Below are 60948 nucleotides of genomic sequence, written 5' to 3'. Positions count from 1 at the left end.
TTTCATCCATCTCATCAGAACTGATTCAAATGAATTCTTTTTAATGGCTGAGTAATACTCCATTGTGTATACGTACCACAGCTTTCTTATCCATTCATCTGCTGATGGACATCTAGGTTGTTTCCATGTCCTGGCTATTATAAACAGTGCTGCAATGAACATTGGGGTACATGTGTCTCTTTCAATTCTGGTTTGCTCGGTGTGTATGCCCAGAAGTGGGATTGCTGGGTCATAAGGTAGTTCTATTTGCAATTTTTTAAGGAATCTCCACACTGTTCTCCATAGTGGCTGTACTAGTTTGCATTCCCACCAACAGTGTAGGAGGGTTCCCTTTTCTCCACACCCTCTCCAGCATTTATTGCTTGCAGATTTTTGGATCGCAGCCATTCTGACTGGTGTGAAGTGGTACCTCATTGTGGTTTTGATTTGCATTTCTCTAATAATGAGTGATGTTGAGCATCTTTTCATGTGTTTGTTAGCCATCCGTATGTCTTCTTTGGAGAAATGTCTATTTAGTTCTTTGGCCCATTGTTTGATTGGGTCATTTATTTTTCTGGAATTGAGCTGCATAAGTTGCTTGTATATTTTTGAGATTAGTTGTTTGTCAGTTGTTTCATTTGCTATTATTTTCTCCCATTCCGAAGGCTGTCTTTTCACCTTGCTTATATTTTCCTTTGTTGTGCAGAAGCTTTTAATTTTAATTAGATCCCATTTGTTTATTTTTGCTTTTATTTCCAGAATTCTGGGAGGTGGATCATAGAGGATCCTGCTGTGATTTATGTCTGAGAGTGTTTTGCCTATGTTCTCCTCTAGGAGTTTTATAGTTTCTGATCTTACATTTAGATCTTTAATCCATTTTGAGTTTATTTTTGTGTGCGGTGTTAGAAAGTGATCTAGTTTCATTCTTTTACAAGTGGTTGACCAGTTCAAGACATCCTTTTTAGTACTCTCCACCTATGCCTTCCTTTACTTCATCTTCTTTCCATTTCACCTCCTCCTGTCATTTAGCCAAATGATTTTAGTCCTTATAAGACCTTAAGGCATTAATAATCTCAGAAAATTCTCTGAAATTCTGTCTGCTAGTCACTTTACACAATGACAACATAGAACTTATTTTCAAAATTATTAGAATTTTTGACTGCTGATATTCATGCTAGTTAATGCTCAAATTTTTAAAAATGATTGTTGTAGAAAATAAAAATCACTTGTAATCTTGCCACCATTATAAAATACTAAAGCATTCCTTCCAAATATTGTAAAATGTGAATAATTTTCACATATTTTAAAATACAGTTAAAATATCAGACTGCAATAGAGAGATCCTGGAGCTCAGTAGACAAGTTGCTGCTGCTGCTGCTAAGTCGCATCAGTCGTGTCCGACTCTGCTCCCGTCCCTGGGATTCTCCAGGCAAGAACACTGGAGTGGGTTGCTGTTTCCTTTTCCAACGCATGAAAGTGAAAAGTGAAAGTGAAGTCGCTCAGTCGTGTCCGACTTTTAGCGACCCCCATGGACTGCAGCCTACCAGGCTCCTCCACCCATGGGATTTTCCAAGCAAGAGTACTGGAGTGGGGTGTCATTGCCTTCTCTGACACCCTATTTTAGGCCTAGGCTTTTTAACTTATTTTTAATAGGAGAATAGTTGCTTTGCAATGTTGTCTTGGTTTCTATCATACATCGACATGAATCAGCCATATGTATACATACATCCCCTCCCTCTCAGTATATACATCTTTGCATCTTGCTTTTAGTTTTCACTTCCATAGTTATTTTGGAGACTCCTAGAATTCAAGTGGGTCTACTCAGAATCTTGCTAAGATCCCTGCTATTGCTGCCTCTCTGTAACTCAGCCTGTACTCTTTGTAACCTCCAATTATTCGTGACTTCTGCTCCCTGAGGTTTTTGCTGTCTGGCATCCACCACTTGCCTACTCAATGCACTTTTAAGCCATTTTTCAAACCACCTCAGTCTCTCTTTCTCCTTACAGTGTTTGGGTAGAGCTTTAACAAATTTCCAACAGGCCTATTACCCTTGGGTCTAGTGTGCATGCCAGTTCACAAAATGCTGCAAAGAGGGAGGAGTCATGTCTACCATAACAGAACTTATGGAGACGAAAGCTCTTAGAGGAAAGGGAATGGCAGACACAGTTGTCTTGATCTATATTCCTTCATTTCTCACTTTTTGAAAATAAGATTTTTGATGACTATATAATTTTCTGTCCTATGAACATTCTAGATGTACCTAACTGTTCCAACAGTGATGAACAGTTAGCATGTTTCTGATTTCCACTATTATAAATAACAGTGAGATGAGTAGCCTGCTAAATTGCTTGAGTCTCAAGCAAAAACTCTTGATTTCTAAAAGTTGAATTACTACATCAGAGGTGGTATTCTTGATTGATAGTGTTTGCCAAACGAACTTCCAAGGGTTTTATGACATTAAAATAGGAGCAAGGATTTTAATTCGTTATATTTTGCTTTTTAGGAACCACAGGGAAATCTATACCGTGTGCTAGAACTACTTAATTAGAAGAAATATTTGCTTTTAAGAGATGCTCTCATGTAATGAATTTAGTACATTTTAGGAATGAAGGTGGTAGGGAAGATTACAAAACAGCAGTTTGTGTTCTGAGGAGGAGGAATGAACTGGAGATGGACTTGAATTGGAAAGTTATTATGCACTCAAATATATTGAAAAAGGAATGAAAGGCATATTAAGCTATGCAAATTCATTCCTTATCTTTATTTTTTTCTTTTTATTTTATTTAATTCCTTATCTTTAATCTTTATATGCATAACTACATTTTACACAGTTGAGCCTGCAGGTACATTTTGGTATTTTTCAACTATTAATCGATAAGGCTATTGCCATTTTGTGATCTGCTCCAAGAATTCCCAAGGTCAGTATGCCAGAAGTTAATTAGCTTTTCCCTTTTAGTTAGAATTTTTTCTCCCTTCAAATTTTTGTTGTTCGGATAATTTTGGATAATACCGCATGAGTACCTTAGTGCTATCATTTTTTAAAAGTCACACCACTGAAAGGTATTTCTCAAAGTGGAATTGTTGTTTTAAAAGATACGAACAATTGTATTACTTGTCTTATATACGGCAAGATACTGTACTCCACTGACATTAACTTTGCACGGCTGTCTCGCTGGTTCTTTCCATTTTCCATCTTCCCCACGGGGAAACGGAGCACAAATGGCTCAGAGTCGAACGCAAAGTATACATAGATGCTCAATAAATACATGGATTAATCTTTCCGTACCTGTAGGCTTGACTTTTCTCTAGATTTTTCTCCGCGAGGCTCTTCCTTTCGTTTCTTTCTGGAAACTACTTCATTACCTTAAATTGGCAGTTTCAGGTAAAGTAATTTTGAACAGAAGCGACTTTCGTTTCCCTTACATCTTGTTTCCCATTCTGGAAACTTATTTGCTGTCTGAGGAAGCCAAATTCAAAGCACTCACTGCCACCTGAGCTCGCACCTGGCTGCCTCCTCAGAAAGGAAATGTTTTCTGGAAAACTTTCTACGCCAGTCAATACGGGCAGATTCTGAAGATAACGAGATGGGCGCACGTTTCTGTCAACCCATTCGACGCTGAGTGGCAGAAATTCTATGAAGGGGTAAGCGGAATATTTTGCATCTCAGTAGCTTGGAGTTAACACTGGATGCCCCCTCCCAGGCCCCGACAGCAACGACAGGTGCGAAACCCGCCCAGGAGGAGCTTCTGCCGTCCCCGCTGAGCCACAGGCACCCATCTCCGGACTCCCAGGTGGAGCCCGGGCGCCGGGCTCCTCCCTCAGGCCGCCAAGCCAAGGGTCCAAGGTCGCCGCGTCGCCAGCCGGCCCTCCTCCGGCGCTCGAAAGGCTGGGTAGGGTGGGGGCGGGGTCGACCGCGGCGTCACCACTGACGTAACCGCCCCACCCGGCCGCCGTCGCCTTACCGGTGAGCGAGGGGGTGGGAGGAGCAGGAGGGGGAGGGGAGCAGGTAGGGAGGAGGGCGCGGGAGGAGCGCTAAGATGGCCGCTCCGGCGATGACTGGGCCGTGGGCGAGTTGGGAGAAGCAGAGAAACGGGGACTTAAGGGGGATGCAGCGTGGAGAAGATGTAATCGCAAATGATCGCGTCTCTGATGCCGGCGGCTCCCACTGCGGAGCTGGCGCTCTCGAGATAAAGCCGCATCCTGCTCCTGGCTTTGATTGCCGCCAGGTGATGCTCGAAGCGCCTCTGGCATGCTTTGGACGAGCCGTTCTACTCCTTTTATAAGGAATGTCTTGCCTTCCCTGTATTAATCCGTCCCGGCACTTGCCAGCATCTGCTGCCACTTAGAGACACTTAAACGACTTTTGAATACCAGCTTCCTAAACCTTTCCCGCTGGCCTTCGGGGAAGGAATGCTAATAGCCTAAGCTTACTTGGGACGCGTAAAGAAACGTGTCAACATAGGGAGAAAAAAATGACTGCTCAAGTTTGAGATAGGACTCGCTCTCTTCCCCTACCCCCGCAATAAAAAAAGAAAGTGAAACACGGTAATTGTTTAAACTGCAAGTTTGAGTTGTTAATTCTTCGAGTAACTGGATAATTTTTTGCAATCTTAATTTTGATGTTAAAAAATAATTTTTTAAAGAGCTGCTTTATCCTCAAGTACCTTTCACCATTTTTAAGCCTTAACTGTCAAATCCTACGAGTAACGGGTGTGGGGGTGGAGTTGTAAGATTAGTATAGAAATACGACTTTACAACTTTCAGGCCAAGTCCTTGAGCTTGAATTCCTTATAATTAGATCTTTAGTCAGTTCTGAACCCAGCTTCAGAATCTGTTCAAGGATGTAAATCAGAGGTTTATTCAGGAAAGCAAAATGGCCACGTATTATGTTTTTGTCAAGTTTTATATTATCTGCGCATCTTTTCCCCCTCAACGTGTGCACCAAAGACTAAAATTATTTATCTGTGGAAACCTGCATCGTTGTCCATATTTTTCTCTTGACACCCCAAACTTCAGCTCATATCCTCTATTTCATTTTTCTCTTTCACATGATACAACAGCTACTCCACCTGACACCTCTCCTGATGAGTCTGCACTTGCACTTCCTCTCCTTCCTGCAATGACTGTTTTCTATCCCCTCCTCATGTCAAGGAATCCTGAGCACAAGCCTGAGAAAGCCGTATTCCTGATTGTATTGTCCATGGTGGATATTGAAAATCTGCTTATTTCTCACACGTTATAGAGAACATGAATTCTCTGTCATGGGTTTACATAAATTGTGGGTTAATTGTCCACTGTTCTCCAACATAGAGAACAGGAGAATGTGATCTGAAGCGGCCTGAGCCTGCAATGGAGGAGACCTGGGATCAATCCCTGAGTGGGAAAGATCCCCTGGAGAAGGGAATGGCTACCCACTCTAGTATTCTTGCCTGGAGAATTCCATGGACAGAGGAGCCTGGAGGGCTACAGTCCATGGGGTCGCAAAGAGTTGGACACGACCGAAGGACTTTCACACTTTCAAAAAGACAATATACCACAGGGAACTCTACTCAGTACTCTGTAATAACCTATAAGGGAAAAGAATCTTAAAAAAGTGGATGTAAGTATAACTATTCACTTTGCTGTATACCTGAAACTAACACAACATTGTAAATCAACTATACTCCAGTAAAAGTTTTGTAAAAATATGTTTGAAAAGGGTGTTGGTTAAAGAGGATTGTGTGAAAATACATGGACAATACAGAAAATGGATTTAACAGAAAAAAGTACCCCCGACTAACTATCAAAGGATCCAAATTCTAGCACTGGCTGCCAGTATATGATTTTGGACACACAATCCTTTCTTTGTTTTTCTTTCAGTCAGACAACCGACTAGGCTAGTTCCTTCAAACTGTGATATTCCATGACTCAGTTTTCTCAGTGAGAGTGGAGATATTAACCCCTTTTCCCCTGGGCCCACAAGGATGTAGCAGCTGGGATTTCTGATGGGTGGAACAGCTTGTACAGATGAGCACAATTGGGATCTGGGAGCGTTGTGGGACTCCAGTGGCCCAACTCCAGTTAACAAGCCAGGGAACTACCACACCTTTAATCCCCTTTCCTGAAATGCTGCACTGGCTCTGCCTTCCACACCCTGCCCCTCTAACCACTCAGGAGGTTGAGCAGGTGGAGCCCAGGCAGATGCTGGTGGAAATAAGGAGAGGACAGAGACCAGAGGAAGCTTTTGTTCCCAGGGCTAATAATAGAATCTTCCGCAAATGACTGATTCACCTTCTCAGTTCTTCGGAATCTTGCCAGGGAGGGAAAAGGGAGACAGACTACTTTTTCTCCCTCTCCGGTATTGCCTCTGGTACAGATCCATGGGTTATTCCAAGCTCCCTGGCCTTAGGGAACAGTGCCCTAGGAAGCAGCTAGGGAACAGAGAAGCTTCTCCCTGCATACCCTGCCTCCAGAATCCTGTCCCCACCTCCCTCCAGATGAGCTCTCTAAAAGTCTTGTTATTCACTGGGGCTTCCCTCATAGTTCAGTTGGTAAAGAATCTGCCTGCAATGCAGAAGACCCCGGTTCGATTCCTGGGTCAGGCAGATCCCTTGGAGAAGGGGATCTGGTATTCTTGGGCTTCCTTGTGGCTCAGCTGGTAAAGAATCAGCCTTGCAAGTGGAAGGGGATCCGGTATTCTTGGGCTTCCTTGTGGCTCAGCTGGTAAAGAATCAGCCTTGCAAGTGGGAGACCTAGGTTCGATCCCTAGATTGGGAAGAGCCCCTGGAGCAGGGAAAGGCTACCCATTCCAGTATTCTGGCCTGGAGAATTCCATGGACTAAGTCCATGGGGTCACAAAGAGTCAGACACGACTGAGCGACTTTCACTTTCACTTTCATTCCTGCGTCTAATAGTGGGTTGTCTGGTTCTGCAGTCCCAAGTTATTCCTTCAAGGATGGGGTCATATAGGCTGTTAGCCTCTCAGACTCTTTAAATGAAATAATCTCAGATACTTTTGGTCTCCTTGATCATGATGGCTTTAAAGTTTCCCTCAGCTTTGGTGCAGTGGTAAAGAATCTGCCTGCCAATATAGGAGACACAGAGATGCCAGTTGGATCCCTGGGTCAGGAAGATCCCCTAGAGTAGAAAATGGCAACCTGCGCTAGTATTCTTGCCTGGCAAATCCCATAGACAGAGGAGCCTGGTAAGCGACATCCGTGGGGTCACAAAGAGTTGAAAATGACTAAACCACTGGGCCTTCTCGCAGATTGACTCAACTTTGGAAGGGTATCTTCCAGACTCTAGGTTCTGACTTCTCTTTTCTTTGACCATTTATTTTAGAAAGCTTGCTATTGTAAATCTTATCTCTATCCATTTGAGATATAAATCTTCTCTCAGCTTCATTCCACTTTTACAACCCTGGAAAGTCTTTCTCTATGACCAAAGAGTCTTTTCTCTGAAATGTAAATATTGAGGAAAATATCACCCAGTTTCTGGAAGGGTAGGATCCTGACTTAGGGGTGAGGGGGAGGAAGGCTAGTTCTAAGTTGCAAAACTACCTCCTTCAAGAAGATACCAGAAAGTTTACTTTTCCTTTAGTGTGTAGTGTAGTGTGTTAGTCGCTCAGTCGTGTCTGACTCTTTGCAACCCCATGAACTGTAGCCCGCCAGGCTCCTCTGTCCATGGGATTCTCCAGGCAAGAATACTGGAGTGGGTTGCCATTCGCTTCTCCAGGGGACTTTTCCTTTGGGTAAGGCCAACTAGCAAACACTGATGGTCTAAGATGCCTGCCACTCCAGCGCTTAAAAACTCTTCAGCCCTTTGTTTCCACGTAGCTGGGCAACGAGACTGGTCTATTACCAGCAATAGTATCTAAATAAAATAGAGCTCTGTTTGCTTGTCATATCTGGTCTGATTTTTTTTTTTTCTTTAACACTCATGGTTATGTTTTCTTTTGAATCCCTCTTTCCTGGTCTTTGTTATCTTGCGATGTATTAGGCAACCAAGTGATACATCACTGTAAACTTGTGTGTGTATATGTGTGTGTGTGAGACCTCTCTCACTAGACTGAAACTTTCTTTGGGAAGAACACTCTCTACTGTATATTGCCAGGGAGAGCCCTGTCAGTGTTCAGGCTCTGTTTATTGACAAAACACTTTATGTCCTATACAAACCACAACTGTTAATTCTTTTAAAAATGCCAAGGTTTAAAAAAAAAACATATTTTTACTTACTTCACTCTGTATGTGAAATAAGTCAGAAAGAGAAAAACAGGGGACTTCCCCAGTAGTTCAGTGGTTAAGAATCCACCTGCCAATGCTGGAGACAGGGTTAGATCCCTGGTCCAGGAAGATCCCACATGCTGAGAGGCAAGTAAGCCTGTGAGTCACAACTACCGAAGCCCATGTATCCCAGACCCTATGCTCTGCAACAAGAGAAGCCGCCACAATGAGAAGCCCACACACCAAAACTAGAGAGTAGCCCCACTTGCCACAACTAGAGAAAGCCTGGGTGTAGCAACAAAGACCAATGCAACAAATAAATATCTTTTAACAAAAGAGAAAAACAAATATCCTATATTAATGCATGTGTGCAGAATTTAGAAAAAATGGTACAGATGAACCCATTTATAGTATAGGAATAGAGTCACAGTCATAGAGAATGGACATGTAGACACAAGGCAGGGAGGGGCAGTGCCATGAATTGGGAGGTCGGGATTGCCATGTGCACTGGCATGTGTAAAACAGATAGCTAGTGGGAACCTGCTGTATAGCACGGGGAGCTCTGTAGTGACCTAGAGGGGTGAGATGGTGGGGGCGGGGTGGGAGGGAGGTTCAAGAGGGAGGGGATATTTGTCTACATGTAAGTAGAGACTAACACAACATTGTAAAGCAACTATACTCCAATTAAAAAAATAAACATTTTTATTTGTATTGTTTTCTGCCAGAAAAAAACACTGCACATGTTTTGCAATGGCCAAGAGGAGGGATTCTGAATCACACTCATCTCGTTTCCTATGAAGATCCAAAATTTGGGATACAGGTGGAAGCTTGTTTTTTGTTGGCAGTGGGGGGAGGCTCCAAACAGATCTCCTCAGATGGGGCCTCAAAAAGAAAAACAAAATAGGAATAAAACAACCATATGACCCAGGAATCCCACTACTGTGCATATACCTGAGAAAACCACAATTTAAAAAGATACATGTACCCCAATGTTCGCTGCAGCACTATTTACAATAGCCAGGACATGAAAGCAACGTAGACGTCCCATTGACAGGTGAATGATAAAGAAGATATAGATGGTACGTAATACAATGGAGTATTGCTGCTGCTGCTAAGTCACTTCAGTCGTGTCCAACTCTTTGCGACCCCATAGATGGCAGCTCACTAGGCTCCCCTGTCCCTGGGATTCTTCAGGCAAGAACACTGGAGTGGGTTGCCATTTCCTTCTCCAGTGCATGAAAGTGAAAAGTGAAAGTGAAGTCGCTCAGTCATGCCCGACTCTTAGCAACCCCATGGACTGCAGCCTACCAGGCTCCTCTGCCCATGGGATTTTCCAGGCAAGAGTACTGGAGTGGGTTGCCATTGCCTTCTCTGCAATGGAGTGTTACTCAGCCATAAAAGGAACAAATTTGAGTCAGTTGTAGTGAGGTGGATGAACCTAGAGCCTCTTATAAAAAGTGAGTTAAATCAGAAAGAGAAAAACAAATATAGTATATTAACATGTATATGACTTCCCTGGTGGCTCAGATCGTAAAGCATCTGTCTACAATGCGGGAGACCCGGGTTCAATCCCTGGGTTGGGAAGATCCTCTGGAGAAGAAAGTGGGAATCCACTCCAGGACTATTGCCTGGAAAATCCCACGGACAGGAGCCTGGTAGGCTACAGCCATGGAGTCGCAAAGAGTCGGATACGACTGAGCGACTTCACTTTCACTTTATGGATTCTAGAAAAATAGTACCGATGAACATGTTTACAGAGGACAAATGGAGATGCAGAGTAGAGAATGGGCTGGTGGACACAGCGGGGGAAGGGCAGAGCAGGACAAATTGAAAAAGTAGCATATATACATATGCATATATATGTATATACATATACACACTATCATGTGTAAAATAGGTAACTAGCAGGAAGCTGCTGTATAATATAGGGAGCCCAGCCTGGTGCTCTGTGATGACCTAGAGGAGTGGAATGGAGTGGAGGAGGATAAAGAGGGAGGGGATATATATATATATATATATATATAAAATTATGACTAATTTTCACTGATGTACGGCAGAAAACACTACAACACTGTGAAGCAATTATCCTCCAATTAAAAAAAAACTAAAAATAAAAAAGAAGAAAAACAAGACATTGGTAAGGTGGAAGACTTCCTGGAATTTAATTGGGAGCACAGAGGGATGAGTAGAGGCTCCGAGGGAATCCCACTGTAGATTGCACCAAGGTTTCAGAACCTGAAAGTGTGAATTGTCTTTCCTCATTTAGCTTGAGCCTTTTGAGAGTATTCCAGTAGCACCCTTGTTTTTCAAATTTGATTATCCTTAAATCTACTAACTGCCCTAAGCAGTGTCAAAGCTTGAGAGAAAATTATTTGTCCAGGTTACCACTGTCCATATCATATGGATCATGTATTCTAATACCCACATAGAAAAACCAAAGTGCAAAGAAATGAAGCGACTGTTTAAGGTCTATCTCTGTGCATGCTGTTCATGACAGCATCAGGATGGAGATTCCAAGTCTCTCACTCTGGTCTTCTGTCTGGTGTACCATCTTGCTTTTCTCTTATTGAGGTCAGGAGTTTGCAGGGCCAGGGAGCAGGAGCTGGATGTTGGAGGCTGTAGAGCCTCCTGTGAGGAGAGGTGGGAATTAGGCTCTTCTGTGAAGTCACTGCTGTCAGAGAATGTGCTGTGGTTGTGGTGGTGGTGAAAGCCTGCAATGGAAATTTAAAAGAAACACATCATGCTTTTTAAAAAAAACTGACGTATAGCTAATTTACAAATGTTGTGTTAGCCTCAGGTGTACACCAGAGTAATGCAATTATATAAGTGTGCTTAGTCGCTTGGTCGTGTACGACTCTTTGCAACCCCATGGATTGTAGCCCGCCAGGCTCCTCTATCTATCCATGGGGATTCTCCAGGCAAGAATACCGGAGTAGGTTGTCATGCCCTCCGCCAGGGAATCTTCCCAACCCAGGGATTGAACCCAGGTCTCCTGCATTGCAGGAGGATTCTTTACCACTGAATCACCAGGGAAACCCACACAGATGAATTCTTTTTATTATTTTACATTATAGGTTATTATAAGATATTGAATATATTTCTCTGTGCTGTACAACAAGACCTTGTTGTTTATCTGTTTTATATACAGTAGAGTGTGTATTGGGCTTCCCAGGTGGTGCTAGTGGTAAAGAATTTGCCTGCCAATGCAGGAGACGCAAGAACTGGTTCAGTTCCTGGATCGGGAAGATCCCTTGGAGTAGGAAATGACAACCCATTCCAATATTCTTGCCTGGAAAGTTCCATAGACAGAGGAACTTGGCAGGCTACAGTCCATGAGGCTGCAAAGTCAAATACAACTGAGCAACTGAGCATACACACATAGTGTGTATCTGTTAATCCTAGACTCCTAAATTACCTCTCCTGCTCCTTCATTACTCCCTTTGGTAACCATAACATTGCTTTCTGTATCTGTGAGTTTGTTTCCATTTTGTAAGTAAGTTTTTTTGTATCACTTTTAAGATTCCACATATAAGTGATATCATATGATATTTGTCTTTCTCTTTCTGACTTATTTCAATTAGTATAATAATTTCTAGATCCATCCATGTTGCTGCAAATGTCATTATTTCATTCTTTTTAATGGCTGAGTGATATTTCACTGTATATATATACCATATCCTTTTTATTTATTCATCTGTCCATGGATATTTACACTGCTTTCATGTTTTGGCTTCCCATGTGGCACTAGTGGTAAAGAACCTGCCTGCCACTGCAGAAGACATAAAAGATGCAGGTTCAGTCCCCGGGTCAGGAAGATCCCCTGGAGAAGGAAATGGCAACACACTCCAGTATTCTTGCCTGGAGAGTCCCACAGACAGAGGAGCCTGGCTACGGTGCATAGCATTGCAGAGAGTCAGACACAACTGAAGCGACTTAGCAGGTATTCAAGTTTTGGCTAGTGCCACTGGGGTGCATGTATTGTCTTGAATTAGAGGTTTCTCTGGGTATATGCCCAGAGGTAGGATTGCTTTATCATATGGTAATACTATTTTTAGTTTTTAAAGGAACCTCCTTACTGTTTTCCATAGCAGCTGCACCAATTTGCATTCCCACCAACAGTATAGGAGGGTTCCCTCTTATCCACACCCTCTCCAGCATTTATTTGTACTTTTTGATGGTGGCCATTCTGACCCATGTGAGGTGATATCTCACTGTGGTTTTGATTGGCATTTTCCTAATAATTAGCAATGTTGAGCAGCTTTTTGTGTCTTTGGAGAAATGTCTATTTAGGTCTTCTGCTCATTTTTGATTGGGCTGTTTGTCACATCGTGCATCTTTGAGACAACTGTAGGTACTGGGTTGGTAGCAACTTCTATACCCTACCTGGGGAAATGTTTCTTGCTGCTACAAGTGATTTTTCAAGTTATTTGCAGCAGCAGCAGCAGTGACATCAAAGATTCATGTGACTTAGACTTTCTATTCAACTCAATGTTTAGAGTTATAAAATGTTTACCTATACTTTTATTCTTATTCTTTTGTATAGATTACTGAGCACTGCTGGAGAAAATGACAAAACCATTGCCAATCCATGTTCTGCAACTTGAGCTGAGCCCTAACATTATTCCCCAATTCAACTACTAACATATGTTTCTATTCTTCTTGTCCTTTCTCCATAGTGGTGATCTCAAACCTTTATGATCTTCCTCAGATTTCCTGCCTCACACTTTTAATGATGACCTGACAGGGAGAAAAGAGTAAGCATACATTTCTTGACCTCCTCTCCAGATGACCAATGTAACTAGTCACGCCTGTCCTTTTTCATTTCCTCTCATCTCAAAGATCTGTACCTTAGTCCCTGGCTAAACCCTCCAAAAGTGCTTTGGATCTCAACTTGTTCCCACTCTCCACTGACCTCACATCATCATTTCCCTACCCTCCTGAACCATGGTCCCCTGCACTCTATTGATTCTTTTCCTTCAGCAAATATACATGCTTAAAACTTCATCACCCTAGGGAGAAAAACACAAAACACTCCTTAGAGACTCTTGACCCTTTTATCTACTTTGCTTGCGTAGTTTCTTATTAATTTTTCACATTAATATTATAAAGCCCTGTCACACAAATAAAAATACTCTTATCAAGTTTCCTAATTATTTTCTAGTGGAAAATCTAGTGGTATAATTGCACTGTCTTTCCTACTGGATATTTTATGGTATATGTTACTGAACACTACACCCCTCTTCTTGAAACATTATTTTTTTTGTTGTTCAGTCGCTTAGTTGTGTCCAACATTTTGTGGCCCTATGGACTGCAGCATGCCAGGCTTCCCTGTCCTTCACCATCTCCTAGAGCTTGCTCAAACTCAAGTCCAGTGAGTCAGTGATGCCATCCAACCATCTCATCCTCTGTTGTCCCCTTCTCCTCCTGCCTTCAATCTTTCCCAGCATCAGGGTGTTTTCTAATGAATTGGCTCTTTGCATCAGGTGGCCAAAGTATTGGAGTTTCAGCTTCAGCATCAGTCCTTCCAATGAATATTCAGTGTTGATTTCCTTTCTAAAGTTACTGTGTTTCATTGAGTCTGATAAGCTATTGTTTGTAAGGCTTATAAATATTTTCAAGGAGGCAAGTACATGTATGTGTGTGTGTGTAGGACAAAACCATATATCTTACAATTACATTGGCTGACAATGCCAACTGTTAGACCCATTCTATTTCAGACATATTCAAATAAAGAAAAATGTACATCTTAGAATAGGTGAAATACAGCATCTCTAACCACAATACCTCCTCCTATAATGAAATCCTATCACCCTAGCAGAAAATAGAAGCTATTACTTATTTGAAATGTGTACCTCCTGAAAACTTCCTCTCTGGCAAAGCAATTCCAATCTTTCTGTATACTCGACTTCTAGCCAAAGATGGGGTATGTTTGAGAGAGGAACTGATGTGCTGGGTATTTCATGAATTGTGTAGAAAAGTATAGTCATATAGATTCTGCACAGCCTGCTTTGCTGGACATCTTGGCATTATCTTGTGTGAGGCTGACATCTGCTGGACAAGTAACACTTGATCAGAGCTTTGTATTTTAGAGTAAAACTTTTGGCAGTGAAGCTTAGCCGTGGTGCATATACTCCACATCTTCTATTTAAATTTGGTAAGTTTGGCAGTTAATTTTCTTTTCAAATTTTGTATGCTGTGGCTGAGTCTCAGTGAGCTTTAGAATGAGAGCTTGACCTTGGGGGCATCTTTAATATGTGAAGATGAAGCCCTTTAATAAAATTAGTTGTTCCTAACCCTCACTGGGTGCCAGAATCACTGTCTGTGATAGACTGTTTATAAACATGGCCACAACAACCCTCCCATTCCACATGCCTTTTCATAGTGTGACTTTGCTACTCCTATTAAAAAGCTAAAGTATGTTTTCCTTCCTTTTGAATCTAGCTTGGCTTTGCAATTTAATTTGAGCAATAACATGTGGTTGAAGGGGCATTGTACAACTTACAACGTATCCTTAAAAAGAGGCATTGCAATTTCAGTTTTTGCTGAACATTCTTCAGTTAAGACTACTGAAGAATGACTCAACCCCCATGGAGAGAGTACCTGGCTGACAGTGAGCACCAAGATTCAGTCCAAGGTCAGCACCATGAGGGCGAGCCCACTTTTGACCAGGGCCAGCCCAGTCAACTAGCCAAAAGCAGTTGCATAAGTGAAACCAGATGAGACAAGAAGAATCCCCCTAGCAAACCCACAAAATAGAAATTTATAAGTAAGTTTTTCTTTAAGTCACTACATTTTGGGTGGTTTATTATACAACAATAGATGCTTGACATCACTAGGAAAAATTTAAAGAAGAATAAACAATAATAATGCCCAAGTTCAAATCTAAGAGATTTATATTTAATTCTATTAGGTGGAATCCAGGAAATAAAATATATTTTTTTAAAAAAAGCTTGCAAGATTGGGAATCACTCATCTAAATATTTTATGCCCATAATTACTTTTTCTAAAATCTCATCATCATCTACAGCAGCAACATCATAACAGTTACTCCAATAAATCACATTTCTTTCACATACTCCTTATAAGGTTTCATAGGAACAAACAAAAGTTGATTTCTGCAAGATTACTGAGCTAGTAGGAGGTAGGTTATTTGACTTCACATCCTAAATTTTTTCAGCTACACATAGTAGATTGCTGCTTCTGATATTTACCTCTTCCGTGAGTGACTGACAGCTGCTAGTTATGTACCTGGAGATGAAGGTAATGGGCACAAGAGAAAATAAAGTGACTAGGGCCCTAAAACCACAGATAGTTAGAATTAAAGGAGTTACAACCCACTCCAGTATTCTTGCCTGGAGAATCCCATGGACTGAGGAGCCTGGTGGGCTGCAGTCCATGGGGTCACAAAGAGTCGGACACGACCGAGTGACTTTACTTACTTACTTACTTAGACTCATAAAGACCTTTGTGATTCAGGACCAGTAACAATGAAATTTCAGTGTTAATCAAAATTTTGGTAAACAACTGGTTAATAATCAACAATTTGGTTAATAGTGGACTAGGAAGTGCAGTAAATAGTAATAAGACATCCAAAATGGAGGGAACCCTAAGCAAGATGATTCATTTACTTAATTCAAGAAAGATTTCAATTCTTACTCTCTTGCCATATTCTCTGTGGTCCTAGGGGACAGGCAGTTGTAACACCAGGAGACTAATTTCTGCTTAGTTTAAATACAAATCTTTAGCTAAAATTAAAAAGAATAAAAAATACCTCTGAAAGAATTAATGCTTGAAATTCACATCCAGGGGAAAGACATTTTAGCTGCAGTAAATATTCATGGTCCTTCTTTGAGGAGGGAAGGAAAGCTTATGTATATCTAACCCGAGCTGCAGGATGGACCTCATAGCCTAAATGAACACAGCTGTAAGACACATTAAGGAATTTTGCCTCAGTCCTATGATTTAGGCTGGTTAGAAAGCAGCTAAAAGCAGGTGCAAGGGTATAAATCTCCATGGTTGGTTTTTACCTGTTGCAAAACTACAATGCTTCTTAAACTTCAGTGTGCAAGCAAATCATCTAAGGGTCTTAGTAAAATTTGATTCATCAGATCTAGGATGGGGGAGGGCTGGGATCCCACATTTCTAACAATATCCCAAGTGATGCTAATACTTCTATTCTGCAGACTATATTTTGAATATTAAGGTAATACAGAATTTTCTCCCTAGACAACAGTTTTCAGACTGTGATCACCAAACCAACCACATCAACATCACTTGAGAACATGTTAGAGATGCAGATTTCCCAGGCCCTGTCCAGGGCCTGTTCAATCAGAAACTCTGGCAGTGAGGACCCAGGCATCTGTAGTGCCTCAAGCCTTCCAGGGGATGTTGATGCTAAAGTCTGAGAATCACTGATTTCAATAAGTATTTATCCAGCCATAATAGAATCACCCTACCTAAGAGCTTAAAAAAAAATCAGTCTCTGGGCTCCATATCAATTAAATTAGGAGGCAGGATGTGGGACACTTCATTGTGAGTATTTGTAAAAATTTCAACATGTGCTTGTAATGTGCAGCCCAGTTTGAGAACCAAGAGAGACAGAGAGAGACAGAGAGAGAGACAAAGAGACGAGAGATCAACTTCACTTACTTCTGGAGTCTTCACCAGCAAAAGTCTGGTAGAGGTGGTGATGTTCAGGTCTGCTGGGCCAGTGGCTCTCCTCCTCCTCACTGTTGCTTTGCACCTGTAACCAAGATCCCTGCAGAACTCAGTCAGCACGAGTGGTGGGGAAAAGTGCAGGACAGCAGGCGACTACAGGGGAAAGAGGCTGTGTTCTTGAGAAGCCTGGCCTCTCCTCTTGTGGTAGGAGCCTGGCAGTGAGGAAGGCAGGGCCAGCTCTACATTCAGTGAGAGGTGACACGCATGCAAACAGGACTGCAAGTCACCACGGCTTCTCTTTGTGGCAAGGGTTTGAGAGAGTGTCCTTGAGATGCCGGCACTTGATCATAGCGCTGCCTATAGACCCAGGCAAGAGGAATCCCAAGTTTTAGAGAGTTCAGTGTCCACTTTGATATTGCACTACCCCTTCTAGACCATGCTCTGGATGCCCACAATCCCCTCCCCAGATGCAACTCAAATGGCCCCAAGCCTATTTCAGGGAAATGCAGTGGTTTCGCCTGGTGTCTGTTCTCTCAAGGCTGGCCTTTTCCTAAGGTGTGCACTCCTAGGCCTGAATGATGACTGGTAGATGGTTATATGCATTGATAGGGGGGTTGTGGGGGCTTCCCAGGTGGCGCTAGTGGTAAACAACCCAGCTGCCAATGCAGGAGATGTGAGAGATGCAGGTTCAAGCCCCAGGTCAGGAAGATCCCCTGGAGGAGGGCACGGCAACCCACTCCAGTATTCTTGCCTAGAGAATCTCATGGACAGAGGAGCCTGGTAGGCTACAGTCCATAGGGTCGCAAAGAGTCGGACATGACTGAAGTGACTTAGCATGCATGCACACAGGCAGGGGTTTTGTGGCATTTCAATATGTCAGCTGGGGTGTTCACACATGGTGTGCAAAATTCCTTATGGTGCAGGACAGACATGGGTATGGGAAGAGAAGGAGATAGGCCAGGGCTGGGATGGCTCTGCCCACACTGCCATGTTCTAGCACTGAAGTCCTAAGAGTGAGAATTCTAGATTTGAATCTGAACTTCTAGGTCTTCGTGGTTTTATACTTGCCAAGGTAGAAGAGATTTTATATAATCATGTTTAGTCTAGTGTGTAACTGATCTCTATCTTTACTCTTGTGTGTATCCCACAGATGATAGGGGTAGGTGTGTTTGATGGGAAACTTTAGTGAAGATCAGCCTGGAAGAGGAATTAGAAAAATGGTGACAAAAACTAGGCACTCTTAAGAAAATGGGTCTATTTCTCTTTCCTCTTCCTTCTATATTAATGTTGGTTGATCAGTTGTATCTGACTCTTTGCAACTCCATGGACTATAGCCCACCAGGCTCCTCTGTCCATGGAATTCTCCATGCAAGAGTACTGGAGTGGGTAGCCATTCCCTTCTCTAGGGGATCTTCCCGACCTATGGATCAAACCTGGGACTCCAGCATTGCAGGCATACTCTTTACCATCTGAGCCACCAGGAAAGCCACTTTCAAAGGTTTCTGAATGTAATTCAAGACTTGGTATATCTGACAAGGAAGATATATTTTAACCCAAGGGCAGGAATCCAGAATTCAAGGGCAGGAATGCCAACCTCCCCTTCACTTTTAACCCACTCACCTCCAAGCCCAAAGTGTCCTGCCACTGCTCAGTTAGAGATCGGTGCATTTCTGTTCTCTCTTGACTCTGTTTCCATTTCTGTTGGATGATGGACAAATCCAGTGATTTAACCTTCTTGCCCATGGGATTCTTCTGAAACAGACTCCTTCTTGCTCTGCTCTTTCTCATCCAGAAGGCATCATCCTTGACTGAATGGGCTTCCTTACTGGTGGCCTGTAGCCCCCACAGCTCTCTCTTTACCTGTGCAGGGTCTGTGCTCCACTGCAGATCTGCTCTGGGCAGAGAATGTGAGCAACATGGTATCTTGAGGTCAGAATCCAGAGTTTCTGAAGGTTCTTGCCATGTGGACATCCCCTGCTGTGTTTCTTCTTTAAGGCAGAGAACACATGGACAGGAAGAAGTAGGCAGTTTTGTACCCTTGATAGGGCACAAGGGATCTCCCTGTGGGCCTGGTCCAAACCCAGAGTCTTGCTGGAGGACCAACTTCTCTCCTCTCACTCTGTCCATCACTTCCCACACCACCTGGTCTAAACTGTTTCTTTTGGGAGTATGGTCGGGTGGCGATAGCCTATCTCGTGGGCATGTGTACAGGCACATTTTGGAGATGGCTTTCCGGAGGCGCTCTCTGGGTGAGTGAGGTTCAGGCTCTGGGGACAGAATCTTGATGGATGGCACATCAGTTGGGTTACAATTCCAGAACATGTGGGACGGTGTGAACTTTTGGACAGGTGTCTTAGACACGTAGGAGTAGAGACAGAAGAAGGCATCTGCAGTGACGGCCAGTGTTTGCACTTGCTTAAACCTGCCTGAGTGCAAGGGATGAAGATGGTGAGTCTAGGAGACATCAGAAAGTTACTTCTTGAATTTTTCCCTTCAATAGCTTTCCTAAAACTCAAAGTTCAGAAAGAAGATGCCGATTTCTCTACCAACATCTCTCCCATTTAGATTTATTAGACCTAGGATTCCCTTTCTTGACTTTTTGACTCTTTATCCCCAGTAGTCTAGAAATTAATTCTATACAGGATGAGGAACTTTTCCATATCTTGATTTAGCATATCTTTCTGCTGTCAGTATATAACGGCCTCTATCACTATGTTTGCTTCAGCAGTCCCCAACCTTTTTGGGACCAGAGACCAGTTCCATGGAAGACAATTTTTTCCATGGACTTGGGGTAGAGGGATGGCTTCAGGATGATTCAAATGCATAACGTTTATTGTGCACTTTGTTTTTATTATTATTATGTTAACTCTACCTTAGATCATCAGGCATTAGATCCCAGAGGTTGGGGACCCCTGCTTTAGATGACAAACATGACTAAAAAAGGCAAAACTAACATTGTGTTCTTAGTAAGAAAAATTTAGGGTTATGGAAATCTTTGATAGAAGCAAATTTGAGAGATAGCAATTACTAGGCAATGGACAAGGGTAGAGAAGTCTAGATGGACTATATTATTTCTAATAGACTTTGCTTCTCAACGTGTGGCCAGTAGTTCAGTAGCACTGGCATTACTTGGGAACTTATGTAAATACAGAATCTCAGACTGTATCCCATGCATCTTAACAATATCCTTCCATAATTCATATGCACATCCATATTTGAAAAGCATGTGATAAACCATTTACCCATTAAACTGTAAGTGTCCTAAAGGCAAGATCATGTTCCTCTTGCTTAGCTGCTGTTTCCAGAATTTAACATCTGTACCTGGCACATAAAATACATTCAACAAAAACATCCTCAACCTTTAGGGTGCATAAGAATCATATAAAGTGCTTGTGAAATACTTCCACTGAAAATCCTTATTTCAGCAAGTGGAGCTCAAGAGTATAGTTTTACCAAATTTTAAAGTTGAATCTGATACAAAGGATCTGAAACAACACTATCAAGAACACCATTATGATGGGGGGGGGTGGGCTGTAAAAGAATATTATTTGAAATATATTCTAACATATGGAATAAAATAGAGTCTTTCATCCGCCATCAAAGTAGAGAGGCCCTCTCATATCTTTCTTCAGTATGGAATTGCGACAACTTAAATCATTGTTTCCCTAGATGTGGTAAGATTACACATAAGGATCATTGGTGTGCTTACTTAAATATTCCTGAGCCCTTCCTTCTGTGGAAGAAAAGCCAATGAATATGAATGCTTTATAAACTCCTGCACAATTTAATATAATTAACAGAACTTCTGTCCTAAATGGAAATTGTATTAATGTAATGGCTATAAATGGGGAACATTCACTAATTCCAACTGAGAAATAGAAAATGGTGGTAAGATTTAAAGACACCAGTCCAATTTGATTCAGCAAAAAGGGAGAAGATCTAAAAGAAAATCACTATGATACCAGGTCTCTTGAAAACTCTTCAAGAGAGAGAAGCAGAACTCTCCATTCACTGAAGACAACATAGGAAGAAACAGACACAGAAGACAAAGGGTCAAGAGAAGCTAACCAAGAGAAAGTAGGATTTAGAGCCATTGATCCCTGTTATGACTGGAGGTTGAGAGAGAAGTAGAGCACGGGTCTGTGCTAACACTCACTGGCCAGCATGAGGCAAGGGTCTTCCATCTCAATCCTCCGCACCTGGGACTTCAGGAAGAGCTGGAAATCAATGCCTTTGGCTTGAGAGGGGGTGGTGAAAAATCGAGCAGGGATTCGAGAAGTGTCTTTGTGGTCCTCCTGACCAAAGCCCAGGCTGAAAAGGACATCTTCCGCATCTTCCTGCACCTTGTCCAGAATCTCTGAGATGCTGAAAAGTGGGGGTTTGGGTAAACACAGGAAGCTTTGAGAAACAGGGTAATCCAGACTATCTAATAAAAGTGTCAGGACACTGAGATACCTTTCTGGCCATTTCTCTATCACTGCAACCCAGAAAAGCATTCACTTCTCTGAATCTAAATTCTCTGTCTGAAACCTGGGAATTACAATCTGGCCTTGGTTTAAAAACTGAACATGATTCTATTAGAGTACTTCAAACAACTGATTAAAATGATTACAGATGAATGAAAATTTACTATGAGAGGGATCTGAAAAACCAAAATCAGTATAGTTGCAAAATTATCTGGGGTTGTGTTATTAACCAGTCAATTCCCATTTGCTATGTGATATAGCTGGCTTTTGCCAAGTGCTTTGTCATTTGCTTACGAGCTTGCACCAGTGGTTGGTGGAACAACCAGGCAATGAGTGTGTAAGCAACATAGAACTCATTTTATTCTCACCCTGAGGATAAAATTTTATCAATACAGCTGTGTTAGGTAGGCCTGTTTGTAGCACAATTTCAGGATAGAATCCCTGCATCTGTAGATCAAACACTTTCTGTCTCCAACATCCATCTATGTGCAAATCATTGCAGCACCAGGCTGGTGACACAAGAGCTCACTAACAGTACATTCCAAACATCAGTGAGAGTAGGGGTGCTGTGAATTATTTGAGGCTTTGACTAATCACTGTTAATCTCTTCAGAGAGGATGCCGGTGTTCAAAACTGAGATCATCTTGTTTAAGTAAAAGCTGGATAATTGGAACCCCTGGCTCTATTCTTGTGTGTTTCTCCTAACTGCTAATTTCATCTCCATGATCCCGAGTTTCCTTATCTGAATTGTCGTCATAAGACTATATCCCTGAGGAGGAAGGAGATCAAGGTGGCAGAGAAGGAAGATGCTGAGCTCACTGCCCTCAGTGAACACACCAAAACATACATCCACACAAGGAGCAGTTCTTGCTGAAAACAAACTGGATGGAGACAGGCAGAAAGACTCTTCGACAACTAAGGCTATAAAGAATGATCTACACGGAAGTGGGTAGGAAGAGAAGAGAAACGATCAGGTCAGGATCTGCATCCCTAGGAGGGGACAAAGAGGAGGAGGGAGGTCCCAGAGGCTCAGAGATCCTCCCTGGGGAATGGATGATTCAAACTACAAATTGGGCACCATAGCCCTCGAGTCTGATGCTGGGCAGAGGAGTCCCATTCGCTAGCTTGAAAACCAGTAGGACTAACAGGAGAGCAATAAGAACCGTGCTTGCAAAGATTATGCCCACACTTGCTTACTCCTGAAACAGGGATGAGGAAGCAGATTCAATGTGTCTGGGACTCTGGCCAGCTTCCTGAAACCTACACTGAGCATCCCTCCAGCTCTTCTCACTCGCTAGTGTAGTGCTCCACTAGGGTGGAGGCTGCCATTTGTGAAGACAGTGTGTAGCTGTTGGGGATGGAGCTGGCTTGGACCTGGCACTACATCTGAAAGGGGTGATGGCAGTCATTACTGTTGCTCCCAGAGAAGGCAGATCAAGAACGGGCTGAAACTCTAACTGAATTTGCCAGAACTTCTCCAGACTGTGCCCTAGCCTGCATTGGGTACCTGCTCTGGCCCTTCTTGCTCTAGCACTGTTCTCCTCCAGGGCAAAGGTACCAAACCTGGGATAGGGGAGAGCACACACTAAAAGGGAAGGGAATCAGCTCAGACCTGACCCTCAGGAATCCTGCTTCAAAAACTTAGGACACCATCTTGCCCTGGATAGGGACTTGTCAGTCACTGAGCACAGAAGCCCTGGCTCACACCTAACTTTGGCTCTAGCCAACGCCCTCACCCCCCCATCTCTAGCTGTACTTTCCACTAAGGTGAGAGTTCCCAGCACACTCTGGGGGAAGATGTGACTTGTGCTCATTTCAGATACAGCTCTTTTATAAAGCTACAGTCATCAAAGCAGTATGCTACTGGCACAAAAACAGACATACAGATCAATGGAACAGAACAGAGCCCAGAAATACACCCATGCATGTATAGTCTAATAATCTGTGATAAAGGGGGAAAGAATATACAATGGAATAAAAGATAGTTTCTTCAATAAATGCTGCTGGGAAAACTGGACAGCTGCATGTAAAATAATGAAATTAGAACATTTTCCTATCCCATATAAAAAATAAACTCAAAATGGATAAAGACAGTTCCATAAGAACAGAAACCATAAAACTCCTAGAAGAAAACACAGGCAGAACACTCTTGAACATAAATCACAGCAAAGTTTTTTTTGATCTGTCTCATAAGGCAAAGGAAACAAAAGCAAAAATGAACAAATGGGACCTGGTTAAACTTAAAACATTTTGCACAGCAAAGGAAATAATTTACAAAACGAAAAGAAAACCTACTGAATGGGAGAAAATATTTTCAAATGATATGACTGATAATGAGTTAATATAAAATGAATATATAGCTCATACAACTCATATCAAAAAATTGAAGAACCTAATTAGAAAATGGGCAGAAGACCTGAATAGATATTTTCCCAAAGAAGACATATAGATGGCCAATCGGCATGAAAAGATGTTCATCATTGCTAACGATTAGAAAACTAAAAATCAAAACTACACCTCACACTGGTCAGAATGGCCATCATGAAAAAGTCTACAAACAATACATGCTGGAGGGGGTATGGAGAAAAGGGAACTTTCTTGCACTGTTGGTGGGAATATAAATGAACACAACCACTATGGAGAACAGTATGGAGATTCCTTAAAAAGCTAGAAGTAAAATTACCATATGACCCAACAATCTGCTACTAGGCATTTATCCTGAAAAGTGAAAGTGAAAGTGAAATTGAAGTCGCTCAGTCGTGTCTGACTCTTTGTGATCCCATGGACTGTAGTCTACCAGGCTTCTTTGTCCATGGGATTTTCCAGGCCAGAGTACTAGAGTGGGTTGCCATTTCCTTCTCCAGGGGATCTTCCTGACACAGGGATCGAACCCAGGTCTCCTGCATTGCAGGCAGACGCTTTACCCTCTGAGCCATGCAGGCATTCATCCTGAGGAAACCATAATTGAAAAAGACACATGTACCAAAAGGCTCACTGCAGCACTGTTTACAATAGCTAGGGCATGGAAGCAACCTAGATGTCCATCAACAGAAGAATGGGTAAAGAAGTTGTGGTATATATAGAGATAGCCTAACCCTAACTCTAACCCTAACAACTATAGGCTACTCGTGGTATATATATATAGTGGAATATTACTCAACCATAAAAAGGAATGCATTTGAGTCAGTTCTAATGAAGTGGATGAACCTGAAGCCTGTTATACAGAATGAAGTAAGTCAGAAAGAGAAAAAAAAAATTAACACACACACACACACACACACACACACACACACACGGAACCTATTGGCAGAGCAGCAATGGAGATGTAGACATAGAGGACAAACCTGTGGACACAGGGCAAGGAGAGGGTGGGACGAACTGAGGGAATAGCATGGAAATACGTACATTACCATAAGTAAAATAGCCAATGAGAATTTGCTCTAAATCAAAAGTTCAAACCTGGCTCCCTGCGACAACTTAGTGGGGTGAGAGGTGGGAGGGAGGTTCAAGAGGGGGGCGATGTATACCAACGGCCGATTCATGCTGATGTGTGGCAGGAACCAACACAATATTGTAAAGCAATTATTCTCTAATTAAGAATGAATAAATTAAAAACAAGAAAATCAAGGGAAAAAAGATGTGGTATATATCGGCCATAAAAAGGATTGAAATAATACCATTTGCAGCAACACAGATCTAGAAATTATTATACTAAGTGAAGTAAGTCAGAGAAAGATAAATATCATATGATATTACTTACATGTGGAATCCAAAAAAATGATACAAACTTTATCAATGAACTTATTTACAAAATAGAAATAGACTCACAGACATAGAAAACAAGCTATGGTTACCAAAGGGGATAGCAAGGGATGAGAGATAAGTTAGGAGTTTGGGATTAACACATATATGCTACTATATATACAATGGGTAAACAATAAGGACCTACTATAGGAACACAGGAAACTATACTCAATATCTTGTAATAACCTATAATACAAAAGAATCTGAAAAAGAATATATATACATTTGAATCACTTTGCTGTACATATGAAGCATTGTAAATCAAATGTACTTCAAAAAGAGTTTTCTTTTAAATGCAGACATTTGAGTCTTACCCCCAGAGATTCTATGTTAACTGAATTGGGGTGTAAGGCTCAGTGAGTACAAATCACTAAAAATAGTAAATAAGCTAATAAGTCTGAGAACCAGGTTTGAGATTCAAACTTTGACTCCAAATACTGAACAATTTTTATAATAGCACACTAGTTCTCATCATTTTCCACCTTGTTTTAGAGTTATTGGTGTGTATTTTTTTTCACCCTATAGAATTGTTGAGCTCATGCAGGCAAAATTTTTATCTGCTTAATTTTCAAATTCCATACAGTCATTGCCTGGCCTGCATTTGGAGATACAAAATTGCTTGAATGAATCAATATTTTATCACCTCAACTGATCAATCAATTAATGGATACACTTATTGATTGTTTTGTTGTTGTTTAGTCACTAAGTCATGTCCAACTCTTTGCGACCCATGGACTGCAGCATGCCAGGTTTCTCTGTCCTTCACTATCTCTGGGAGTTTGCTGAAACTGATATCCAACTGATTGTTTACTGAGAACTTATTATAAGTCTGGGAAATGTGATGGGACCAATATTACACTTCCTGGGGTACAAAGTTCAGGGCAGGAGACACCTGCATTTTACACACAGCAACCAGCTCTGAGTAGTAGATATCTGTGCATCCCTGCTATTCTTTTTTTTTTTTCCTGCTATTCTTGAAGCACACTGTGACCCTTGTCAAGTATGTGACTGCATAAAAGCACTAGTAATAATATATCCCAGAAAAAAACTGGCAATGGTTCTAAGTTCCAGTCTCTTCTGCCTCTCATCTTCCCTGACCTTATACCCCTGCCGAACTTGGTACCTACCTTGAACTAGTCTTGTTGGTCCCACCAGTCATGCTGCTGGAAGCCAAACTGCAGCCAAGATCTAGTAGCTGTCCGGGCCGGGATGTCTCCAGGAAGCTCCTGCAGGGATCAATGCTGAAGACGTAACTAATCTTGTGAGCAGTCAGTCTGTACTCTGGCTTCTAGACATGCCCTGCAGGGCACAGTCACTCCCTGCTGGGTATGTTTGAACCATCTACTGTAAAAACTGAATCTATGGTCTCATTTCTGGTTGGAAATTTCACTCTCTATTGCGAAACTGCAGCTCTTTGTTTTTAATCTCTTGGACTCTGACGCCCACCCCAGTTCAGTAGCTCCTGAAGGAGGTATCACTCAGCCTGGCTGAAACTAACACTTACCTGGAGTAGAGTTTGCTGCTGGTGGCCAACAGTGTGGCTGGACAAGTAAGAGAAAGACAAAGTTAGAAGGAGAAATGAAAATCATCTGAGCTGCCCCTCTGAACTGAAACCTCGGCCCCTTCTGTTCCTCTCTGCTACTACTATAGGCCCGTAAACCCTATGAACCCTATTCTTTAGGAAAGTATATGAAGATTATCAAACATAGACCTGGAAGGGGGACAAACATGGCAGAGAAAAACTGGCCCCGAGCCTCTGAACTTCTGCACTGTGCCTGGTGTCCAGACAAGAGTTTCTCTGACCTGAGGAGGACAGAGTCATTCAGGCCCCCAGGCTAGTGCTCCTGTCTCACCACATGGGTCTCTTAGGGTCCCAGAAGACACAAGTGGGTTGCTGTACTTCCATCCTTCATTTCAGCCTTTGTCTTCCTCCAATGTAATCTCTCTCTTACACGCAGTACTCAGGCTGCTTGAGGCTTCTATATAGAAAACCATTTCAAAGATGTCTGGGCAGCCAGCTTTATGGTGATTTTATGTATTATCTTCCTAGGGGCCAAAGGAAAGCTCCAATGATGAACCAGTAAATGTCTTGATAGACTGGTGAGCAGACATTTCTGGGCATGTGATGCTTTCTGAGGTTTCCATTAGATCATATGGGATTGCTTTTTCCCTGCAGAGAAGACGCCAGGGATGGGCTGCTTCTTTCTGCAGTTCTCCCCTTCCAGTCTATCTTCATTCATCCAGTGGATAGCTGCTTCTTCAATCCCAACCTCGGAGAGCTGTGCCACTTACCCTCTGCTCCAAGGCTCAAGTCATCTTCAAAGCTGGTTCCATGGCTGGGGCACCCTATCAAATAATGAGGCAAGGGCTGCAGAAAATCAGGCTTGGACTCACACACATGCTCACACACTTATATACACATCTACAACCACACAATTACATCACACATCCACACATTTGCAAAACAACCCCAGCCATACATATACTAAAATCACATTCATAATTCTGATTAAAAATAATCATGTAAAATTTTTTTGTTTTGTAAAATTACCTATAATTAATCTGTCCCCAAATCACATAGTCATGTACACAGTCCTTTATCAAAGAATTAGCACATGTGGGTATGCACTCAGACACATAAACATACATACACAGACACACATTTTATAAAGCTCTTTTTCCATAGCAGTGATTATTAGCTGCTGCTGCTCCTGCTAAGTCGCTTCAGTGGTATCCGACTCTGTGAGACCCCAGAGATGGCAGCCCACCAGGCTCCCCAGTCCCTGGGATTCTCCAGGCAAGAACACTGGAGTGGGTTGCCATTTCCTCCTCCAATGCATGAAACTAAAAAGTGAAAGTGAAGTTGGTCAGTTGCGTCCAATTCTTTGTGACCCCATGGACTGCAGCCCACCAGGCTCCTCCACCCATGGGATTTTCCAGGCAAGAGTACTGGAGTGGGGTACCATTGCCTTATCTGATTACTAGCTGAGCAACCACTAACAGAAGATAAGCTCTGAGGACTAGTCAGCCTGTGGGGTCTCAGCCAACACTATCTTCCGGGCCTCCTGAATTGCCTTATGACTGTTACAGGTGTTCTGCAGGCAGCGAGGAGGCAGCATCTTAGGCATTCATATGCATGTGCAGGTACACACACACAGAGTGATGTCACTGTCTAAGGAGGATGAACAGGAGAATAAAGACTAGAGCCTCTACTTACCATTGTAGTTCAGCTGTCCTGCTTCCTCAAAAAACCCTTCTTCAGAGTATCTAAAAAGCAAAAAGAAACTCACAGGTTTAAATCACTACATTTTCAAAGGGGCTTTTCTTCAAATATCTCCCACAAGTTTATATAATTTTCTAATGAGAGTCACTAGTATTTAAATCACTTTTATGTTCAAGAAAATGGAGAGTGAAGATCTGACTGACAAATCCATAGAGGTAGTCAGAGGGCCCCATATTTTAAATTGGGCTGCCATCATGCTGACCACAGTGCCCCAAGTCAGCTTAGCAATAATTCTTCAGAAGCTAGGAAAGAAAGAATATGGAAACAAAACTGGAGAAATCTATTTATAGAAACAGGGGTTTGGGTGCCATAAACTTTCCATTACAAATGCAAATATTGAGACTAAGAAAAAATCTTTTAGGAGATCATCTTATTTACCCACCTCTCCTTCCTTTCCTCTGAGCTCCTTTCTTGGTGAATATCATGTCTTTCAGGAAGCAGTAGGAACGGCATTTTGGTTAAAGATTATGTTTCTACATTTTGAGATATGTGCTTTATCAAACATTCACTATCTCCACAAGAACAGATGAAAGTCAGCATACATAGTAGTGAGAAACAACTTTAAAAAGGGAGAAATTCACTGAAACAAATGAACAAAGTTGTCTACGGAAAAGCTTTGAATGGGGAACAGAGTACCTGGATTCTAGTCCTGGCTCCTTGCTGCTGCTCTGTTGTCAAATATATTAAGTAAGGGGATTTAGAGGCCTAGATATTATCGTTTTCTAAGTTCACTTTGAGCACTGATGTGTTATGAGTTTTATAGTTGGCTTTCCTGAAAGTTTTAAAAATGGAAGTTGCACATGATGCTTTGAATATAATCTCAAATTGAGGCTGGAATAGAGGGGAATTGCTAAAGCGAATTAACAGGGAAACTGACTGGAAAGCAGCCATTGGAGCTGTTCTTAAATAAGTCTTCTTTATTCAGTGATCCAGGCAGCTCTCAGGCTATCAGAGTATCAGTTCATGAAATGTTTCATAATGAAAATGGGCTTACAGACACAGTAGAACAAACTATGGTTAATTTTACAAAATAAATCACTATATATTACTGGTACTTTCCTTTAAATAGTGAAAAAATCAACAATATTTTCTAAAATCTGGATTTTTACATGTCCTCATAAGAAAAACATCAATGTGTGTTATAAAATGTAGAATTATACTCAAGGTAATTAAGAATGGGTAACTCTAATGAACACAATTAGAACTACAAATATATACTTTTGTTCCTAATATATAATTGCATAAAAACATATGTTATAATAACAACAAACCTGTGTTAGTACATAGAACATCACAAATACTAGTATAAATTAATATTTCCTACTACTATTAAAAGACATTATGGTAGCTGATGCAGTCAGCTACTAGAATGACAAGATCTACTGCTGCATTTAATGCTTGCGCTGTCAGTACACAGTAATGCAACTGCTAAAGCCCACTATTAATATGACTACAATAAAACACACTATTGTTGCATTTCTAGGTATGCCATCAATGGAAATGCCCGTATATATTCACCAAAAGAAATAATATATATAATAACCCAGAATCAGGAGACTCCCAAATCTCTAGTTATTGTAAAGTGGATAATTTGCATGATGGATAGATAGACAGGGCTACACAATGAAAAAGAAGGACCTATTGCTGGATGAAAATGCGTGGATGAACATCACAAACTTAAGGCTGAACAAAAGAAGCACACATAAAAAAATGCATATAGTATGATTCCCTTTATATAAAGTTTAAAAAGTACAAAACTTATCCATGCTGCTACAAGTCAAGGTACTGGTTACCCTTGGAAGTAGGACAGTGAACGGAAGGGGACACAAGGGGCTTCTGGAGTGCAGGCAATGTTTCACTTCAGATTTTTCAGATTTCATCACTCTATTCCCTTGAGAAAAGTTACTGAACCATATAGTTAATCCTCACTTGTTTTTCAGTAAATATTTTATACTTCTATGTGATTTATACTGCTCTTATTTTAACAGGTTTTTTTTTGAGGTACAATTGATATACAAGGAACAGCACATATTTAATGTGTATAACTTGATAAGCTTGGACATATGTAAACACTTGTGATACCATCCATCACCAATCAAGGAAACAGACATATCCAACAATTCCCAGGGTATCTTCATCTCCCTTTGACTTTTTTTTTGAAATAAGAACACTTAACATGAGATCTACCATCTAAACAAATTTTGAAGTGCCCAATACCATCTTGTTAACTACAGGCACTACGTTGTACAGCACTGGTCGCTAGAATGTATTCATCTAACATAGCTGGAATTTATATTCATTGAGTTGTACAATTTATCTTAAAAATAAAAATTCTACTGATGTGTATACTACAATAAAATTTACATTAAAATACCACTGATAAAATTCCTTATTTGTCCAAAACAAAATTTGGTAACACAAGATTTGTTGGATATGCATCCTTTGTTTCTGTTTTCTAGTTGTGCTCTAGCAGGCATTTCTACAGTCTATATATGAGGACCAGCTCAGGCTGACCCTTGCTTTTCTATGTGTATGTGGGATACACAACAGAAGTATGGACAAAAGCCTGGATCTGTTATGTCTTCTCACTGAGAATGATGGTCTGACATTTCACAGCCCTCATCCAAGTCCCAGGCCTTTCATGAGTTATTGCTTAGGACATAAAATCAATGACTAGACACTAGATCCAGAGCTTGCTCCTCTCCCTATTTGCATTGAAAGGTCCCTTAGCATCATTTCATTCTGACACGGAAGGGCCAAGTTACTGCTCTTCCTATATACCCAATTCATAAACGAAGAGTACAAAGGAGTATTGAACTGTGGGAAGCATTTTAAATCCTGGGACAGTTATTACACACCCAAACCTGCAAGCATTCCCATTAACATCATCCCTTTAATTCCCTGTATTTTTATTACACTTAATTGACTTTTGAAGTCAAAAAATTTTGAACCAGATTATGACAATCAATAAAGACAATATGTTTAATAAACAACAACAACAACAAAAAACACAAAATAAATCCTTCCTGGCCTTACCTCCCAGAGCAGAGTTAAAATAAACAACCTTGGATTATGCAGTGCTATTTATTTCCTACCAAATCAACCAGGATGGGTTTATTTTTATGTTAATAAACAAGTTTAGATGAAAGGCTATATCAAAAAAAAAAGAAAGGCTGTACCAAGCTTGAGACATTTCTGGAAAGGAAATAAAGAGCAGGCAGTAGTTTTTAAGTTCTGAGAATTCATTATCACACAAGTGATCACACTTAAACAGGTCACAGAAGCTTTCCCTCCGTGTCTGAGTAGACTGAGCCAAAAATGGGACAGCCTGTTGGGGGTGTGGGGCCTCAAATGTTAAGAGTTTCTCAGGAAAGAAATGCTATAATCTGAAGTCCCTATTCCACTTAGTCAATGCTTTGAATAACCAGGGTCAATGCTTAGCCCTTCCTGTGTTCTGTTGTAGAAATAAACAGTATAATGATTCATAATGATGAATTACTCTGATTGTAAGAACAGTTAGGTTTTTAACTCCTCTTCTGTCATGCAGTCTAAGACTCCGATCCAAAGGGAAAAGTAATGGAGCAGGGGTCTGGAATTTAGCTGTCATTCACTATGGCTGCCAATTTCCATCCTTCTTGGTTTTAGACCAGATCCAGTCTGTGTTTCCAGACCTTCAGTGTTTCCAGACCTTCACCCTAACTTAGTCTCAGCCCAGAGAGGCACTTGACTCACAGCCGTAACCCCCACACTCACCCAATTCTTTACAGACCCCTCTCACTCATTTCAACCTCACTTCTAATTATTAGGCCCAATTAAAATTCATGTCCCTGTCTCTGAGTCCTCCAGTCAGGACACCCAACCATCAACCATGCTCAACACACCCCTTTGCTGGCACTTACCCACAATCTTGAAGCCAGTCTTCAATCTTGTTGATTGGATTTCCTAGAAAAGTCAGATATTGGATCACTGTGGGGACTGAAGGATATCAGACTTCCTCCCTGGAACTCACCTTGTTCCACAAATTTATCTTTATTCAAGCCACCTCATGAACCCTTTATATTCCCATGAAACTTTCCCTTAAGATATAAGAGTGATATGCTGCTGCTGCTGCTGCTAAGTCACTTCAGTCGTGTCTGACTGTGTGACCCCATAGATGGCAGCCCACCAGGCTCCCCCATCCCTGGGATTCTCCAGGCCAGAACACTGGAGTGGGTTGCCATTTCCTTATCCAATGCATGAAAGTGAAAAGTGAAAGTGAAGTCACTCAGTCGAGTCCAACTCCTAGCGATCCCATGGACTGCAGTCCACCAGGCTCCTCCATCCACGGGATTTTCCAGGCAAGAGTACTGGAGTAGGGTGCCATTGCCTTCTCCGCAAAAGTGATATACCCATGTAAAAAAAACAGTGAACATCTCTTTTCTCTTGGCCTCTGTGCCCCCTTTCTCCCAGAAACTTGGGAAATATCCCAAGGTTTGGGAACAAATACTGTTGGGATTTGCCTCATTGTTTGACATCAGAGATGATGTAAAGTTCAAGAGAGTGAATATTTTGCCATGTTCAGTTAAAAGTATGCAGTCTATTATAGGTTGACACATTGGTTGACCTGATTTATGCAGAATTTGCTATTCAGATAGTGTAGCTTTAGTATGCTGCATATGATACTGGCAGCCTGGGAGTTCATAGATGGACTTGGGACCCAGCAGATTTGAAACATGTATATGGAGTTTAAGAAATTTATTTTCCAGGTGCAACCCCCATCTAACTAAATTTTTTCTTCACCTTGTACGCTTGACAGCTGAAAAGACCATAACATGGGAGTAATAATGGGTCAAAATTTACAAAATAAAATACTGTTTCGGTGTGAAAAAAAAAATAAAGAAAAAAGAAAGAAAAAACAAGAAAAACAGCACAATTTTGCTTTTGTCCTTTTTGTTTCCTATCAAATAAGCAAAGGTAGGCTTATTTACATAAGATTTCTTTTTTAGTTTTCAATCATGTCTGTAGCATCATTTGAACCTCCAAGAAGTTCTGAGAGGCATGTGGAAAAGGTACTACTACTATTTCAGGCACTAATACTTCAATTATCAAATATGTCCTAGAGGAGTGAGCGACTTGCCAAAGGTCACATTGGCAACTGAGCAGCAGCCAGAGTCCAGGCGCCAAGACTGAGTGTAGCTTTGTCACACAGACAACAGAGAAACACTCCAAACAGTCACAGAGATCCCCGGCCTGGGGTCCTCACAGCTGCTCAAGATGACGCAAAGTGTGCCTCTTCCTCTTTCTCAATCTTATGCCCTTTCTTTCCTACACAATTCATACCTTATGTTACTGTCTTCATGGTCTTCCCTTGAGCTCTTTTAACCCAGTCAAAATGAGCCACAAGGAGTGAGAGTGAAAGCCACTCAGTTGTGTCCGACCTTTTGCGACTCCATGGACTATACAATTCGTGGAATTCTCCAGGCCAGAACACTGGAGTGGGTAGCCTTTCCCTTCTCCAGAGATCTTCCTAACCCGAGGATCAAACCCAGGCCTCCCTCACTGCAGGCGGATCCTTTACCAGCTGAGCCACAAGGGAAGCCCAAGAATACTGGAGTGGGTAGCCTCTCCCATCTCCAGAGGATCTTCCCAACCCAGGATTCGAACCGGGATCTCCTGCATTGCAGGCGGATTCTTTACCAACCGAGCTATCAGGGAAGAAACTGGGGACCCTCTGCTTGCACGGCAGACCTGGGCATCTGCCACATATTCCCTATCACAAGCCTCTCTGTTTGGCCTCCTTACCTTCCTGGAAAACGTCATCCAAGCCAGAGGGCTCGGCATCTGGGACATTCTGCAGGGCTGCTGCAGCCTCTTCCTCCAGGACCTGGGTCTGCCAGTGCCGGCTCTGACGGAGCCAGGCCCTGCGTCTCTCCCAGGACGTGGGGCTCAGCACAGAGCCCTCCATGGCGCCACTTCAGACTTCAGGGCCTCTGGCCACAGAGACGCTATCCTGAGAGTTGGAACACAGTGATACACTGTCATCCTGTGTTCAGAATCCACCACCCCCAGGGTTGCCCCCACATTTTCCCAGCTCTGCACAAAGGAACATAACCCTCTGCCTATTCAGGAGCTGGGAGGAGATGTCTGTTTCTTAAAAAAAAAAAAAAAAAAGGAATGCTGTGAACAACGTAAACACCAGGGCAAGGCTTTCAAATCTGGAAACTTGAAACATCGTATGATTTAAGGGACAATGAGAAAGGGCTGCCTCTCATGATAGGTGAGATGCTGTGTTAGAAAACATTTTCTTTAATTCTTAAGAATTTTGTCTCCCAGAATATTCCATTGAAATGAAAATATCTTTAAATTTGCAATGTATAAATTTCACTTTATTTGATCTTCATAAAGATATATGAAAGGAGAAAAATTAGATCTCAAAGGTTAAACCAATTTTCTAAAGGTCTCACAACCAGGATGTCACTCTAACTACAGTCATTCTGGGCTTGTTTTGTTTCCATTTAACATAGGATTTCTCTGGGGGAAATGGGGGTGGGAGAATCCCATAATAAAAACAACATGGAGACACTGTTGTTATTGTTGTTGTTCAGTCACTAAGTCATGTCCAACTTTTTGTGATCCCATGGACTGTAGCACACCAGGCTTCCCTGTCCTTCACTGTCTCCTGGAGTTTGCTCAAATTCATGTCTGTTGAGTTGGTGATTCAGCCCAATAATCTCATCCGCTGTCACCCTCTTCTCCTTTTGCCTTCAACCTTTCCCAGCATCAGGGTCTTTTCTATTGAGTTGGCTCTTCACATCAAGTGGCCAAAGTATTGGAGCTTCAACTTCAGCATCAGTTCTTTCAATGAATATTCAAGGTTGATTTCCTTTAGTGTTGGCCAATTTGATCTCCTTAAAGTCCAAGGGACACTCAAAGCTCTTCTCCAGCACCATGGTTCGAAACCATCAATTCTTTGGTGCACAGCCTTCTTCATGGTCCAACTCTCACACCCATACATGACTACTGGAAAAACCATAGCTTTGACTATACGGACCTTTGTTAGCATAAAGGTGATGTCTCTGCTTTTTAATATACTATCTAGGTTTGTCATAGCTTTCCTTCCAAGGAGCAAGCGTCTTTTAATTTCATGGCTGCAGTCACCTTCTGCAGTGATTTTGGAGCCCAAGAAAATAAAATCCGTCAGTGCTTCCACTCCCCCCCCCCCCTTCTATTTGCTGTGAAGTGATGGGACCAGATGCCATGATCTTAGTTTTTTTAAGGTTAAATTTCAAGCCAGCTTTTTCACTCTCCTCTTTCACCATCATCAAGAGGCTCTTTAGTTTTTCTTCACTTTCTGCCATTATAGTGGTATCATCTGCATATCTGAGGTTATTGATATTTCTGCTGACGTCTTGATTCCCACTTGTGATTCATCCAGCCCAGCATTTTGCATGATGTACTCTGCATATAAGTTAAATAAGCAGGGTGACAAGGGTGACAATATAGTTTTGTCATACTCCTTTCCCAATTTTGAACCAATCAGTTGTTTCATGTCTGGTTCTAATGGTTGCTTCTTGACCTGCATACAGGTTTCTCAGGAGGCAGGTAAGGTGTTCTGGTACTCTCATCTCTAAGAATTTTCCAGTTTGTTGTGATCCACACAGTCAAAGGCTTTAGTGCAGTTGATGAAGCAGATGTAGATGTTTCTTTTCCGTAATTTCTGGATCAATTAGTAGTTACCACCTCCAGAATCATCACCTTCTAATTTGTCATCTTGGGTTTTTCCCTGGCTCTGAGTTAATTCCCTAGTTCATCAGTGTGCTAATATTTCATTTAACACTGCCTAATCAACACTTGTGTGTTTTTCCAAGTGATGCATTCCAATGGTACAAGCCACTTATTTGAAGAGGAAAACAGAAGGGATGAATCATTCAGTTGTGCAAATAGAGCTTAAAAGATCTGAGGCTAAGATACTGTAACTTGCTTATACTCTGTCGTCCCACCTCTTCTCCACCAGCTGCACTCACAACTTCCACAGTGAACAGGTGGAGGTGGGACCACCCGTCATCCCTGCAGCTGCCATAAACACTCCATCCTCATACCTACACCTTTATCTGTCAGAGTTAGGAAAAATAAAAGGGGGGAAAATAAGAAGAAAGCCAGTTTCCAGAGACTCCTGCTTTTCAAACTCTTAAAAACAAAACCATCAGTGAAGCATTAATTTAGGCACTAAAATAGCTGTTTTTGAAAAGAACATCCTAAATATAAAAGCCTTCCTAAGACAAAAAAATTGTTTTGGATGCTTCTGTTTGTTACTGATAAAATATATTCAGAGGAAAAGGATACATAATCACTGCTGTCTGATCTAAATTCTTTTACTTCAGGTCAAGCCTAAGGCATATTTTTCCCCCCAAGGAGAGACAGCAGTTGGGACTGCGCAACTTTATTAACCCTTGGCACTGGGCTCTTTGTCCACAGCCAGTGCCTTTGAGGGGAAATTAAATGATTGAATGAAACCTGTGATGCAGAGTGAAGCCACAAAGAGCGGTAGCAGAGAGAATTTGTTGTCCTTTGGCTAAAGCTGCTGTGAGGTGATAAAACAAGGATGAAACTGCCACTGTAAAGAATTTAGGGAGAGAGTCTAAAAAACCATCTTAGCCTGCATTTACCTGGTCCTGTACCACCATCCAAAGCATTTAATAGGTTGGCATCAGTCAGACTGGGGAAGAAGATAGCAAAGGTTGACTTGCCTGTTGTCTTTAATTTCCAGAGCAAATGAACCTCACCTAAATCACAGGAAATCTTCAGCTCACCAGAACTTATTTGGGGATGAGGGGAATTTAAAAGGAAGTCAGAAAGGCAGGCAGAGAGGAAGGAAAGAAAGAGGGAAAGAAGTGAGAGAAGAAAGTCGGGAAGGGAGGGAAGAAGTGAAGGAAGGAGGGAAAGAAGGAAGGAAAATGGATTCCCACATTCAGCCACTTGCTAAAGTGTAACTTTGGCAAATTCACCCCCTTTCTCTGGGCTCGTTTTCTCAGTGAGGATGCTGTATTCAAGCACTGTGTCAGAATCTCACTGAGATGAGAGATAGAGGCCTATACTTGGGTTTTAACATCCTCCATGATGTGAATCTATCCTGTACTCCTCCTACTTCTTGGAAAATACATCACACTCATATAGACTCATTTCCCCTCTGTCCCCCGAAAATACTTATCTTTCTTTTAACCCCAGACTTTTCACACATTGTTTTCCCGTCTTCCCTGCCACCTCAGCCTTTGACACACTCAACCTGCAAAGCCCAGCTCTCAAGCAATTTCTCTGTGAAGCCAGGCCTGTCTTCCACAGCCTCCAGGCAACAGTCACTTTCACGTAGTTCCTTCCCTTCTTCATTGTTCTTATCACTAACATTATATTTTATTTGTTAATCTAATTCATTATTTACTCTTCTGATTAAAACAGAAGCTTCACCAGGACAGAGATTTTTCTCGGGGTTGTTCACTGCTCTGTCCCTGTTGCCTAAACAGAATTTAACTGGTTTTCTCCAATCTCTGCCACACTTGGATTATAGAGATGGGTTCATGGGGCATTGTGTGGGAACACTAAAAGTACAGCAATATTCCGAGGCAGAAAGAAATAGAATTGTCTGGTTAGTGGTAGCAGAAGTTCGAAGCTGGAAGATAAGAAACTGAGTGTTCTTTGTGGAAATCTGGAGGAAGTGGCAAATGATTATCAGGCAAGCACATCAGCAGTGAGACTGTTAGAACTGAGGGATGTATGCACACAGCTGTCAGGATGTCACCTTGGAAGGTATGGAGGGGTGGCTTGTAATAGAGAAAAGGTATGGAGGTATTTCCTCCAAACAAGTCATACAAAAACACATACCTGTGTGTACAGTGGAGTTTGGTGCAATGAAAAAAGCATTGACTGGGAGTTTGGAGACTTGGGCATTCTTCCAAACTTGCTGTCCAATTAACTGACTTCTGGTAAGTCAATCAGATTTTCTACTTGGGCATTGACTTTGTTCTCTAGAAAGTGAATTGGTGGCAATGAATGTTATAGAGTTTGCCTCTAATAATAACATTTATGAATTTATTCTAGCTGAATTTGAAATATTTGTAGGAATAATACTGTACAAAAGAAGCATTTGTGTAGTTTTTCCTGTAAGAATTAGAAAATGGTCCAGTGGCCTCGGGAGTTACTTCCTACTTAAGAAATTTACCTTCAATTAACACTGATTTATGAGGGCTTCCCTGGTGACTCAAACAGTAAAAAATCTGCCTCCAATGCAGGAGACTCGGGTTTGATCCCTGGGTTTGGAAGGGCCCCTAGAGAAGGGAATGACTACCCATTCCAATATTCTTGCCTGGAGAATTCCATGGACAGAGGAGCCTGGTGGGCTATGGTCCATGAGGTTACAAAGAAACAGACATGATTGAGTGTATAGCACTTTCACTTTCATGAGGTTCCAGACTTAAAACTTCCTGGTGACCTAGGAGAGTGGTAAGCCTGGATGAGGAAGGCTGAAAGAGGGAGACCAAAAGAGTGTGACTCAGTCAGGAGAGCTCATGGACCCCCGGCACTTCTTGAGCTTCTCTGATCCTTTGCCTTAGTTTATACAGTTTCATCCACCTTCCTCTCTACCCAACCATATGCTATCTATCCTTTGAAGACCTTCTCAAGTCATCTCTGTTCTCTTACCCACCTCTAGCACCCAGCACAGGTACCTATATAACATTCAGCAAGATATGTGTGTCTACATTTCTTGTCATTATCCACCAATGCTTGAACCTCTCTCCTAAATCGTACTCAGGAAATTGCACAGTACCTCACAACAGAAGGGGCTCAGTAGACACTGTACCTAGAAGCAAGAATCGCACTGGTGCTGAAAAATTACCCTCATCTAGTCTATGTCCTAGGACAGAGACTCCACATGGTCTCAAATTCTAATGTATCAGTATATGTTTTATATACATTTTAATGTAGAGGAAGACGGCTTGGGGCATAGTCACACCAAGGCTTTGTTGCTAGAACGTAGGGCCACACAAGTCTTACTGAATTTATAAGCTGAAACTATCAAATCCTCCTATTCTAAAAAACAAAAACACACAAAAAAACCTGTCTTCCAGAATTTTCCGTTGTAAATTTTTACTCCTTGTTCAAAAGTTCCTTTGGGATTTGAGTACCATCTTTCTTAATGCTGGTTTATATTATAATCTTATATTAATCTATCTTCTGTAAGGATGGATGTCTGATAAATTTTCTCTGATGTTTCCATTAACTATTTCCCCCCGCCCCCTAAAAAAGGCAACAAAAATGCCACACTGGTTTTATTGCTACTTGCCTAAATCACTCCAAAATCTTCTTTCCCCTTCTGCTACCATTTTCAGTCCTTTGTCTTTGCCTTCCCTACATTTCTCTAGAGATTTACTCCCCAAATATTTCTCCATCATCTGTTGAGTGTTCTGGAAACTGACTACAACCAAACAGAGAAGGAGTAAATTCTCTTTGTTCTGAGCATGTTATAGTTAAAAGAAAAAATTTCAGCAGATAGGATGGAAGTTAGACAAGAAAAATCACCATTTGTGGTTTAAGACTAGGGAGTTGTTTAAGAGCTTTGAAAGGAATATCTTCCAACCAAAATCATCAGCAGAAGCAGTAGCTTTTGTAGCAGAGAAAATCTTTATGGGTATGTGATTTTTACTATACTGAGATCATCACTTACTTCCAGTATCTCTTTTCTAAGGAATGTAGTCTGAGATTCACTTAATATTAACATAGGCAAGTCAAAGTAATAGGTATTCATAATAACTGAGATGTATAGAATTCCTTATATTTACCCATAAAGCTTCTCCACAAACTACTCCACTTAATCCCCACAATCTCCTTGGAGCTAATTATTGTTATCTGAAGCTTGGAGTGATATGTGAGTGATCCAAGGTCATATATTTAAGATCTTGTGGTACTGAGCTTTAACCCACATTGATCTGACTCTAGCTGTATCATCTTCCCACTGGTAATAGCATATGAGGATAACCTAAGATCACCATGTAGATGTCAGCAGTAAATGCAATTTAGGATAAAAGGAAGGAGAAACTCTGTTAGTAAATTTTCTATTCCATATCATGCTACATAAACTCTCCATCTTATAATCTAGTACAGAGGAGGCAGAGAAACCAAAAGTAATTTGGGGTCAACTTTGTTTTCATCTTAGCAAAAGGAGAGTGACTTTGTTTGGTTAACAGCAGTCAAGACGCTAGGTTCTACTTTAGAGGAGAGTTTGCCTGGAATCTCACATTACTTTTAAATGGTTGTAGCATTCAGAACATTTAGCAGCACAGGAAAATCAGAGGTGACACCAGTCAGAGTCCTTGGACTGGGTCCCACAAGTGCTATGGCTAGCACAGCACTGAATTTTTGGTGCCATCTGGGGAGTCTTGTAGAAAGCACTGGGATAGCTGAGTTAGTGATGGGCATTCATAGGGCTTGAAACAATGAATATTTACCAAATTTGATATGAACATATTTTAATATTTTATTAACCATTATAGCCTACCAATCTGAACCTGCCAAATATCAGCTCCAGTTACAGATATCTTACTATGGGGATGTTTTGAAGGGGTTTAGGAAGAATGGTCAACTCTTGAGAAGGAAGACTGTAGAAAGAATGTGCACTGTGGAATCAGAATAAACCTTGTTTGAAATCACAGTTCTGTCTACTTACTGCATACGTGTCCTTGGTGAAATTCCTTGTCCCCTCTAAACCTAAATTATTTCATATATAAAACAGACAGAGTACCAGACTTGTTGGGTTATTGAGATTTAAAAATCAGATAATGCATATTCCCTGATGTATAAAGGAGGTGCTTAATAAATATAGTTATTATTATTATTTTCTCTCGGTCTAAATCATTCACTAAAGTTGGGACATTTTCAGGAATAAGGAAAGAAAGAACAAGAAGTGGGCAGAAGAGTAGAGATGTTTGTGCTCAATTATGTCTGACTCTTTGCAACCCCACGGACGGTAGCCTGCCAGGCTCCTTTGTCCATGGGGTTTTCAGGCAAGAATACTGTAGTGGGTTGCCATTTCCTCCTCCAGGGGGCAAGGTACAGAAGTGTGTGTCAAATCCAGAGGATGAAAGGAAGATGATGCTGTTAAGAAGAGATGAAAAATAAGCAGTAAATATGTTCTTTGTTCTTATTTAATACTCAGAGGGATCAGAGAGATCATATAATCCTGACCCCTCATTTTGTAGTTAAGAAAACTGTCAGAGAGAGAGAGAGAGAGGCTTATCTGAAGTCACACAGAATACCGACTATTATCAATGGAACACACACAAGTTCTGAGCCCCAGGTGTGTGCTTTCTTCCTCTATATTACACAGCCCTCCTCCTCCGCTCTTGGTTTCTAAGACCCAGCCCTGGTTTTCTTTTCAGCACTCTAGGCCTCCTCCTAGGACATGTATCAGACAGGCCTTTCTTCTCTTCTGTCTGAATTATGCCTACACCCCGAGCAGTGCCTGTGAATTGGACTGAGAGTGAAAACAAGCGTGGGAGGAGAGAAAAAGGAAACAGAATTTCCATGATGGGGCCTGTAAGACCTTCCGCAATGGGTACATATTATCCTCGGTCACAGCCAAGAGAGACATCACCACTGTTGTAAGGTGTTGTGGGAAATCCCAGGATGGCCAATTTCTCGGTTTTTGAATAGGACAAACTCCACCTCAAGCCAGGCTGACAGCCCGCCATTCTCCATACCCCTAGGCTCTCCATACTTGCCACGAGCTCTCATGTTCCTTCACAGATAGGCAATGCCTTCCCAATTTGTAACCGTTTCCCATGTCACTGCTGTTTGGAAGACCATCAGAATAAAATTTACCCTGAGTGCAGCATTTTTGCATTCAAGACTTCTTGTGGTCTAAGGGAGCAGTTCAATCTATTCAAGGAGAAAAGAGGGATGCTATTTGATAAATAAAACCAAGAAAAATGCCTATTCACTTTTATAACTCTTTCCCCCTTCTCTTTTCATTCCCTCCTTCCCCTCTTACCCACAAATAAGCTTAGTTGAATGCATCCTGAAAGAAGACCATCTACAGACTCTTTTTCTCTCTTCTTTACTAAAGTTGTACATTTGGAAAAAAAGAATCTTGTGCTGTCCATGTTGGGAGACACTAATTTCTTTCCTCTGGATGGGTTATCATCAGGCATCAAGAATAAGAGGCAGCAGTTCATTTGGACTGGTTTACAGGCAGTTCAGTCTAGAAACAGGAGTGAGAATGAGCAGATATCTCGATCATTGAGTTAGTTCTGTGAATTACAATCTTTAATGCTTCAGTATTATTTCCTTGGTAATGAAACTCTGTCCTTCAGGTACTCACATTTACTCTTCTTTTTCTTTCACAATATCTACACCCTCTCTTCATCTTCTCAAAATCTGTGTTCAAGCTTTTTGCAGTAGGCCCAGGTATGGGCCAGACACAGAGTAGTACTGGGTACTGGAATACCAACCTTGGTCTTGTGTTTTAGGCAGTAAATATTCGGCAGTTATTAAGTGGAGATAGATGTCGGATCTTTTTCTCTTATTGTGTGAATCATGATCCAAGCTGAGAATAAATTTCCTCTCCTTTTTCTAATAGAATATGAATCATGAATCAAAATGACTATGTTGGGTCTCCATAGCCACTACATTATGTTTAATCACTGGACTCCATCTAAGTTTCAGTGGAATAAAAGAATTATGAGGAAAAGTTATTAGTATAGTTGGAAAGAATTTCTAAACTCCTTGGGGTGTCTATGAATAAGAAACCATTTGTAAAACCTCTTTCTATCCCTCTTGTGATAGGTTCAGCAAGTTATCTCTGATGATATTCTCAGTAGAGACAGATAATAAACCCGACTTACCCTCCTCATAATAATGCTTCAAGTTATAGGAAAATTATACCAGATCTGTAGGTCTAATCACTCAAGCCTAATAACAAGCTTAGACAAAAAGTTGAAATCCTGCAACTGCCAATCTCCTATCCTGGGTCCACCATGTACTGTCTACGAGTCTAGAAAGTTCTCTTTTCTCTCTATTCAGGGCCATTTGTGGTAGATGGAGTCACCAAGGCTCTCCTCCAAACCCTCATGGTCTCATCAAATCTCCTCTGGGGGGCTCTTTCATCTTGTCCTTGTTCTGCACTGGGCACCCACCTCTGCTCCTCCACCCACTGGTGGGTTCAGTAGCAAGCAGGGCATGGGAAAACCCCAGCATACTCCTCTGCCTTCCCCCAAACTCATGCAGGTGGTGACATGCTCAGCCTGGTTACTGCTGAGACCAGGTGTGTTGGAGGAGCAGACCCACTCCTCAATCAGGATTACATAGATCATAAGGGGTCAATATATTCATCAATCCGTCTCTGAGATGTACGACTTGAACACCAACCTAGGAGGTGGTTATCAATCTTGGGCTTTGCAGTAAATTTGGCCCAGTGTTGTCCAGTTGTATAAATTCCCCTTCTCCTCTCACCCAAGCATATATTGCTATAGTTTATCTCCTCACCAACCTCCTTCTGCAGCTGTTGAAGAAAGAGGCCATGTCCACAAAAAAGCAAAGTTGACTTAGGCTAGATACTCTCGAGAGTCGGAGTTATGAACACTAGAGCGGACGAAGTGTAGCAACTTTTCTCCTTGAGAACTCTTCAAAGCTAGAATCAGACTGAAACGAAGCAAAAGCAAGGTCAGCAGGGCACAGAGAGGAACTTCTCAGGTGAGAAAGAATTCTTAAATACTAACCAGGTCATCAAAGGAACCCATGTTTTATGACCCGGCCCAGAGTACCTCTCTGATAACAGGAAGGAAAAAAAAAAAGGCAGAGAGACCATGTTCCAAGAGGCACAGTGATGCATTTCTTAAGGTTGAAGTCAGGGATGTGGGAGTTTTTCTCCTGATGCTTCCTTCTTCTCTGCAGCCTCAGTTTTCTCTGACTTGTTTCGTCCTGTCTCCTGTTGTTTAGTCGCTAAGTTATGTCCGACTCTTTTGTGACCCCATGCACAGTAGCCCTCCAGGCTTCTCTGTCCATGGAATTTTCCAGGTAAAAATACTGGAGTGGGTTGTCATTTCCTACTCCAGGGGATCTTCCTGATCCAGGGATTGAACCTGGGTCTCCTTTATTGCAGATGGATTCTTTACTGCTGAGCCACCAGGGAAGTTCCCTATCTCCTGGCACCATTCTAAATCAGCACAATCTTAAAACTGAGGTGGAAGTTGTACTCACCTGTCCACTGGTAGAGAGCTGAGTTTGAGGCAATGCAGTTGTCAGTGCTGGGCACTGCCCTTCCCCTGTTTTGGGACGGAGGCGAGGACAGGGAGAAGGTATCATATTGCATATCGCACCTTTCTCTCTGTCTTCATGAAACTGCGTTTGCCGGCTTGAAAGGGGAAGCGGAAATGAGAAAACGCTCATACACACATACACACATACACACACACACACATGCACAGTCCCCGCCTCCTACCCCGGCCACATCCTCTGTTTAGCTCGGCAGACTGACGGTAGAACAAAATATCTGAGGTCCCCGGAGCTCACCACTAAGGAGCCGTTCCCGTCAAGAGCCGTGTTGCTCTTTCCGAGACAACAGGAGATCTTTTCCTATTAAGGGGAAGGTACAGCTCACTGAGGGATGTGTATAGGAAAAATCTTCTAACCATGTAACTGCCTCAAATAATTCCATTGCCTCACGTAAAGCTTCTGTCCTCAGCAGGAGAAGGGTCTAAAAATGGTAATGTACTCTCCCTAAAATGATCTCACATTTATTTCTGAGAAGATGCTTACAGCCCCATCACAAACTGAAGAGGGCTTAAAGCCAGAGTGCATCTGTTTTCATAACTCTTTCACACTCTCATGAAGTCCCCAGAAGCTTGTTTTCAAATACTGCACCATTGTAAGCAACTGTTTCTCTGTGTGCACTTCTTATTGTTTTATTTTTTGCTTAAACCAATTCAAAGTATTTCTTGTTAAATAACTGATTGATTTCTCACCCCCAAATCTGTCCCACCCTGGAGATGTCTTCCATTTACTGGCTTTCAGTTTCAAGAAGACTTATTAGACTCTAGATTTTCTTCCATCCCTCTGTCAGTTTCACCTCTGACCAGCATTCAGTATCCTTGACGATCCCTCACCCCATCTCCTGACGCTCTTTCTTCTTCCATGTGGCACCAAGTTATCTATCTCCTATCTCTCTTTCAGGTCCTGATTCTGTTCCTTTCCTGTGGCATTTACTTACAAATATTTATCATAATATTTACCATATGAGACACACCGCTGATGTACTGCTGGGACTGACTTTCAAATGTTCATTCTTTTCTTCCCAATTTTATGGCTATAACTATAGCTGGACCTCTTTTAACCACGTTCCAAAATTTCATTTCCAATTGCCAGTGGGACAACTTCATTGTATATTCACAATATACTTATAGTGTCATGGAAAGAAGCCTAAATTTCTGCTCAGCAAATTAACTTCTCTAAATATTATTTTCTTCGAAGATAAGTAGGATTAAAATAATAATTCTCTCTCTCTCTAATACACACAATACATTCATTTACATGTAGGGATAAAAATGTCCAACCTCTTTCCCCAGTATATAGTAGGTGCTAAATATAAACTTTTCAGAGAATTAACTCAAAATCCACAAGTAAAAACCGAATCTAGCACTCCCTTGGTCTCTTTAACACTATTTTTCCCCTGTACAAATTAACTACAAAAACTAACTAGTGGAATTCTTAAAATTGTTTTTAACCTCAAGTTTCTGAAATTCACTACTCTCCTTAACTGTTATTTTCAACATGCTGGGGACAGGGAAAGTACCACCTGTATGCTGTCTGTTGTTTAGTCAGTGAGTCATGTCCAACTTTTTCGTGACCCCCATGGACTGTAGCCCACCAGGCTCCTCTGTCCATGGGATTCTCCAGGCAACAACGCTGGAGTGGGTTGCCATGCCCTCCTCCAGTCTTCCTGACTCAGGGATTGAACCCGAGTCTCTTGCACTGCAGGCAGATTTTCTACCACTCAGCCACCAGGGAAGCCCTGGGCACATTAACTAACACCTCCAGGCCTCAACTTCCTATCTACAAAATGAAGATAATCTTCCTAAAGGACTAGTTGCAAAACTCTAGGAAAACTCTAGTCTCTGCAGCCACCAAAGTGACCTTACTCATTAAAGAAGCAAATCTTCATTTCACAAAAAATTTCATTTCACAAACAAAATTTGAGAGTTTTTTTGTTAATTAAAAAAAGAAATGTTTTCTTCTTTAAAAGCAATTGCTGAAAGACAAAGATGCTGCTGTATGATCCCTAGGAAGACAAAGAAGTCCAGAGTATTCTATGTTTGTCTTATTCCTCAGTTGTAGAGTATTTCTCTCTCTCCCTCTTATCTACCCTTCCTATGTCCTCTGATAACATTGTGTGTGTGTGTGTGTGTGTGTGTGTGTGTGTGTGTGTGTGTGTATGTTCGGTCTTTCAGTTGTGTCTGACTCTTTGCGACCCCTTGGACTGTAGCCCACCGGGCTCCTCTCTCCATGGAATTCTCCAGGGAAAAATACTGGAGTTGGAGGTCATTTTCTTCTCCAGGGGATCTCTCCCGCCCAGGGATGGAGCCTCTATACCTTTGACTCTGTAAAGTTCTCTCATCATATATTCCATGGGCTTCCTGAAACCTTGACCAATTGTCCTTTTTCTGCTAGATGTAGTTCAAAATTTCAGGAGGTTTTTAGGAGGAGATTTTGCTCATCCCTCCCCACCCCCCCGCCTCCAGTTAAAAATAAAAACCCTTAAACTATCTGAGATGTGGAATTATCTCTCTACTGCCCATGCGATTCAGTAGTTTAACGCCTTATCACGTGGCCAACTTGTCGTTCTAGGGTGACCTCCCTTATGCTTTATGAAATTTAGTAAGAACACTGAACTGGGAGTAAAAAAGCCATTGGCTTTAACACTAGCTATATGCTGGTTACTTAGTTTCTCTGGCTATCAGCTTCCTTTCCGACAGAGAAAAATTTTGTAAGATTCTCTTGGCTCTAGAAATCTACACATACTTTTACTCTTCTCTCATGTACCTATGTGCGGTTTCTTACAGAAAATGAAAATATTAAGTGACAGATCTTTGGTAAGAAATCATTAGAAAGGCAAGAGAGAATGTGTTAGGGAACAAAGTGTTACCCATTACAAAGCTAAGTAAAAATGGCCTTTGAATGATATTGTCCTCCAGACATGTAACCTGACAACACTGATAAGTAAGAACAGTTTCCTAGCACTGAGGTGTCCATCAAACAGCTGAGCAGGATTGGGAAAAAGTTCTGAAGCTACCAGATTGAGAGCTAGTTGGCAGGCAGCCCAGCCAGACCTGGGGCAGAGCCAGGACAGCTGCCCAGCAAGACTGTCCCAAGATGGACAAGCTGCTGCTCACAGCCGCTGCTCTGGGCCAAGCAGCTGGACCCCTCTGCCCCAGCCCAGATGCAAGCTAGTTGCTTCCATTCCAGTTCTCAGCTCTCTCTGTTTTCAGACCGTGGGGTTTGCGAACAGCCATTTTCCACTGGGTCCGTTTCTGCAAATCACTGATGTGGGAGTTTGAATGCGTTTGTCCCCTCCCTGTACCAAAAGCTCAAAAGTGGGGGAGAGAGGGACTTCCCTGGTGATCCAGTGGTTGACTGACTCTGCCTCCAGTGCAGGGGGTACAGGTCTGATCCTTAGTCAGGGAACTAAGAGCCCACATAGCCAAAAATTTGTTTAAAAAGTGGGGAGAGAGCATGGGTAGTGCACTAGGGGAGAAAGTAGGGGTTCAACTCATCAAGAGTTTTCTGAACTTCATGAGAAATTCAGACCTGCAGAGGGTCATCATGTCCTTTTCTTTGCTTCTGTGCTTGGCAGTACAGGATTCAAAGAAATGGGATTTACTATTATTTCCTAAAACACCCAGTGCCCTGAATCACTCAACTTAACTGCAGTGAAGTTCTTCCTTCTGTTTTGCTATCTCTTCTCTGTTATAAATCCAGCAGAACTAAAGAGCAGAATGTCACAAGCCTCTGCAGAGGGCATTCCTGTGGGGATCTGATGTGATAATTCTATTTGAATTGTATTTAGTTGTCTGCCATCTAAGTTCCAGAGAAACACTAGATCCAGGGGGATACAAAGATAGACAATATAAAATGCTATCCCTTAGAAGGCTTACTCTGTTGTGTGATTAGATAATTTGGAGGAAATACATGGCTAACGAAAGAAAAAACTTGATTCTTAAGGCACAACTTCTTGAAGATTTTAACAAGCTGACATCAGTTGTGACTCTCTTGAAAGGAGTTTCTATTTCCCAAATGTCTCTCTTTTTTTTTAGGAACATCCTCAAAAAATCACTCATAGGAAAGTTGTCCTCCACTACAGTCATTTCTGTTCTGCCCTCTCTAGATTAAAAAATGCTGTTCAGGTCTTTCATCACACTCAGATGGTTTGAACAGAGAGATTGTCTGGTAAGTCTATGTCCTACCTTTCTTCTGATCAAGCCTGTTCAATTTAGAAGTATGTCATTTAACTTAGAGGCCTCATGGGGCCTCAAGTGTGATTCATGTAGTAAGCTCAGTGTCTCAGAAGCCCTTTGAGGAGGACAGAGTCTGGGGTCCACAGGATGTGAACATAAGTGCAGTGAAAGAGGAGGGATCTGGGGATTCACAGGATGGGAGGCAGGGGACTTTGGGAGCTGGGACAACCCTGTGGACTTGAGGAACAAGAAATGTGGAAAAAATTTCAGCTTGGTCTTCCTAGCTAGAAGAAAGGACAGCTTCTAGGATGGTTCCTCTCTCTACCAGGAAGCTGGTACAAAGTCAACACTCACAGCAATGGTATAACTGGTGGTAAGAAAACAAGTGGATGACAGAAAAGCTGTCAAAATGTTTGGTCAAAAGAGCATCTAAGGTGAGTTGAAACTTTGAGAAACTATGCATCAAGTGCCAGGAGGCACTTAGTGACCTTATGGACTTGGGAAACTTTGAAAGCTGGGGTCTTTAGGTCCAGCACTCTAAAGTCTTTAAAAGGATAGGGATTAAAAGCCACAACAGCAGGCAGAATTTGAAGGCTGCTTTAGATCTGATATAAGGGGAAATGTGGTGTTTGAGTGTGGGGTTTAGGGTTTAGAGGCAGAACATGAGAACTTGTGTTCTGATGAGGAAGGGGCAGGAGAAGCAGATTGCAGGAAGAGGTGGAGGGCTCTTCTAAGCCTACATTCTCCTCTCATCTCTATAGAAGAGAAGCCCTGAAACTCTGAGGCCATTCCACTGAAGTTAGCCTGTTCTTCCCAGCCACAGTGGACCAGAGAACCTGGGGGGCAGAGCAGATACGGAGGCAGGAGAGGGTGTGGGGCAGAACCCACTGGTGGGTGAAGAACAACAAACCAGGATTTCTGGAAGGACGTTAAAAAGTTTCATCAGTGATGTGTCAGTTAATCAGGAAGTGGGATAACCGTCAGCTTCTGATCAGAGGGAGAGTTGCAGAGGGGGAGTTGGTGTAGGGTCCACCCCAGCTACTGGTCTGTGCAGGAGTCTCGGCTCCAAGGAGAGTTCTCTTTGTTTAGGGTTAGAGAGAAAGAAAGAGGAAGAGGGGAGGAGAAGAAGAGAAACAGAACCCAAGACAAGTGCAGAGAGAGAATCTGAAAGGAAGTGATCCATACACAAGAGAAAGTAAAACTGGAGTGTAAAACCACCTTAACTTCGAAAGGCAAGTTGCTTTGGCCGACCAACCTCATAAAAACATCTCATCTCTTGCAGGCACCTTCTCCTGCCACAACAGTCCTCCTCCTTCACTGGGGGGACAGTTCCCTCCTCTGGAGCCCCCTCCTACCCTTAACTACTTAGAGCTGGCAGCGGCCAGGCCCACCTTAGAAGGTAGGAGTAAATGAGAGGGTGGGTGTGAATGAGATTTAAACTCAAGTGTTCTGTAGTCAGGCACTATCATTTTTGCTGCACTCAGGATGAACTGGTTTCTTCTGAAATAGGTCTGGTAAAAGCGAGGAGTCAAAAGCCTGTCCTTCAGGCTTTGATCTGCATCTTTTCTGGATTTTAGGTTTCTTTTTCTAAAAAAATATTTTTTTGCGGAGGTATGTGGGATTTTATTTCCTTGAGCAGGGATCAAACCTGAATCCCCTGCATTTCAAGGCAGATTCTTAACCACTGGATCAAGGGAAGTCCCAAGTTTTCTTAACTATAAAATGATTAGATAAAAATAAATGGTCTTCAAGTTTCTTTCCAGTATAACATTTTATGTTTCTAGTAATTCTAGTTACCATTTATTGAGTAAATACTCTGGGGAAAACAGTGAATATATCTTGACTCTAGACTTCAAAATTCACTTCCACAGAGTGGACTTTATAACCCACAGAAAAATTAAATGAGACTTTAAGCAGAATCTCTGTGTCCTGATGTTTCCTAATCTGCCAACTTCTGTGTGCAGATGAATGTTTCAAGTAATTTTCTTTAAAGGCCACCAGGTGGCAGTCTAACTTTTTAATCTGAGTTCTGCTTTGTCTAAGGTAGTAGGAGGCATCAATGACTAGGCCACAGTTGAAAAGGTTGACATAACCCAAACTGATGGATTATTTCAAGAGATTGGATGGATTTAAGGGTTAAAAGAGGGTTTATTCCTAAGATTGGATAAATTTTTATTTGAGTCAAAGTTGAATAGGATTTCAAAAGGTTCTATGAAGACCTACAAAACCGTCTCAGTTCAGTTCAGTTCAGTCGCTCAGTCGTGTCTAACTCTTTGCATCTAAGGCACCCCAAAGAACTGTCCTTCTCATTATAGAGGACTGGAATGCAAAAGTAGGAAGTTAAGAAACACATGGAGTAACAGGCAAATTTGGCCTTGGAGTGCAGAATGAAGCAAAGTAAAGGCTAATAGAGTTTTGCAAAGAGAACACACTGGTCATAGCAAACACTCTCTTCCAACAACACAATAGAAGGCTCTGCACACGGACATCACCAGATGGTTGACATGGAAATCAGATTGATTATATTCTTTGCAGCCAAAGATGGAGAAGCTCTATACAGTCAGCAAAAACAAGACTGGGAGCTGACTGTGGCTCAGATCATGAACTCCTTATTGCCAAAGTCAGACTTAAACTGAAGAAAGTAGGGAAAGCCATTCAGGTATGACCTTAATGAAATCCCTTATACAGTGGAAGTGATAAGTAGATTCAAGGGATTAGATCTGATAGACAGAGTGCCTGAAGAACTATGGATGGAGGTTGGTGACATTGTAAGGAGGCAGTGATCAAGATCATCACCAAGAAAAAGAAATGCAAAAAGGCAAATTGGTTGTCTAAGGAGGCCTTACAAATAGCTGTGAAAAGAAGAGAAGCTAAAGGCAAAAGAGAAAAGGAAAGATATACACATTTGAATGCAGAGTTCCAAAGAATAGTAAGGAGAGATAAGAAAGCCTTCCTCAGCGATCAATGCAAAGAAATAGAGGAAAACAATAGAATGGGAAAGACTAGAGATCTCTTCAAGAAAATTGGAGATACCAAGGGAACATTTCATGCAAAGATGGGCTCGATAAAGAACAGAAATGGTATGGACTTAACAGAAGCAGAAGATATTAAGAAGAGGTGGAAAGAATACACAGAAGAACTGTACAAAAAAGATCTTTACAACCCAGATAATCACGATTGCTGGGGTCCAGCCCTGGTGGATCCAGGGAATTCAAAGCGGGGATGGCGTTGGCAAGGGAAAAACTTATTTATTTATTAATATAAGATTAAATTATGAAGAAATAGTGTAGTAGGAAAGTTAAGTGGAGAAAAGAGGCTGATTAACTTGGTTTATGTGGAAAACCAATAAAGTTCCAGACAAGGAGCTTGCGCCATCTACATTAGGCCGCCAGTGCCCGTTTGAATATCGGAGAGTGCCCCGCCTTGGGCTCTCTTTCTTACGGATCTTAGAAGCCGGGACAAAAGTAGACATGGTAAGCCTCCACGCCCCAGATGGGAATTCAGCCTGAAATTAGAGTAAAGAGGAGACACAGGGGAAACCAGTCCTTCCAATGACTTGCCCCCCCTCTATTGTCCTTCAAGGCCTTTTATACTTTTGATTATACATAGAGATCAATGGGTAATACAAAATTATGCAGCGTTAGCAGCCCAGACTCTTTCCGTATATCTTTTTGTATACAAAAGGTCTCAGGTGATTTACAGTATCTTCTGGCCAAGAGGCTTGTTAACACTTTTTGACTCTCTTCCTTAATGAATGTTAATCTCGTTTCCCCTGAAGTGTTTTTCTTTAATCAGCATCTCCTTAAAGCACTAAAGTTACATCTCTATAGAATAGAGGCGTAGTGGGTTATAACAAAGAAGGTACTTAACTCAAAGATCTAATGTTGCTACTTGTTTTTTCTATATACCAACTATATCAACAAGTAAAAGATATGAAAATTTGGCAGCAAGTATTGGCTCAACAAATGAAACCTTTAATCAGTCCTGTTCTAATGATTTTGACTCCTCCGAAGCCCCTACATTCCTAGGATGTTTTAAGCTTCCTGTGCCTCCTGCAGTCAGGAGGCCTTAAACAATCACATGCGCAGCTGTATGAGTCCTGCAGGCAGGCCAGAAAGCCATCAGAGGGGTTTTTGGACTGAAGCACTCGAATTATGCCCAGGAGATTTATTATCTAAAAGCTCTAATTTTTTCCAGAAAAAGGTGGTGGGGGGACAGCCCCCTGTTAATGACAGAAGAGTAGGTGGAAAGCATAACACAATAAACCAGACTCTGGTCTTGGGGGTAGATGCTCAGGAAATTCCAGGGGGAACCCCTGAAGTCTGATCACGTCCTTGCATTTTATCAGGCTTCCTTCTGCATGACCTTGTCACGGGTGGGATTCCTCACGCTAGCCCCCGGCACACAATGGTATAATCACTCACCTAGAGCCAGACATGCTGGAATGTGAAGTCAAGATGGCCTTAGGAAACATCACTACGAACAAAGCTAGTGGAGGTGATGGAATTCCAGTTGAGCTAGTTCAAATCCTGAAAGATGATGCTGTGAAAGTGTTGCACCCAATATGCCAGCAAATCTGGAAAATTCAGCAGTGGCCACAGGACTAGAAAAGGTCAGTTTTCATTGCATTCCTAAAGAAAGGCAATACCAAGGAATGTTCAAACTACCACACAATTGCACTCGTCTCACATGCTAGCAAAGTAATGCTCAAAATTCTCCAAGCCAGACTTCATCAGCACGTGAACTGTGAACTTCCAGATGTTCAAGCTGGTTTCAGAAAAGGCAGAGGAACCAGAGATAAAATTGCCAACAATCGTTGGATCATCAAAAAAGCGAGAGAGTTCCAGAAAAACATCTGTTTCTGTTTTATTGACTATGCCAAAGCCTTTGACTGTGTAGATCACAACAAACTGTGGAAAATTCTGAAAGAGATGGGAATACCAGACCACCTGACCTGCCTCCCAAGAAATCTGTATGCAGGTTAGGAAGCAAGAGTTAGAACTGGACATGGGAAAACAGACTGGTTCCAAATCGGGAAAGGAACATGTCACAGCTGTATATTGCCACCCTGCTTATTTAACTTATATGCAGAGTACATCATGAGAAATGCCAGGCTGGATGAAGCACAAGCTGGAATCAAGATTGCTGGGAGAAATATCAATAACCTCAGATATGCAGATGACACCACCTTTATGGCAGAAAGTGAAGAAGAACTAAAGAGCCTCTTGATGAAGGTGAAAGAGAAGAGTGAAAAAGTTGGCTTAAAAGTCAACATTTAGAAAACTAAGATCATGGCAGGTCAGGTGGTCTGGTAGTCCCATCTCTTTCAGAATTTTCCAGAGTTTATTGTGATCCACACAGTCAAAGGCTTTGACATAGTCAATAAAGCAGAAACAGATGTTTTTCTGGAACTCTCTTGCATTTTCCATGATCCAGCAGATGTTGGCAATTTTACCTCTGGTTCCTCTGCCTTTTCTAAAACCAGCTTGAACATCTGGAAGTTCACAGTTCACGTACTGCTGAAGCCTGGCTTGGAGAATTTTGAGCATTACTTTGCTAGCATGTGAGATGAGTGCAATTGTGCAGTAGTTTGAGTATTCTTTGGCATTGCCTTTCTTTGGGATTGGAATGAAAACTGACCTATTCCAGTCCTGTGGCCACTGCTGAGTTTTCCAAATTTGCTGGCATATTGAGTGCAGCACTTAGACAGCATCATCTTTCAGGATTTGAACTAGCTCAACTGGAATTCCATCACCTCCACTAGCTTTGTTCGTAGTCATGCTTTCTAAGGCCCACTTGACTTCACATTCCAGGATGTCTGGCTCTAGATGAGGGATCACACCATCATGATTATCTGGGTTGTGAAGATCTTTTTTGTACAGTTCTTCTGTGTATTCTTGAGAAATTCGTATTCAGGTCAGGAAGTAACAGTTAGAACTGGACATGGAACAACAGACTGGTTCCAAATAGGAAAAGGAGTACATCAAGGCTGTATACTGTCACCCTGGTTATTTGACTTCTGTGCAGAGTACATCATGAGAAACGCTGGACTGGAAGAAACACAAGTTGGAATCATGATTGCTGGGAGAAATATCAATAACCTCAGATATGCAGATGACATCACCCTTATGGCAGAAAGTGAAGAGGAACTGAAAAACCTCTTGATGAAAGTGAAAGTGGAGAGTGAAAAATTGGCCTAAAGTTCAACATTCAGAAAACGAAGATCATGGCATCCGGTCCCATCACTTCATGGAAAACAGATGGGGAAACAATGGGAACAATGGCTGACTTTATTTTTTGGGGCTCCAAAATCACTGCAGATGATGACTGCAGCCATGAAATTAAAAGATGCTTGCTCCTTGGAAGAAAAGCTCTGACCAACCTAGACAGCATATTAAAAAGCAGAGACATTGCTTTGCCAGCTAAGGTCCAGTTAGTCAAAGCTATGGTTTTTCCAATAGTCATGTATGGATGTGAGAGTTGGACTGTAAAGAAAACTGAGCGCCAAAGAACTGATGCTTTTGAACTGTGGTGTTGGAGAAGACTCTTGAGAGTCCCTTGGACAGCAAGGAGATCCAACCAGTCCATCCTAAAGGAAATCAGTCCTTAATATTCATTGGAAGGACTAATGTTGAAGCAGATACACCTTTACTTTGGCCACCTGATGCGAGTAGCTGACTCATTTGAAAAGACTCTGATGCTGAGAAAGATTGAAGGTAGGAGGAGAAGGGGACGACCTAGGATAAGATGGTTGGGTGGCATCACCGACTGAATGGACATGAGTTTGAATAAACTCCAGAAGTTGCTGATAGACAGGGAGACCTAGCATGCTGCAGTCCATAGGGTTGCAAAGATCGGACATGATTGAGCGACTAAACTGAACTGAAGGAATAAAAAGCTCTACTGGCATATGTGAGTGGGCATAAGTACCAAGATGGAAAATATAGGGTATGCTTGGGAAAACTCAAGTAATGCCAGGTAAGTTGTATGATAAGAATGAGAGGAACATAAGATTGTTAAGATAGTTTGAGGCTAGGAATCTGAAGGAATTCCTTGGATGTCATGGTTCAGGGTTTGAACTCTGTTTTATTTTGTAAATTTTTCTTTTGAAATAATTTTAAATTTATGGAGAAATTGTAAGCAGAGTAAAGAGAACTCCAGGACACCTTTCACACTGTCTGAGAATGGTTAATATTTTGCATTATCACACAGTCTCTTTTTTTCTGAATTTTAAGAATAATTTGCACATGTCATGTCACCTTAAAACAAAGCTACTAATTTTCACAAGTCTAGTACAATGATCAAAATTAGGAAATCTGACAATGACACAACATTATCATCTAAGATAGATCTTATTCAAATTTAACTTTTTCCTCCATGAAGCATAGAATCACACATAGCACATAGATTTCATGTCTATTTTATCTCCTTTCATCTGGAATTGCTCTTCAATTTCCCTTTCTCTCTCATGACCTTGACTTTTTGGAAGAGTATCGTTCTTCTGTTGTTTAGAGTGTCCCCCAGGTTGGTTTGTCTGCAGTTGCCTGTGATTGACTTTGGGTTAGACGTTAGAAGAGGAGCTCCAGCAGTCTCAGAAGAAGGCCAGGATTTCATCTCTGGTCTGTCTGATTATGAAGACTATATCATTGCTGCTGGCTCATAAATCCACTCATTCTGATGGCCATACTAGGAGTGACCCTTGTCATTGCCTTGGTAACTGATATAACCAGTCTCTTTCTTTTGAATCAACTTTATTTATTTACTTAGGTCACGCTGCTCAGTTTGTGGGATCTTAGTGGCTAGTGATGAAAGTAACCTCTTTGACTTTCAGTCAGAAGCATTTTCTAATTATAGCCTATGCTTTCTTCTGAGGAGGGAGGAGAGGATTTGGGGGCCTGAGGGAGAAGACATAGGGAGAAACACTGTGTGGGGTGGAGGATTTCAGGATAGGGAGACCTGTGAAATCACGATACCTCTTCTGGCTTCCCGGATATGGGCTTCGGAGCTGCCCAGTGGTGCCTGCGGGCTTCAGGATGCAGGACACATCTGCGCCCTTCTTGGCTCGTTTTGCCAGAGCCCAGGAGATTGGCAGGGACCCTAGAGAAGACCCACTCTTCTCTTGGGGGCAGGGCAGATGCTGAGCAGCTGAGCAAGCGGGACGATGCAGGCAGGCATGAAGGGCCATCTCCTCCAGCTAATCAGTTGTCCAGAAGCCCTGGAGCACAGCTTCCTCCTGGGCTCCCCCTTCCCTTGGGAGGCCAAGAGTTGACTTCTCTACCTTCTCAAACTCAGTGGCTCTCTAGGCCCCTTGAGAGATATTTGCCTGGGAGAAAGAGAGCTGAAGGGCAGATGGAACCTCAAAAGGACAAAAGCAATAGAAGAACCAGGCTTCTCCTCTGATTTTTGCTTAAAAGACAAGAGGCCCCTAGGATAGAAGACAGAGGACAAATTTGCAAGGCCTTGCCTGGGTGGGGGAAGGTTAAAAGCTACAGAGAAAGATAGCTCTGAGAGTAAAGAAAAAGTTCCCCAATAAATATCTGTATGTTTTCCCACTCCTGAAAATAATAGGCTGAAATGTGAGTGGGACTGGCCTAGGGTTGAAATAAAGGAAGATTTCTGTGGAATTTTGTTAAGTTTTATGTCACTTTAAAGGGGTAGATAAACCTGATAGATCCATCTTGGATATTGAAGGAAGGATGGGCTGATGCTTGAAGGAACAGCATGTTTCACAGGGAGATGGTAATGAAGAGAGAGGCGGGCGGTCAGGATTTGAATCACTGCTTTGTCACTAACCAGCTATGTGAGTTTGGGCAAGTTGTGTAGCCTTGAAGCCTTATCTTCTCATGTAATGTGGGACAATATTAATGCCCTCTGGTGTTGTGAGAGTGAAATGAGAGGGTGTATAAAATTTAGTACATCACCTAGTATATAACAAATGAGCAAAAATTTAGCTGTTATCACACTTGCTGGGTTGAGGGTGAGGAAAACCATTCTTGTATTTGAATATTTTTCAAGATATCTAGTTGTTTTCTTGGTAAATAATATCTTCTTTCCCCTAAATGTCCTTTATGTAAAAAGGCAGTATTGTGTGAGATCCAAGATCTATTTCCAGTTGTGATACTAAGTCACGTTTTGAGCTAATGCAACTTATTTCAGTACTCTGAGCCTCAATTCCCCCAAATATACAAGGAGAAAGTGAAAGTGTTAGTTGCTTAGTCAAGTCTGACTCTTTGTGACCCCATGGACTGTAGCCTGCCAGGCTCTTCTGTCCGTGGAATTCTCCAGGGAATAATACTGAAGTGGGTAGCCATTCCCTTCTCCAGGGGATCTTCCTGACCCAGGGATGGACTCCAAGACTCCCGCACTGCAGGTAGATTCTTTACTGTCTAAACCACCAGAGAAGCCCCTTACATGGAGAAGATAACACCTTTTTTGGCTTGCTAGTTAATAGCATAGTGTTTTGAGTCAGATAGGCCTGGATTTAAATGATAACTTCAAACTTACTAGCTGTCTGACTTTGAGTATTGTAATTAACACCTCTGAACTTCAGTTTCCTCCATTGTTAATTGGGGGTTATCATACCATGTATCTTGTTGAACTTTCAAAGGACCATTTAGGGCATTAAAGTATAAGCTGCTTAACCCAGAGCTCTGTACAAAGTAGGCATCTTCAAAGTGAAATTGGTAGTTGGTAGCTTTTTGGTCTAAGTGAAATTGCCTACAAAATATTTTTCCAATCACATTTCTTTTGCCTAAGACAAAAAGGAGATAATGGGCATGCACATTTAAAATTCTTCTTCTGTTTCCCCACTTCGATCCACTGAAAAAGTATCTGAGAATATTTGTTCAGAATCGAACCCTAACCTGCTCCTTCACTCCTGTCCCTGCCGTCCTCTTTTCTCCACACTAGCCAACAAGGCCCATCTATCAGCTCTCAAGCTCACATTTGTCATGCAGAGTGGACTAGCTGCTAGCTACCGAGCCCCGCCCCCACCCCACCCCAACACAGGCGCACACATCCTGCACAACACACACATCATTTCTCAAAAGCCAAATTAAAGTCACCGTCCATCCACGAAGAGAAGCCTCTTTCCTAGCGCCTTCTCCCAGGAGAATCCTCACTTTTCATCGACATCACCCTCCACCCCCCATCCTCTCACACAAGCACAAACCGGTCACCATCCCACTTCTCCTCCCCTACTCTATTGCTCAGTAATTATATTCTCCGCCTCCCAGTGTCATGCTAATACAGGCTCCTGACACAGCTGCCCAGATTAAATTAGAGCCCAAACCAGCAGGCTGACTAATTATATTTTCAGCCCGGAATTTTCTTCCCCCACCTTTGGGGTACAGGGCCTATGAGAAGTAAATGAGCACAGCCAATATTTGCTGAGGACATTTGACTCTTCTTGCCTGGGTTGTTTTGTCTTCCCCAACCAATCTGGGCCCCTGGAATTAGATTAGATCAGAAAGAGAGAAGAGACTTTTACTCAAAGGACCTACCTAAATCCCATCCATCCTTCTGCCAGCTGTGCCTGGCCACTATCATCAGGCCAAGGAAGAAAGAATGGCACAGAACTCTTTCTCAAAACTGAGATTCTACTCCTACTTTTGTGAGCCCTTCCCCTCTTCCTAACTCCCAAGTCTTTTCTCCAAATATTCATTGCGACTTATCCTGCAGTGTTGTTGTTCAGTTGCTAAGTCGTGTCCAACTCTGAGACCCCCTGGACTGCAGCACACCAGCCTTTCCTGTCCTTCACTATCTCCTGGAGTTTGTTCAAGCTCATGTCTGTTGATTTGGTGATGTCATCAAACCATCTCATCCTCTGTTGCCCCCTTCACCACCTGCCCTCAATCTTTCCTGGCATCAGGGTCTTCTACCTCTATTTCAAGTGAAAAAGAAGGCTACTTTCCCTACAGAATTCTGTTTTACAGCTTGTCCTCCAGCCTTTGCCTTCATGTTGTTTTAGTCAGTCATGTTCAGCTCTTTGCTAGAGTCCTCTGTCCATGGGATTCTCCAGGCAAGAATACTGGAGTGGGTTATCATTCCCTTCTCCGGGGGATCTTCCTGACCCAGGATTGAACCCACGTCTCCTATGTTTCCTGCCTTGGCAGGCGTGTTCCTTATAGCTGAGCCACCTGGGGAGCCTTGCCTTTAAGACCGGAACGTAATTGATATCTCAAATTGCCTAGAGACAAAGTTTGCCAGTCCTTAATTTCTTCATTCCATTAATATTGGTTGTGTGCTTACCATACATCCCATAGTGAGGTAGATGTGAAAGTATGAAAGTGAAAGTCCCTCAGCCACGTCTGACTCTTCGTGATCCCATGGACTATACAGTCCGTGGAATTCTCCAGGCCAGGATACTGGAGTGGGTAGCCTTTCCCTTCTTCAGGGGATCTTCCCAACCCAGGGATCAAACCCGGGTCTCCTGCATTACAGGTGGATTCTTCACCAGCTGAGCCTCAAGGGAAGCCCAAGAATATGGGAATGGGCAGCCTATCCCTTCTCCAGCGGACCTTCCTGACCCTGGAATTGAACCTGGAGTCTCCTGCATTGCAGGCAGAGTCTTTACCAACTGAGCCATCAGGGAAGCCCCTGTGAAAGTATGTAAAGGCATAATTCCTGCTTTGAAGAAGAGCAGGGACTCGTGATTGGTCTACGTATGTATAGGTGTGCCTTCAGTAGTTCAGGTCTGCTCTACGGCTGCTCGGGGAGGTGACACAGCAGGGAAGCGCATGGCGGCAGGAGCTCAGTTATTCTGAGTCCAGGACCAGGACAGTGACGCCCAGAGAGACAGGGATAAATAAGGAGACAAACTGTGCTCTCCTAACTCACCATCTGTGTGTCCCTAAGTTTGCACTTCCAGGAGAGGGTCTGATGAGGTCTCTTCACCAGTATCCAAAATGAAATGTCCCCCTGGGGTTTTGCCCCAGGCCCTCCAGGGGGGGATGCGTGTCCTTCACACATGACCTACACAAGGTCTGCCTCTGACCCGGAGTGCAGTCCGCTCCAATGTTGTGCTGCCAATTTTTAGATAGAGCCTGAATGATAACTTTAGGGAGAATGAGCCACCATCCTCA

The 60948-nt window shown here is 42.1% G+C and overlaps 1 protein-coding gene across 9 annotated transcripts; it reads right to left on the bottom strand.

Annotated features, from left to right (window-relative positions):
- Window positions 1-8864: 8864 nt before the first annotated feature.
- Window positions 8865-44835, bottom strand: TESPA1 (thymocyte expressed, positive selection associated 1). Of its 9 annotated transcripts, XM_069581041.1 has the most exons (15): window positions 44616-44787; window positions 43906-44057; window positions 42409-42618; window positions 42240-42296; window positions 38247-38389; window positions 34173-34380; window positions 32291-32333; window positions 28326-28375; window positions 27401-27454; window positions 26613-26649; window positions 26236-26334; window positions 20995-21203; window positions 18459-19264; window positions 16830-16923; window positions 10319-10891 (listed from the first exon to the last, which is right to left on the bottom strand). In XM_069581041.1, the coding sequence occupies exons 6-15, from the start codon at window positions 34333-34335 to the stop codon at window positions 10680-10682; spliced, it is 1767 nt and encodes a 588-aa protein (XP_069437142.1). In that variant the 5' UTR covers window positions 34336-34380; window positions 38247-38389; window positions 42240-42296; window positions 42409-42618; window positions 43906-44057; window positions 44616-44787; the 3' UTR covers window positions 10319-10679. The 9 variants fall into 9 exon arrangements, with proteins under 9 accessions (XP_069437144.1, XP_069437143.1, XP_069437142.1 ...); XM_069581040.1 differs by lacking the exon at window positions 43906-44057 and having other exon boundaries at window positions 44616-44780; XM_069581037.1 differs by lacking the exons at window positions 42240-42296; window positions 42409-42618; window positions 43906-44057 and having other exon boundaries at window positions 16830-16938; window positions 44616-44788.
- Between the last annotated feature and the right edge of the window lie 16113 nt (window positions 44836-60948).

Source organism: Ovis canadensis, chromosome 3 (assembly GCF_042477335.2).
Source record: "Ovis canadensis isolate MfBH-ARS-UI-01 breed Bighorn chromosome 3, ARS-UI_OviCan_v2, whole genome shotgun sequence".
Lineage (NCBI taxonomy): Eukaryota > Metazoa > Chordata > Mammalia > Artiodactyla > Bovidae > Ovis > Ovis canadensis.
This window is presented reverse-complemented; position numbering and strand designations above follow the sequence as displayed.

What these genes read in the sequence shown, in the direction of transcription:
- TESPA1 (XM_069581037.1), bottom strand. Translation starts at nt 34,335, where the DNA reads ATGGAGGGCTCTGTGCTGAGCCCCACGTCCTGGGAGAGACGCAGGGCC. An exon ending in GGATGACGTTTTCCAGGAAG is followed by an intron (nt 32,334 to 34,172) that starts GTAAGGAGGCCA and finishes TGACTTTTCTAG; the next exon opens with GAAATCCAATCAACAAGATT. An exon ending in ACCAACAAGACTAGTTCAAG is followed by an intron (nt 21,204 to 26,235) that starts GTAGGTACCAAG and finishes CCCACTTTTCAG; the next exon opens with CATCTCAGAGATTCTGGACA.